The sequence below is a fragment of the Alosa pseudoharengus genome, unplaced genomic scaffold (assembly GCF_046254945.1).
Source record: "Alosa pseudoharengus isolate Yale_2024_CS ecotype anadromous, Long Island Sound unplaced genomic scaffold, YU_APseudo_1.1 YU_APseudo_1.1_scf_7, whole genome shotgun sequence".
In the NCBI taxonomy this organism is placed as follows: Eukaryota; Metazoa; Chordata; class Actinopteri; order Clupeiformes; family Clupeidae; genus Alosa; species Alosa pseudoharengus.
In genome coordinates this window covers 3,090,323-3,162,411 of record NW_027468859.1, presented here as the reverse complement: position 1 = coordinate 3,162,411, position 72,089 = coordinate 3,090,323, and the positions used below count along the sequence as shown (strand labels likewise).

Here is a 72,089-nt window from a genome sequence, read left to right as displayed (position 1 = left end):
TTTTTTGACTAAGAGTAATTCACAAAGCATTTTTAACCCTAAAAGTAGCAGCTAAGTCTGGGACCGCTTAAAAGAAGTCGAGAGGACCCCTAACTCACTAAGACCTATTCACAAACAATCCTAAGCCACTTTTAGTGGAATTTCACATCACAATGTTTTGAAATAAATATGCAGTTACAGGAGCTCTCAACTGAGCAGAGATCTGGGAATAATTGTGCATTGTAACTAAGGGATGCAATAACGCCACCAACAACCAAAACCATAATTGCATGTAAACTAGATGTAACGCCTTATTGTAGCCTAAATCAAATTATATTTTTGTTTCTTCTCTTTGTGAATGTAGGCTACGTGTCTGCATACAGATTAATACTAGGCTATTTGCTTGGTCACTTCAATGAAGTTTGTGCATGAGTAATGACGTCAATCATAGCAACGAAGACTCACTCTTAGTTTAGGAGTTGTCATTTTTTCTTACTAAGAGTAGGTCTGAAATAGCCTGGGAAAACCCCAGACGTACTTCCGGCAAATTCAAGATTCGCTCTGGTCCGTCTGGCCAAAAACCCATTCTAGCCCATTTCCAATTTTCCTAGATCTAGGCACCAATCAGAACCCTTGAGGCGGGCTTTACACGATGAAGGATGAAGGTGAAACCTAGATAAGTGCATCTGTTAGAAAGGGAAAACTGCTGTAAAATAAATTGTGGAAAAGACAGTAGTGAGCTTACGCAAGTGGTACAATTCCACTTTGAGTGACCAAGGACTTGTCGAGGCTAGCATTACCATTGAAAGAACCTTCTTGCCTGGTAAACTGAAGTTGAGCATGTGGTGCTTACAGTTTGGGCTTTTGCCACACACTACATGTAGGTGGCCTTTGTATATGAAATTGCAATCTCAGAGATGGAGAAATTTGATAGAATTGCCAATAAAGCAGTTAGAAAATGGTTTGGGGTGCCATGATGTTGTGGTAACCAATTACCAGCTTGTTGGAGGACTTCAAATTTGCTAAGACCAGTCTGGAAATGACTATCGCAGTCTAAGGATCCAGTCGTTAAAAAACACTGCTCCAATGGTGAAAACAGGGAAGGAGTGGAATTCTTGTTTCACATACATACAGTACAGGGGTAATGCTACAGCACAGGAGAGGGGGAAGATGTGAGCCTGCTTTGTCTGTGAGCAAGAAGAAAAAGCCAGATGATGACTGGAGGTGTCTCCAGTAAAACAAAGGCAATGGATGAACTGGTGTGATGTTGAGAAGAGGAAATCAGCTGGAGAGAGCTGAGGGTCACGGATACTAGCTGAATTAAATTGTTAAATTGTTGTTAAATTGTTGGAGCCATTTATGAGGTTTTTCCCAGTCTACAGAAACTCAGTCAGTTGAAAGGAAGAAGTTAAAGAGCTGAGCTGGTGGTGGAAGCAAGGGAACGAGGCTTGCAAGTACACACAGCAGAGACATGTGTCAGAGTCTTAGTGGCAGAATATTGGGGTAGGAAGCGCAGATAATACGCAGTCATGCCCAGAAAGGAGGCGAGGTGGACAGGACTGGATGGCATGGGCAGCCGTTGGATGGCTTCTGGGGTCAGGCGAAACCCCACAAACTCCACCTCAGATGCAGAGAAGATGCATTTCTCCCCATTCAGTGTGAGGTTATGAGAGGCCAAAGTGTCCAGTACCTGTGTCAGGCGTTGGTCGTGGATAGCAGGTGTTGGTCCATGCACTACTATGTCATCGAGAAAAACGACCACTCCAGGGATAGAAGATAGTAGACATTATCTTTTGAAAACAGCTAGTGGTGGAGCAAAGGCCAAAAGGCATCCTGGTGTAGCGGAAGACACCTGCATGCATGACAAATGCAGTGAGAATACGATGTTCTGGGTGCAGGGGAACCTGCAGGTAGCCCTGGCGGAGATCAAGCTTAGAAAATGTCTTGGAGCCATAAAACTGTGAGGTCAGTTTTTCTGCAGTGGGCAGCGGGTATTTATCTGGTACCACAGCGTTGTTTACCGCCCTCAGGTCCACACACACTCGCAAGCCGCCTGTTTTCTTTTTGCCTGCTTCTAACAACTTTGTCAGCTCCGCTTTGACATGGTCGCGCAATGCCAGGGGAATGCGTCGAAGGGGCTGACTGGGTGCGTGTCCATGTGCAGGAGGGGTTGATGTGCGAAGGCTGAGAGGCAGCCCAGGCCTGAAAAGAGCTGCGGCCATCGCTGTTCCCATGCTGAGCTGACCTGCAGGACTGGCGCCCCGCCGCTGTCCAGGAATGTGAAACCCAGGCTGGTGATGAGGTCCAGGCCCATGAGTTTAGCACCGTGCTGCGCCACCTGGAAGGTGAAGGTCGGGACTCATTTGCTCCCATGACGCACTGCACAGTTCAGGGAGCCAACTAGGGAGATTTTTGCATTACCGTACCCGTGTAGCACTGCAGATGGCGTCTGTAAAGTTATGTGAGGCAGGAAACGCTTGACTGTGGGCCAGTTGAGAAGTGATACGGCCGCCCCAGTATCCAACAGCAGCGGTACACAGACTCCATCCAACTCCACAGTGCACGTCTTGAACGGTACACTTGAACGGAGCTAACTGAATGTATGGGAGTGGGGCTTGTAGTGGTACCTTTCCCGTGTCGTGGACCAGCCCGCGGTCCCGCTGTGGCTGCTGCAGAGCGGCAAACCCTGGCAAAATGGTTGCTCCTCCCACAGCGTTAACACACCTGTCCTCTGGCGGGGCACTCGTGGGCTTTGGTGGAGTGCGAGGAAGAACCACAATCACCACAGCCGCGGCGCCGCTGGCGTAGTGTATCCCTGCGTCTCCCTCAGACGATGCTGGGCTAGGCGGGCGCTCAGCCTCCACCTGTTGAGTTAAGGCGGGCTGCGTGGAAGCGCAGGAAGATAGTTTTGTGGATAACTCAGTGGCTGTTTCAATCTGCAACGCTATCTTCAAAGCCTCACTTAGTGTCAGATCGTCCGGCGACATAACCAACTTCTCCCGTGTCTTAGGGTGGATTGCATGTTCAGCAAGCTGATCTCTTATCATTTCCTCCTCCATTGTCCCGAATTTACAGAGGGAGGCTAAGCCCTGGAGGTCGGCTACATAGTGCTGGATCGACCCGCGGTTTGTTTGCGCTGTTGGAAAACAATCCTGCGAAGTATTACTGTCTGTGGTGCCGCGAAGTGGCGTCCTTGTACTTCTTCGCTTGACCCAATGTCCTGAATATGCGTTGTCCCTCAGCGCCTAGGTAGTGGATGAGGAGCGCTCTCCGTCGCCCATCGTTAGCTTCCTCTAGTCCGAGAGAGTCTCCAGCCAATGAACCCACAAAACCGGAGGCTCGCCCGGTAGTGCAAGGAACTGTGTAGGTGGTGGGATTGAAAGCTCCATCCTCGTCGCCAATGTTATGTGTGTTTTCAGACAGCATCAGAAAGGCACATGTCCGCCATAACCATTCATTTATTTCACTAACGTAAAACACATACAAAACCGGATGTACGTCATTCGACAGTCCGAAAGCCGGCTGTCGTAAAACTGTCAGACAGACATAACACTGTCTTAAAGGCATCCAATGTATGGAGTCGCAGAGTACTTATATTTTACCTTGCTCTTGTAAACACTTCTCACGGCTTGAGCCCTTCCCCCCTGGACATGGTACATGTGCATTTTAAAGCGGAATGATTAGCAACAGGCGAAGACAATCTCCAAAGAGCCATATCTACTGACCAGGTAATGTTTCACAATTCCCACAAGATATCACCGGGCTGCCAACAGCCAAATTGCAAGGCTACTATTTTATTATATTAGGATATATTAAGGTAAAAAACGTGCATGGTGTTGCTTTACGCCAATTGGGTATTGCTGTTATGTTGAAATTTTCAAGACAAGAATTTTTACTGTGGGATAGCATGCAACACTGGGAAGATCTAGTCTGGCACACTTTTGAACCATGCTTCTAGGCGTCAATTACAGACTAGCCTATGGACTATGATATGGCTAAATGGACTATATATTTTTTTTATATTTTTTCTCCTTTTTTGATATTTTTTTTTCTTCTATTTGTTTTATCTGTGACCTTGGGTGTCCTGATTATTATTATTTTTATTATTATAATTACTGCCCAGAAATACTGTATACCTGTAAGTAAACAAGTTGGCTACATACACTTTGGTGATAGAATATTTGTGAATACCTCAGTAATTCTCTGAGGCTGGAATAGGGTATGGTTCAGCCCCAGCTAGAATTGTGTATGACCACCATAGGTGTTTATTTTTTTGGACTGCACAGCCACACAAACACACAGCTGCACACAAATAGCATGTACAGTATAAGAATCATACACAGACTGCAACTTTAACAGATGAGCTGTTGATCAGTCACAACAGCTGGGGTAATAATCGCTTTGAATGAGCCTCTTGCTCCAAGTTCTTGGCACAATTGGCCAGACTTTGTCTCCAGCCAACGGTGCATTGTTGTATCCTGTATCATTTTGTATTATATTCATTTGGCTTGGTGGTCAGTTGAACACTGTGGGACGTCCCCAACCAGTAGCACAAGGAACGTGACATATTTCCCCAGGTGTAACTGAAATAGTCTTTCAGGGTCTGCTTTATCATCAGTGGGACAGTTATTTTCATCTGATGTGGGTAAGCAATGCACATTTGTATGACTTTTAGTCTATTTCTTTGTTTGTTTGGTTGTGTTACTAATTATATCACCACCCTCTTTGCTTATCTCCAGCAGAGGATAAGTGCTCAATGTGTGGAGGCTGGTTCCCCCTAGAGGCAGTATTCACCATCCTGTGCCCCTCAAAGATTACTTGACCCTCATCTTGTATGAATCTACAGTATGTTTGTGAGTATATAGATTGTTTCCTTCTTGGCTTACTGTTTTGTGGCTTTAGTGATACGGATGTTTAGTCATACAGTAGCTACCCCTTTTCAACATGTTACTGTTTGCCTAGTCAAATAGAACATGGGAGATATAAGGGTCCACATCTCTTGCCTTGAGCTAACGAGTGTTTTTCCCCCCATTATCTTTACTAAGTGAGGGTGGATCTTTTAATGAACTCAATTCTTCCTTGGATAAAAATAAACCCTGGTGTAGTTGATACATCTCTTACTTGGGTTAACACAACACCACCACATGTTAATTTAACATTAATGTATACTCCCTTCCTACTTTTTGTCCTTTTTTTGATGTACAAATTTCCCCAAACACTGCAGTTATCAATGCCTTATATCTGCCTAGCAATGCTTTCTGCTGTAAGAATTCCAATCTTGATGCCAAGTTAGTCTCCTTGAATATAGGCCAAATGCCCTCAGCTGTCAGCATAACAACAAATACGCTTGGGCATCCTTATAGGTTTGAGGGAGTCATTACACAGAGTCATTAGACAGCCAGACTTAACACAGAAAACAACTATTACAAAGGGAGAAAGTTTCATCTTATGTAAGTTAACATTTTAGCTGTTCACTTACATATACTTTTTTGAAGTGATTGGAGTTACAGTAAGCTTTGCACAATGTTATTGCTTTACCACTGAATTGTCCTGCATGACTGTAATACTTGAAACAACTTTTAAAGTTGAACAGGGCAAATTCAGAGCTTTGTTGAATAACTGCAGTGAAATGAACACCATTGAAAATGGATATGAATTATGATAACCCTTAAGTCTTATATTTCTCTATGAATACTGAATTATTGCTCACTATCCTTAATGTATTTAACTGTATTTTTCAATTAACTGAATTCTCTTAATCTGATATTCAGTGTCAGTCCATTTATTAAAGGAAGCCACCCTTCTCTGTTAGAACTCATTTTTATTTAACTTTTTTCTATGTCTCAGATCATTCAGACAAAGCCCTCAGACCCACAACATCAAACAGGTGAAATGTCCCCTTCACTGCACCCCAAACAGATAAGGTGTTACATGATTGGGGCAATATTTTACATTTCTTCTCATCTTTTAATGCATAGAAAAACAACAACATTGTTGTTGGTGGTGGTGGTGTTGTTGTGTGTGAGCTATAGTGCATGTTTTAATGAAGACCATATTTAATTTAATATTTGAGCTTATTTGCAACTAGCCCATCATACTGAAAATACATTTGAACTGCAGTAGCACTAAAAACTTTAAATCCTTTATTTAATAATATTTTTTAAAATCTGCACCTAGATTTACTCTTTCGGATTAGTTGGAGCAACTGAAATACAAACATATTGCAACAAATGAACAACAAAATCTATCCAATCCAAACGGAATACTAAGGGGATGATGTGCTTCTTGTGGCTATCACTTTTTTTCTGCTATGGCTATCACTTTTTCTGCCAATATATCACTGTTCTCAAAAGAAATAGTAATTTTATGTGTAACCCTCCTTACCATATTAATTGATATACTGTATCCTTGACATTATATTTTGTTAAGTGCTCAAAATTACATATTTGACACCAATCAGGCTATCTGCTCAATGGTGGTGGTATTACATTCCTACAAGTGGAATATTATTGCTGACACAAGCATTAGGACAGTTGTCTCCTATAAATATCACAGACTTCACCTTAGCTAGGTCAAGTTTTCTTTAACCATGAGAAATGCTGACCTTGGTCCAGAGTAGTGTTTGCAGTTACACTTTAGGGAACCCTTGTTAGACAATAATACATAACTAATATAAGGATAATAAAGAGTTTTCCTTTAAGGATAATGACATATAGTTTAGATCAAAATAGAAACTTTATAGCCTTCCAATACATTGTCTTAAAATGTAACTAGTCTTTCACTATAAGTCACATATTCAGAGTGTGTATTAGGAGTCAACAAACTATATTTTTAATCCATACTATAGGTTTTGTCAGAGTTTATTTTCTTCCGGATTATTAAAACATTTATTTATATTCTTCAGTAATTTTGTGTCAATGAGTCCCGGGACACTGAAAGACCGGGCTGCACTAAATGTGGTAGGCATGTAGCCCAACAAGGATGACACGTTTTCATTTTGACCCGTTGCCCCCTCGCCAGACTGAACCCCCGAAAGGAGGGTAGGCCGGACACAGTTTTCTGTGAATTATCTCGAGAACCGTAGGGCCCAGGATGACCAATTTTTTTTCATGTGTCATACAAGGGGCCATGTCAATCCATCCCATATCTGCTCATTTGAGGTATAGTACCACCAAGTTTTGTGGAATTCCGCTCATGGGGGGCCATACAATAAATTAAAATACTGTATGTGTACATTTAGTGACTGTACACTACGCATGCACAGACACACGCTCATAAACACATGCAAACACACACATAAAGATACATTCACACACATGCACATAAACACACACACACACACAGGTACGCACACACATAAACTGGCAGTCCTGTTCGCCCTGTCGGGACTTATGCTGCTTTCCATTTGTACCCTATTACCCGCACATACACACTCACAAGCAAACACACACACATACACACACACACACATACACACACACATACATATAAACAAACACACACTCATTTACATACACAAAATTAATTCATAATTCGATGTCATTTTGAGCGATATTAGAAGCCCCAAAATGGTTTTCCATTCAACAGACTGATTCTAGCTTATTAAAATTATGTCAAAATGCCCCTGTTCATGTGCATTTTTCTACTGCGTTTTCCATTATCAGAATGGAACACTTCTAGCAAATGTATCAAAGGTAGCGAATGGTAGGTGAACGTCTTGGTATGCGCGACACAAAATTCAGATTTTCACGCTAACTTTATTAACACTCTGAGCAGGCGTCACAGTAATTTACATTGCTCCAACCCTTTCCATCACATTAATGTTGAATTAAAAATCGTTAATCCACCTCTGGCGAGCGAATAAACTTAGCATGACAAAACCGACATTACACCAATATAAGTCCTTTTCCGTCACATGTGTCGCACTAACTTTTTGATGTGCATTGTTTTTTAAGCCAATTATCTGTTTGATGGAAAAAAAAATACTATTGTTGCGGAATGAAATCTTCTGTTAGAATGTTCAAAAGTCCCCTGCTGAAGGGGACTTACTGAGAATAAATAAAAATGTGTTACCATGATTATGTGCCCTTTCATTCAATATTGGACAGACAATTGAATATAACAGTCCTTTTTTCCATCATGTTCATCATGGCTGCTACTAGTGGCTCCATGGCAGTGTGCACTAGAGATTACCAGGCCATGGAAGACTACAGCATCTACAATAACATGTCTGATGATGACCTGGTCCAGCTGGCCATTGAACGCAGCCTGAGTGATATCTGCAGTGCTTCCTCAGCCTTTTCACAACTTGCAACACAGAGGTCATCCTATTCACATCCTGCAGCAAGTCAATCGTTGTCCTCTGAGGAAGTCGTGCCAGCGTTTCAACAGTTGCAAGACAGTTACAGGCTTCGGACACAAGCAGCTTTGCCTGCTCAAAACATCCCTCCCTTTGCCAACTCATTGCAGGCTGTCAGTCTCCCCAGGTAACATTCAGATTCACACCAGTTCCATATGCAAAACTAACTTTTCTTCCATGGATTCACCAATAAAGTATTTACAATAGCCATAAGAAATTATAGCATTGTGGCTTCACTGTATGAAGATACTTTGTTAATAAGCAGAGAAATGAAATATATTTCCTCATGATCTTTGTAACATGCTCACTACAGATAATTGAACAGCTGAATTCGTTCATAGCACCTCTGCTATTTCTGTTGCTTTTGTTGTTTTTTAATAGTGAAGGCCGAAATGAGAGAAGTTTCCTTGTCTGTAATGAAGAGGATGAAATGAGAATGTTCTCTTGGACAAAAGGAATTGGTTCAGGACTGGAAGTAACAGTGACACGTATAGAGTAAGGTCACATGCACAATTTCCATTATTTAAATAAAATTGCATATTTATGTTTATGGTTGTTTCTTAGTTGACACATTTGTACAGCAGTAGTTAAAAGTACAGTAAAATAGCCTATGTTTAAAATGATTATGATGATGATGATAATAACAAGTCTTCATAAAGAACATAAACATATGAATTGTTCAAGACCTTCTAAATCTGTCTGACTCTCAAAATCAAGGCAATATTTCAGACCAGAAAGAGAGTGGTATTTAGCGGGTTTTGAAGCAAAACTATTTGATTGACGTATGTGTGGAGAGCATTCACTCACCATTGTTATCTCATTTTTGAATGAGGTGGTTTTAGAGGCTTTTGCATCTGAACTCTTCATATATTCACCACGACTTTGTTAGGAGAACTGATGAATTAGATGCAAAGTAAACAGATGAGCCTTTAAATGTTTCTTGAAAATTCCAAAACTATGGCCAGAACATTCATAAACCAATGAGGAAGCACGAATGAAGAGTCTTGACTGCGACTATAGTGTTGATGGAAGGCCAATAATGCAACATCAGAGGATTGCAGTGGTTGTGAGGGTTATTAGGCTGGACCATATATTAATATAAGAATGTCCAGATCCACTTAGTGTTCTATAGACCAAAGTGAGGGATTTGAGTTGAATTCTGGCTGCTATAGGAAGTCAATGAAGAGTAATAGTAGTTACATATGTTCTCTTTGGCTGATTAAAGACCAAACACATCATTACATTTTCAGTCATCTGGCATGATCTCACTACACATGCAGGTAGGTCAGCTAACATTGCACAAAAATAACCTACCATGGCCTGCAGAAGTAGTTCTGTAGAATATTGTGTGAGATAAGGTCGGATCATCTGACTATGGTATACAGCGACATAACTGTGATTGAAGCTACAGTACATGCTCCGAGAAACTAAGTCTTGATTTACACAATGAGGAAATGGTATATCCAAATTATACACATCTTATTTCTAAGATTTTATTTAATTTTTTTAAGTTAAATTTACTGGTTTTTACGTTTGGTCTTCCAGGGACATACCTACCGTAAACACAGCCATCAAGAGGAATGATGCCCCAGTACTTCTTGAAATATTACGGAAACAGCCTTCTCACATTACGAGTGCACCAAGCAAGGATGGCTGGCTACATATACATGAGGCTGCACAATGTGGTTCTATGGAATGTTTAAGAGTGCTAATAAACGGTACAAATGTGAGACTTGAGACCACATGCACACAATTTTCAGTTTCTGGAATACTGTTTGTGTGAATGAGAGCATAACATACAATGTCTAAATATGTTATCTTGTAATGTCTGTAATGCAATATTTTGTCCTAATTCTATTTTTATTATATCCATACCAACTAAAGCCTTTCCTGAACTAATCAACAAGTATACCAACAACCGCCACACCCCTCTGCATCTGGCTGTGATAAATAAACATCTGTTATGTGTCCAGTGTCTTCTTGAGGCAGGAGCAGATCCCAATATAGCCAACGATTTAGGAGAAACACCTTTGTACAGAGGTATCCCTAATACAGATTTAATAATAAATCTAATTTAATTTAATAAATCTGTATTTATCTATCTCAACAAATCTATCCTTTCCAGCTTGTGAAAAACCAACTGAAGAAATAGTGGAGCTTCTCCTGATGTTTGGAGCCAAGGTCTCACAAGCCAGCATTGAGGGAGTGACACCATTACATGAAGCAGTGCGAAACAAAAATCTTGACATATGCAACCTTCTAGTGAGAGCTAGAGCAAACATAAGAGCCAGGAGCACTTATGGCGTTGAACCACTATTTATGGCTGCCCAAGTAGGAAGCACAGAAGTAATAACGCTCCTCGCTACATATGGTTAGTTTCATCAGTATTTCTGATTGCACTGGTCAAACAGGAACACATGCTGTTAATGCTGAATTGGTTGAGCTATTACTTACATAGTCAAATACTGTACTGACAACTTCTCTCATTAACATTTCTAAGGAGCCTATATTAACTGTGAAGCTAAAGATGGAGCAACACCTTTGTATGAAGCATCAAAGAATGGCCATGAGGAGGTGGTGAAGCTGCTTCTGTCTAAAGGAGTAGACGTGAACACAAGAACTAAAGCAGGACTGACCGCTCTTCACATTGCTTCAAAGAATGGACATGCTAGGTTGGTAGTTTTGAAGTCAATATGACTTTCTCAAATTTAATCCTCAGACAATCAAAACTTTCTGGAATCCAGCACCAATGCAGTTCATATTTCAGTGCAATCAAATCTTAACGGTTAATGATTTGATGCAATACAGTATAGTTTTGCATGTGTTTAACTTTCATATTTGTCTTTGGGCAGAGTTGTGTCTTTACTGATTCCACACACGGACAGAAGGATGTTGAAACAGAGTGCCATCAGCCCGCTCCACCTTGCAGCAGAACATGACCGAGAGGATATCTTGGAAATTCTCATCGATGCGGGCTTTGATGTCAACACTGTGCTGAAGACTGACCACTCCCAGATTTATGACGATCGGTGCTGCTCAGCCCTCCACTTCACTATACGCAACAGCAACATAGACACAGCCTCCATGCTGCTGGAGGCAGGCGCTGACCCCAATCTGGATGTTTTCAACCCTCTTCTGGTAGCCGTGAGACAGGGAAATACAGAGATGGTGTCTTTGCTGGTGGAGTACGGTGCCAATGTGAATGCCTGCGTGCCAACACACCCCACTACCTTTCCTGGGGCTCTGCTCTTTTGTATGAAGCACACGCTGATGTTCAAGTTCCTACTGGAGAATGGATGTGATGCCAACGCCTGTTTCTCATGTATTTATGGAAACAACACACATCCTCCAATCAAAAGAAGGCAGGCTACGGATGAACTGGACTTGGATCCTCATAGCGAAGCAACACAGGTTATGATAAAATGTATTGCACTGGCTACAGCTCATTATAACACTCACAGTTTATTGTATTTGCGAATAAGTAGATATTTGTTCTTCCTAACTTATCTTTTATCCTTTCTGTACAGTTCTGTGAGATTATAGCGGATCCCCTTTACACCTATTGGGCAGGACCTATACTTGACCGTCTCCTTGATTACACTGGACCTGTGAAACTGTGTTCTAGAATCACAGAACTTCTTGAGCACAACCAGGACTGGGTATACATCATAGAAAAATCAAGTGAGAACAATTTCGCTGTTTACTTTCCAAATAGCTTTTATTTGACTGTTTATCCATTGTAGATTAATTTATGCTTAACTTTGAACCACATAAATATACTTGCTTTTTATGTAATCAGGTATTTACTTAATGGTTTGATGTATTCAAAGTCTACAATAACGTGATACAGTGCCAGGTGTTACTCCATATTTGATATGTACAGCCTAAGCTCAATCTTCTCAAATACTTAAATATCCAATGAGCTCACAAATGTCCTTGAAACATTCAGAGCCATCCTTCTGCCTCATGCATCTGTGCCGACTGAGGATCCGCCAGCTGGTGGGATGGCAGAGACTGAGGAGAATGACCAGCCTTCCTCTGCCTGGACGACTCATCAAGTACCTGTTCTACGACAACGGAGAGTCTGAAGACTTCCTTTCTCGTGGTTTTGACTAAACATATCCTTGTTTAGACTATTGATAAAAAAATACTGTCAGGCAATTACCAGTCTTACGGAAGGTTTCCACACAACAAAACACCTCGCGAATTTTGTTCTACTAAATTTTGCACATTCTTTAAGTATCAGTTACATATTTTTACAGTACATTTACAGTACTGAGGTTCATTTTTACTAAATTTCAGTTATTTTTTACACTGAAGTGAGGAATTATGAAATATAAAAATGTTTACTTTTGTCATGTCCTTTATATTGTGTTCATGAGGTAAAGAGGTTGTTGTGGGGAAAAACATAAGTAACATTGCTGTCACAGGTTTTTGCAGTAGTGTTTTAGATTCATCTCACCAGTGACTATGTTGTAGTATTTGTGCTGTTAAGGGCTGAGGGCTTGTGTGTTGTGTCTGAAGACATTTTTTTTTTTCAGCAAGGTTGAATGGTTTTGAGGGAAAAGTTTGGTTTTGACCTGAAAATTTCAAGTTTTGGGAGTTGAGTGTGTCATAATAATAATAATAATCATAATAATAATAATAATAATAATAATAGGTTTTATTTTTATATAGCGCCTTTCTCAAACTCAAGGTCGCTTTACAGAGTCAAAGCAAAACAAGAGTGGAGGGTAATAAAATGTGGTAAGTCTTTGCAGTTGTGGAGGAGGAAGTGTTAATGAAACTGAAAGGTCTTGATGAGCTTTAAAGAAAGGGAAGGAGGGGCAATTACAGAGGGGCAATTACAGAGGGGTTGAGGGAGAGAATTCCAGAGCTTAGGGGCCATGGGGCTAAAGGACCTACAGTACCACCCAGGGTCTGGTGTGGGGGACAGTAAGGAGATTCTGGTTAGAGGATCTGAGTGAGCGGGATTGAGTGTAAGGAATCAGAAGGTCACAGAGGGATGGGGGAAGGTCATGGAGGGCTTTGAAGGTGAGAAATAGTCCTGGATGTGTTTTGGGAAATGGAAACAACAGAAACGTTTAAGTTGCTATAATATGTCATACCTACATGTCTTAGGCATACTAGACACCTGTTAAGATGATAAACATTTGATGAATCTTGTTCTTATTATTTTCTGTTTCGTACTCATACAAAGTTTACTGAAGGAAACAATGTGAAGTGCATTTTTCAGAAAGCATTGAAAATCAATAATATTTTTGGTGCAAGTGTATATAAAAGTTTTTAGATATATTTATAAATTCATTTGAAACAATTAAATTGAAAATCTGTTGTTTAATCATTTGTTTCAGTTTGAAACAAATTTGAAATATATTGGTGTAATTCTTGGATTTCAACTTTTGTTCTTTTAACTGTGACATCAGAGGATTTAAAGGTCCTTCAAAAACACAACAAATACAGATTTGGTTGATATGAAAACGTGGACTTTCCCATTGACCTTCTGAATGCCATTTAAATCCAGAAAGAACACAAACCAAGTCTTTGATTTTGAAAACGTAAGCATGGTGAACTGAATAGGGAAGGCCTACAGTAAAATGTTATCAATCACATAGCGTAACAAACAATTGACTTCACGAAATTTCACTTTTGCTTTGAGGTTTGTTTATAAAGAGTCAAGACATGCTTGAGGTGTGTAGATCCATAATTTACAAACTCACTGTTGAGAAAGAAAGTTTCAATGGCAGCTGCTTCTCATAATATCAATTTATCTATGCTAACGAAGTAGACTGACACCCACAGTTTTGAATACAGAGAGACTGGGATAACAATACCAGTCTCTACAAACAAATCAAGAGACAGGCGAATATAAACGCTGCTTATAGTCCAGACGTCTGTGCAAATGTATGGATGACCTCGCTCAAATTAGAAAGAAATGGACTGATTCGAACAAAGTAGGCTCTGGGATTATGACTTCATATCACGTCAAGTTAAAACTGAAGATGCACAGTTGGTAAGCTCCAATATCCAAAGTGGGTGATTTTAACAGGGTTTTCACCATTTAACAATGTAGCCTCATGGATAAGGTCATGTCGGGAAATGTGCCACCCTGTGACACTGTAAAGGGGGGAAACATGAAGCTGTACCAGCACCAATTTTGATACTGTAATGTTAATTTGTAACGTTCTGTGTAGCCTACATGTATTTAGAACTAGGCTTACTGCCGACATGGAGCAATATGCTGTTTCACCTTGTAGTGGCGCTCAACCTTAATACAGCCCTCGAGAGCGCATAGCTGGAAAGGTGCTTAAGCCATGGCAAAATGTGTGCAAGAGTTGTATAAGAAACACCCAGATTTTAGGGTTGCGCAACGCGTAACTCCCTCTATCACACGTAAATGACAGATTTAAGCCAAGGGGAGAATTTGCGCAGAGTAAAATGTGTGTGGTTATGTGCTTTTTTTGACTTACGCACCCTTATGCACATGGAAGAATTCCGCCCAACATGCATATATGTTTACAAGTTGTAACATGGTAAAATAGTTATTCATACATCAACGACATTGAATTTTTCCCTTTACAGCAGAGAGCAGTTAGTTGCATTCTTTCTTATTGATCCTCAAATAAAAAAAACAAGATGCTCTTAAGCATCTATTAAATGTAATTAGCATTGCGCTAGCTGCTCTGCGCTTTAAAACTGTCCTCCTTAAAACTCCTTAAAATTTTGGAGTTTAACATGCAGCTGAACATGAACATGATTGCTGTGTAACGACTCACACAGGATCAGCTGATTGCTAGACAAACTCTGGTTAAACTGCCTGGAAACCGGAAGTACTCTGATTTCGAGCTTTAGCCCAGCAGATGCATTCTTAACTTGGTGGGTGCATTTCAGAATCTTTGTATTTTTATGACTGTTGCGGCTAAATAAATGTATTTTGTGCTATAATTATCTAAAAAAAAAAAATAATTACCATATTTTCCGGACTATAAGTCGCACCGGAGTATAAGTCGCACCAGTCAAAAAATGTGTCATGAAGAGGAAAAAAACATATGTGCTGCATCTGAGTCGCAGGACCAGCCAAACTATGAAAAAAAGTGCGACTTATAGTCCAGAAAATACAGTAATATGCAATTAATTAGGATAATTTCACGCCTATAAAATGATCTCTCTCAGAGAAGAAGAGAGTAGTGAGGATGAACATGTTGTGTTTTGCCCAAAGTGCCTGTGTATGTGTGTGTTAGAGAGAGAGAGAGAAAGAGAGATAGACTTGTTGTGGGGGTTGCCTTGTAACAATAAACTTCGACCCAAAGGTTCAACCTAGCATTATACTTTTAGCTCTCCGTCTGGTTCAACCACGGATTCAATAAAGCACCGAAGCTGTGCTGACTTGGCAAAGTCTTTCATGCTGAGATTGCAAAACTTCATAATTTAGCTTTAGGCCTATTTGCCTCCCAGCATGCATTGAAAGTCAGTTTATTATTGTTTTTTTGATTTTAAACAATATGGCTGAAACAGTTTAGCCTTCTGTTGCTGGTGTTTTGAACAATAATATGACTATTGAATTTCAATATTTCAATATGAATATTGAAAACCGCTAAGTTAGGCTAGTTTATTGTGGAGAAAGACACCGTAAACATGAAAGTACTAGGTCAACTCGGTATAAATATCCAGCTGGTTATTTCTCTAATTATTGCGGTGGAGGACGTAGCTATCATGATTGGATGATTGCCCAATAAGATGATGGTATGAGGTAAGCTTAAACGATCACACACAAATAGTGGCATAAATAATGCCATTGAATTAATATGCGTATAGTCTCTCTCCCGCCATACACTGATATATCTCCCAAATCAAACCATTCTCAATCCCTGTCTAGTAGCCTAAGCTGCAGTTTTCTCTGCTCGAATTTTAAACATGGTTCAAAGAACATTCCGTGGACATTCCCGGAACCAAAGATTCATGGTTCAAAGAACGTTCCACGGACATTCCTGGAACCAAAGATTTAACCATAAAGGAACATTCCGGTGCTGTCAAGAAAACTTTCCTGAATGACCGTGAGGGAACGTTAGCAGCAAACGAGCAGGGAACGTTAGCAGCAAACGAGCAGTGAACGTTCCCAAATCCTTCAGTGGATGTACGTGGAACGCTCCCCGAACCGAAAATTGTTTGCTGGTTTCATTGCTTCGAGGCATAATTCTAATTGCGGATGGCTTGCCATATCTGCTGTTTAGCCATTAAACATTAAAACGGTTTGCCATGGATGCACAAAATAATATTAATATAATTATATATATTAATAATAATAATAGTATAATATTGCCATGTGAAAAATGTTGTTTCTGCATGATTGCACACCATATTTATGATCTAAAATTTCAATCAGATCAGTTACAAACAATAAAATACAGACCTAAATGAATGTGTGCACAACTGTTTTTCCATGGTAAGGATGACCTTTGCATGGAATTGCCCTTGGGTCATTCCGTGTCAAATCACCCAGTGGCTGGCAGGTCACCCTCTCCCAAAAAATCTGAAAAAACTCACAGGTGTTTGTAGACCAAACCTATGCATAAATCTTAAATAGTATATCTATATCACTAATGGTTCCAAAACTACAGCCCTTTGAAGTTTCAAGTCATTTTAAGCATCGTGGTGAACAATCCTTTTTGTTCAACTTCCAACATTATTGGCTCTTTTGGTATTTCACACACATTAGTGAAACTATGTGAATAGAAGTACATTTCCCTGTTGAATTTAACAATCCAATCAAATCAGGTGTATCTTGTGTAATTCCCCCTCTGCAAAGCTCTGAAAATGGCTATAAATTCATAATGTGAAAAAACATCACCACCTTTGAGGGCTTCTCATTCAAAAAGTATGTGACACAAATTCATCAGATTTTTTTCCCACTCATGTATGGATTATAAGGTCATGTCCATGCATTAACTTTGGTTGTTAACATTATCACATTGTCAGAGCATTTTTATTAAATTGGGCTTGATTTTCAAAAAGCCCGTTTTCATCTTCTCATTTCACCACGTGGACAGTTAACAGGATTTTTTTTAATTTTACCATATATCATTCTGTATGTGAGGATCATCTGCCCAAAATGTGGGCTTGTTGCTCAGTTTCTTCATTGAGATAAGATTTTTTACAAATATTGTCTATAAATCCACTGAATTTGTACTTTATCTGCAGTACCACTTTGCACCACATGTGGTGCTCTTTTAATACAATGGAAGTCAATGGAAGAGTAAGAGAGTCACTTGTTTGCTGCACATATCCAATCTAAACACACAGTTTATGGTTCATATGGTTCAAGTAAAAAGGGGTTTTTAAAATTCAGTGCATTGTCAGATGCATTAAAAATCTATACTAACGATTTATCATCTTTTTACAAATGCCTCTTGGATCCACGAGTCCTCAAACCTTGTTATGAATACTTGTGATGAAAACACACATGGTCATCTTCATCAAGTGAAATACCTTGATGAACTGAATTTTAGAAACCCATTGTTTCTTGAATATGTTCCTTTATGACATTCATTTTCCAACTTCTTTCCCAGATCACATGGAGACAAAGCACTGATCTCCATCTTGATACTCTTTGTCTATGTATCACAGAGGACTGCATCCCATGCATATGACGATGGATATAGACTTTGCCTAACCAGTTGGCTAGTAATTATTAAAGTACTCACATAGGCACTGATAGGTTAAAGCTGGTGTAGAAAACTCATTACAAAGATGGTAATTAAATCCTCTTGCTCTTATGATGACCAGTCAGTCTTATGTGTGTATAATTTACTTGATCAGTTTATTTTCTTTAAATAAGATTTATGTATGAGTAGTATGTTGTTCATGTTGCAATAATTATTTGGACCAATTCAACTATGAACCATAAACTGTGTGTTTAGATTGGATATGTGCAGCAAACAAGTGACTCTCTTACTCTTCCATTGACTTCCATTGTATTAAAAGAGCACCACATGTGGTGCAAAGTGGTACTGCAGATCCAGTACAAATTCAGTGGATTTATAGACAATATTTAAAAAAAATCTTATCTCAATGAAGAAACTCAGCAACAAGCCCACATTTTGGGCAGATGATCCTCACATACAGAATGATATATGGTAAATTTTAAAAAAATCCTGTTAACTGTCCACGTGGTGAAATGAGAAGATGAAAACAGGCTTTTTGAAAATCAGGCCCAATTTTAAAAAAATGCTCTGAAAATATGAAAATGATAACAACCAAAGTTAATGCATGGACAGGACCTTATAATACATATATGTGTAGGAAAAAAATCTGTGAATGAATTTGTGTCACATACTTTCTGAATGAGAAGCCCTCAAAAGTGATGATGTCTTTTCACATTATGAATTTATAGCCATTTTCAGAGCTTTGCAGAGGGGAAAGTACACAAGATACGTCTGATCCGATTGGATTTTTTAATTCAACAGGAAAATGTACTTCTATTCACATAGTTTCACTAATGTGTGTGAAATACCAAAAGAGCCAATAATGCTGGAAGTTGAACAAAAAGGATTGTTCACCACAATGCTTAAAATGACTTGAAGTTTCAAAGGGCTGTAGTTTTGCAACGATTAGTTATCCAGATATACTATTTAAGATCTATGCATGGATTTGGTCTACAAACACCTGTGATTTTTTTCAGATTTTTTCGGAGAGGGTCACCTGCCAAATTGTGCTGAAATTGGGTGATTTCACACGGAATGACCCCCTTATAATAATGGGGGCAGCCGTGGCCTAGGGCTTTGGACTTGCAACCGGAGGGTTTGCCGGTTTGAACCCCGACCAGTAGGAACGGCTAAAGTGCCCTTGAGCAAGGCACCTAACCCCTCCCGACACTAGTTGCAATATTCTCCTGAATTGGCATTGGTCTCAATGGCAGTAAAAACTACTCTCTGTGATGATACTTCAGACTTCTGTACTACTGTCAAACTGTTCAAACTACTGTACCATCATTACCATTTAGTTTCCAAGGTGTGTGCAGCTAGATAGAAAGATAGATAGGCTACTTTATTCATCCCGAGAGAATCTAGCTGGCTGGTGCTGAGAGATGAGTTTGTGTAATTTCCTAAAGTAGAAGATTTTTTTCAGGTCTTGGCAGATATCCTTTGGTTGAAAATAAATATATTTGTTACCTTTTGCTGGATTATTGGTATGTCCCTGGGTCCTAGTTCTTTCATCTTAATTGTTGTTACATCTCTCTCTGGTAGCTTCAACTTATCCGGCAAACTATTTAAAAATCACAAACTCTCGCTGGTAACCTAGACAGGTTAATTTCTCTCTCTTCTCAAACTGACTATTCAAACATCATGTTTATTTAAGATGTGGGCTAGGCCAGGGGTTCCCAAACTTTTCCACGACAAGGCCCCCCAAATACCACTAGGTTCTGGCCAAGGACCCCCTTGATGTGTTATTAAACTCATCGACAATACGGCAAATGTAAAAATACATTAAGCTAATCCTAATAATTATTTTAGCCACAAGCACTTCGCGATGGAGCATACAGTGTGTAAAAATTGCATTTGGGACTTTCTGCTATATGAGAGCTATCACTCTACTATTATTCCCAGTCATTATCATGGAGAATATAATGTTCAGATATGCAACAAATTATTATAATGGCATTGTATAACAACCCAATAGGTATATTTTACATTTTTCAAATGTATTTATTTGTTGCTTTTATTCCAACTTGCTGAGGCCCCCCTGGGACCCCCTCGCGGCCCCCACTTTGAAAACCACTGGGCTAGGCAAAAATGCCTGAATGTGGTTGATGTCTGTATAGAGGCATGCATGGTCCCTGATCTTGGCTTCAAGCTCATCCTGCTTGTCGCGCGCATCTGAAAAATAATCTCCTGTGCACTACCTGCCTGCGCGAGGCTGAAATTTCTCGTGCGACAGAGGAAATGACGCAATTTTGACGTCACATTGTCGCGCTACCGGTCGGGAGTGGCGAGAATGTAGTACGCTTTAGTGTGTGCTTCACCTCACTGTGTGCAGAGTGTGTTTCACTAATTCACAGATTGGGATAAATGCAGAGACCAAATTTCCCTCACAGGATCAAAAGAGTATATACTTATAAAAAAAAAATACTAGCCAACAGAGTGTGTGTGTGTGTCGGCTATAGTCTCATCCTGCAAACTATGGTTTAGTCTGTCCTAAACCACTTCAGTTTCGAGATTGGACTAAATACGCCCTCTAGTGTCTGATGTGAATTTCCTTGAAGACACAGCTCCCAACAGTGGCCCAGAAGGGTCAAACAAAAAATTACAGTTTTTCTCAATTGCTAAAACACAATTTCTGAAACCTTGCTCCGTTTTCTTAAAACATTAAACAAAAACCTCAGCTTCAAGCACTATTTACAAAACCTCTGACTCCTCTTGCAAAATCAAACTTACGCCTCAAAACAGTTTTACTTGTGCTCAAAATCAAACACTGCTCTCAAATCATAAACAAAGAGATCAAAATTATATACACTACCAAGCAGTCAGTAAACAATACATCAGAAAATAGAAAACACATTGTTCAAAACATATAGTTCTCAGGGAGAAGTACATACCCCCTCTTATTAGCTTCAGTAATGAGGATAGGGCTGCACCAAATTTCATATTTTTTCGTCAAGTACTACTTTGCTTTGCTCTTTGCATTTTCTTGTTTTTCCTCCTCCTTGTACCCCTATTTTTACAAACTTCTCCTTAGATTCTTGTTCTTTTGTTGATATGACCTTGCAACCAGTCAAAATCTATTGAGTAGTCAGTACTGTAAACAAATGCACAATGTTCAGGGCCATACGATTTGTTTACAGTATTGTACAGTATACAGCCTACAATGCACTGTACTACAGTGTCCAATAAAAATCCTCTTTCTTGTCATCCTCCCCTTCCTCCTCGTCCCCCACCTCGCATATGCACTCGTCCTTGTCCTCTCACATAGTTTATTTTATCCATTCTCATTCCCACCTTCAACAACCTGTTTGCTCTCTGAACTGGCTTATATTGGTTTTGTCACATCATTTGAAACAAGTGAAATCAATTTGTGTGGTTGTGTTTAATCAATGATGTGTGTATGTCTATTTCTATTTCATATTTGCCACTTGTGTTTACCAGTATGAATGCATGCGCATTAGATTGCAGAATGTGTTTTGAGAATGAGAATGTGAAGTGAGAATGTGTTGCTTAAAATTGAGATCTGCAAATTGTGTTTTACCATGTGAAATGGTTTAAGGTATTGACAACAGACTGAACAATTAGCTTAATTAGTTCAAGCAACTGAGAACTTTCTTCAGCCAATGGGTTTCAGAAAACAAATGACAAAACTGAACACAAATGTACAAGATGAGAAATACTTTTACCATTGGCAGAACAGTCTAGTCATTAGAGGGGGTCCACGCGCACCCCCCGTAATTGTTGTTGACACCCATTTTTTTAGACTCCTTAATATGTCTAGTTAACAATAAAAGATGTTAGCATTGCTGCAATTGTCCCATGACTGTTTTCCAGAGCTGTTTTTAGAACCTGTGCAATAGCGAGTTTTACAATTAAAGCTACATTGTGTACTTTTTTGAGTTAATTCTTAGCAAAAACCCATTTGTTCTTTCAAAAATATGTGCTCATTCATGTGTAATTATTTCCACTTACTAATCAAAGTATTCTCGTAAGTGTAGAATCTGCTATTCCAAATACATACGCGCGAGTAGCGCAAATGGCTGAATCCATGTTGCGCCTCCATCTTTGAAATACATTCGCCAACGAGGGACATTCCTGGAAATTCAGCTCCGCCTTTCGCGCTTGTAGGCAACACTCATTGCATGATCAGTCTACTCGCGACTGCCGGTGTTATACGGTAACTGGCTTTCATGTTAACTGGCTGACTGTTTACTTTGCCTCTGGAGTTAACGTAACCGCCCCCTTCTCTTGCAGGTGTGTTCAGCTGATGATTTAGCCTCCGATACCTGGCCGCAGATTCGTCTGTTTAACTGAAGTTCAAATAGACATGTTTGTGATGCTGCACTTTGTTGTATAATAAAGCTTTGCAACACGATGTGTTGGCGTTGGAAGTGTCAGGTTGTCTGTAGTAGGCTAGGCTACATGCGCTGGACCATGAATATGCCACCAAATAATCTTCAGCCTACATTGAGGAAGCATTGCTTGTCTAAAAATGTATACATTTAAAAAACGGTGAATGGCGAGGATTGAACCCGTAGGCTAGACTAAAAAGAGCCTTATCAACGCATCAACCTGTTGCGCCACATACATCTTATGATTGAGAGAGAAATAAACTATTAAAATATATATAAATCCAATAGCCTACACCTCAAACTTATGTTAACATGTCAAAACACGAACGTAAATACCCTAGGCCTACGTGTATCTTGTGATATTTGATATTAGGCTACATCTCTTTTGTGATGTAAGATTTTGTGTAAAATGAAGACACATTAGACTTCTCCTGCACATTGTGCTTTTCAATCATAGGTTTCAATGCGTGTTTCACGTTCGTTGTGATATGCATCAGGTTAATATGCAGATTAGTTCTAGTTTTGTCATTCGAGTTCGAATCTTTTTTATTTATTTGCTGGTGTTCATAATAAGACACTTCACGTAGGCCTAGAGGCGGCCACAGCCTGGCAGCAATCAGTGAAACGTTTGTAAACTGATAGACTACTTTGGGCAACATTGCAATATAACACAGTAGCCAGTCACCATAATCCGCTGTGTTAACCTGCTAAACACAATAACATACTAGTTGACCTCATTTACTAGTAGGCCTAGTACATATCACCAATTTCACTGGGAAGTGTCATCTGGTTAGTGGCGCAAGCAGGATGGTGTCAGGTTATCACGCTAGCAGTTTAATTTAGTGGTGGTTCGACACCCACGTGGAGTTTATTTAGTTTTATTTATTTGGTGGCATATTCATGGTCCAGCGCATTGGCTACTACAGACAATGACACTTCCAACGCCGAAACATCGTGTTGTAAAGCTTTATTAAACAACAAAGTGGAGCATCACAAACATGTCTATTTGAACGTCAGTTAAACAGACGAATCTGCGGCCAGGTATCGTAGTACAGTGGCTAAGCACCGGAATCGTTCAGTTTTCGCAGAAAGCATGAAACTTGGCACAGTTATACTACTACCCCTAGTGATCAAAAATTGAAATGGACCCCAACACATAGCGCCCCCTAGTGGCTGCCACCTTGAATTCAAATATGGCTACCATTCTTAATAGAATTGTTGATACAACTTCAAAATTAAACAAGATAAAAAAGTATTTTAAGTTCTAACACTCAATTTTTAGGGTCAAGGAAGCTATTGACATGATTTCCAAACAAACTTGATGTTGGCCATTTTGAAATCCAATATGGCGGATACCAAATGTGAAAATATAGACCATCTCTAGTGTTATTCATGATAGAAATATCATTCAAAAACAATTTCAAAGTTTGAACAGTCATTTTATCACATGACAAACTCAATAATATACAAGGCATCAAGTATAATTTGGTAAGATTCCAATATGGCCACTATGTGTAAGAAAATAAGCCAATTATTCTATATCTTGGTTAATTGAAGTAACTACCTACATCATCAATAAATTCTTATTCTACCTTCTTCTCTTTATGAGCAAACCTTAACTCTTACTATACACTGCTCAAAAAACATCATACTGGATATCTACATTACATTACATTTGGCTGACTCATTTTTAGCCAAAGCGAGTTACAACCTGGTAAACAGTTTAACGCTTTTAAAACAATTCTCTCAACAATTCTAGAACAATTTAAAACAATTCAAAAAGGTAGAGTACAATAGGGAAAAGTGCATCAGTGAGTGTTGTTTTTATACAGTCAAGTCAGGTGGTAAGTGCTAGAATTAGCTAGTTGTAAGTAGTGCTACGAGAGGAGATATTCTCTGAAGAGCTGGGTCTTCAGGAGTTTTTTGAAGGTGGAGAGGGATGTCCCTGCTCTAGTAGGAACTGGTAGCGCGTTCTAGCAACGAGGAATAACAGATGAACAAAGTTTGGATTGACCTGAGCGTACCGGTGGCAGAGCTAGATGATGTTTGTCTGAAGAGCGCAATGGACGGGGGGTAGCATATATGCCTGTATGAGGGCATTCGAGTAGGTGAGAGCAGTAGGTTTAGCTGGGAGGACCAGCAGTTTGGTTTATGAGTGGTTTAGCAGGAGGTGGTGTGCCTTCATCCATGTAGATATGTCTGAGAGGCAATCCGAGGTCCGTGCCGAGACCAAGGGGTCATCAGGTGGAAAGAACAGATAAAGCTGTGTGTCATCTGCATAGCAGTGGTATGAGAAGCTGTGCGAATGAATAATCTGTCCCAAAGAAGTGGTGTGGATAGCAAAAAGAAGTACCCTGGAAATCCAGAGTTCTCGCGAGAGCACAATGGAATTGTCTCTGCGAGACACTCTGGCAAAGAGCAATGATGCACGTTACTTTTACCCCAACATTCCAAGCCATGATACGTTAAACGAGCATCCTGTGAGGTAGGATTCAAACTGATATGGACTGGGTAATATGTTAGGAAGAAAAGGATGCCACTTCGTTATTTGGGAATGAAAATGATCAATCCACAGAGGACTGAATTAAAAGACCCCCCGAAAATCTAAGTGGAAAAAATGACGTGGCAAGCTAGTCCATTTTGCTTAAATTTCAGCGCAGCAACTCATGATGGTACTCAGTAGTTCGTATGGCCTCGACATCCTTGATGGCATCGGGGCATGCTCTTAATGAAACAGCAGATGGTGTCCTGGGGTATCTGATCCCAGATGTGGACATGGCCATCACTGAGCTCCTTGACAGTCAGTGTTGCAACCTGGCGTTGTTGGATGGACCAAAATATAATGTCCCAGAGGTGTTCAATCGGATTTAAGTCAGGGGAGTGTGGGGGGACAGTCAATGGTGTCAATGCCTTCATCCTCCAGGAACTGCATGCACATTCTCGCTACATGTGTCCAGCCATTGTTGTGCAACAGGAGGAACCCAGGGCCCACTGCACCAATACAGGGTCAGACAATGGGTCTGAAGTTTTCATCCTGATGCCTAAGAGCAGTGAGGGTGCAGTTGTCTTGCCCGTAGAGGTGTGTGCGTCCTTCCAAGGATATCCCTCCTCAGACCATCACTGGCCCACCACCAAACCAGTCATGCTGAATGATGTTGCAGGCAACATTACATTCTCCATGAGATCTTTAGACCTCACATGTGCTCAGGGTGAACCTGGTATCTTTTGTGAAAAGCACAGGGCGTCAATGGCGAAACTGCCAATTTTGTATTCTATGGCAAATGCCAATTGAGCTGCACGGTTCTGGGCAGTGAGCATAGGTCCTTCCAGAGGCCATCGGGCCCTCAGGCCACCTTCATGAAGTCTGACAGGTCAGAGACATTCACACCAGTGGCCAGGAGGAGGTCCTTTTGTAGGGCTCTGGCAGGGCCTTCTACTGTTTGTTGTTGCACAAAGGAGCAGATACTGCTTGGTTAAGGACCCTCTACCATCCTGCCCAGCTCTCCTAGAGCAACTGTCTCCTGGAATCTCCTACATGCTCTTCAGACTGCGCTGGGAGACACAGCAATCCTTCTGGCAATGGAACGTATTGGTGTGCCATTCTGGAGGAGTTGGACTACCTTTGCAACGATTGTAGGCTCCAGGTACTGGCTTATGCTACCAGTACTGACACTGACCCTAGCCAAATGTGAAACTAGTGAAAAATCAGTCAAGGAGGATAAAGATGGAAAGTGTATAATTTGCCACCACCTCTAAAACCATTCCTGTTTTTACAGACCTATATCCCTTTTTCTTTTCTTGTCAAAGTTTTTAGAGAAAGTGGTCTTCAAGCAAGTCTTGGACTTGCTATATCAGAACAACCTGCTAGACCCTATGCAGTCTGTTTTCAAGAGTCATTCTATGGAAACTGCTTTTCTGTGACCGAAGCATTGAGAGTAGCTAACCCAGATAGCAAAGGGGCGTTGAGGGGCGTTGAATCCACGTTTGTTTGAAGCGGCGGAGGTTGATTCAACGTGGATTCAACGCCCCTGTGCTATCAGGGAAGTCCTCATCTAAGTTGCTAAGTCATTAGTATTTATTCTACTAGGCTTATCTGCAGCCTTCGATACTGTTAACCATGACATTCTCCTTTCTACACTATCTGAACTGGGATGTCTAGGAAATCCCTTGGCTGGTTTAAGTCCTACCTTAAAGGGCACATGATCTCACCACAGGTGTGCCTCAGGGATCAGTATTAGGGCCCCTACTTTTCTCTATTTACACACTTCCTTGGGTGAGACCATTCGCTCCTATGAATTTGATTATCACTGCTATGAGGACGATACTCAACTTTACCTGTCTTCCACCATAAAGCACACCCAAGGACTGGTCGCTGAACGCACTAGCAAGTGTCCTATAAGTGCTGGTTCACTGACTAGCATGAGCCCTAATGTGTCAGGAGGGAGCTAAACTCATAAGGTATTACGTATTTAAATTAGCTTCATTGACAGGCATTATCATTTTATGGGATGCAAAATGTTAAACTACAATAAAACAAAATAGACCTTTTCAAACAATCACTATAAGCCTTAAAAGAAACTTTAGCATATGCTAATTAGCCCCACCCACCTCAATTGAATTAGGCTAACAGTAGGATGTGTTAGACTGGGTTATGTGTACTAATTTATCTAACTCTAGGATAGAAGACAAAATAGCTAATTTCCCAAAAGGCAGCATATGTTTCTTTAAGAGACTTGACAGACGTTAGCATCCATGGGTTTTAGCCTCCTTGCTAGCATGCCAGCCTCTAGGGGGCAAATTAGAAGGGTTGAGCCCAGGCAAGTGCAGGGTTTAGTCACACAGTCGAAACTTTACACATAGCCTAAACGCACCCCAGTTTTTGATTCAGTGTCAGAATGTATGGCTACTTCTTTAAAATCCAACATGTCTGCCATTTTAATTATGCATGATTGTCTCATTATATATTTCATAATGCTGAAAGATGGCTATAGACGTCATATTATGTGTTAAAAGCAGCATAGCATTATAAATGTAGAAAAAAAGGGCATATTTTGGTGGCCATATTTGAAGTCAAGATAGGGGCCACTAGGGGGCGCTATGTGTTGGGGTCCATTTCAATTTTTGATCACTAGGGGTAGTAGTATACCTGTACCAAGTTTCGTGCTTTCTGCAAAAACTGAACGATTCAGGTAAAAATCTGGCCTTAGCCGCTGTACTATGGAGGCTAAATCTCAGCTGAACACATCTGCAAAAGAAGGGGGCGGTTACGTTAACTCCAGAGGCAAAGTGAACAGTCCAGCCAGTTAACATGAAAGCCAGTTACCGTATAACACCGGCAGATTTGAAAGTCTGTTGAAAATGTTGGATTACACCTATTCTAGAGGACATGAAAAGGAGTCGACAAGGAAGCGAAAAAGAGAATTAAAACGCCAACACGACCGGAAAAACAACAGACCAAAGTCAATATTGGAGTGGCTTTTCTAAGATGGAAAGAGCTCGTGAGGAGCAAGGATTTTAAAAGGGACGCCGAAATTGCCTGCTTTCTCCTCGACAGGTAATTCGGCCTATTCGTGTAAACATACAGTCTATGGTGTAAATTCTAGGTTTTATAGTTGCTTGGCTTAGTATAGCATGGTTGTCCATAACGCTAGAATGACGTCTGGGATACTTTTCCTCGCGTCGATGAAAAAGGATTGTAACATAAATCTGCTATGACGGATCACAGGCAAAGGGCACTAAATAGTAGTTATTTTTCATTGCTTTTGCTTTGTAGCCTAAATATATCCTAATCTGATAATGCTAGTGTAGCCAATTCCAAGGGTGACGTTCACATCCTGAGGCCTGTCCTGTAGTCTTATTAATTGTAGACGTAGCCTACTAAATTGTCTGAACGTTTTTCACTGCATGAAAACAATTGTTGATTCTATGTGATTGTTGTTTGATAATAACTGAAAGTATATTTTTAATATCTTGGTGTTTACCATTTTATGTACTGTTATATGTTGTGAAACGCTCTGCTTATTCATTTCAGATGAGCATCTTGGCGCAATTGCAGAAGCCCCTGAAATTGAGAACCTTGAACAGAGGTAACCCATCAATGCTCATAATGTCTATACCCGATGACATTCTCTATTGTATATTTTCATGATATAAGCATTTATATATATTTTTTACAAAGCCTACATGACATGAGCATCGTGGAGGAGGATGTGGACGAAATTCAATGGTCTTGTTATGTGATGCACGTGCATGCCTTCATTGTAACCTTGCCTGTAACTCAGTCTAGGCAAAATAGCACTATACAGATTAGTAACAATATGTTGAACTATATAAAATGGTGTGTATGTCTAACGAAACTGCATGTCTTCCACAGGATCAGCTTTCCAGGAGACTGCAAATTTAGAATGATGGCCCATGTTGCTTCAAAGGCACCATACAAAAAGGAAGGGTTCATGTGTAAATACCATAATTTGTTAATTTCTGTAAATAAATATATTGCAAATAACATTGTTGACCATGTTACTGTCATTTGGTGTTTCAAAAAACTCCTTTTTTAATTATAAGTTTGTGGATGTAATGTATGAGGTACAGCATGAACAATCTCTTATCAATTCTAAAAGTTTTTATTTTCATGAAAGCAAAATATAGCGATGTACCGGTGTAAAATAAATTAAATACAGTTTTAAAAGGAACAGGCAGTACAAGAACACTAATACAAAACTATTTACAATAACACAACATTACAACATTATAGGAAGGTGAAATAAATTCCAGAGATGTCCCTGAGGGTCAGGGAATTTATCCCTTATCCTACACACACAGCTTGGGATCACTCTTCTATTACCCTGTCCTAGAGACCCATGCTGCCAGAAAATGAAATGTCTGTAGGTAGCATATCTGAACTCTATTGTCATCACCTGGCTCTCTTACATGGCCTAATGCTGTGATGTCTGTGATGTACTGCCTGTGAATCTGGAGAAAACCTTCATCTAGGCAGTGCTGTGTGTAGTGAGGCAGAAGGCTCACACAGGTGGCAGGGTTTTGTCCACAGCATTTTCTCTTCTGATCGATTGGCATGTCTCTGCAGTGTGTACAACTACACCAAGGCATCCCTGGCACAGGTGGGGGGACGACATGTCTGCACTGATGCATCAAACACCAGACCTGGCTGCCTCACTATAGCAACTGTGTGGTGAGGTTCCTGTGCTCTTGCAGGCTCATTCCATCCACAAGTGAAGAAATAAGACACAAGAAATAAGATCAGATAGGCTTGTTTAGGTAGCAAAGTTAGATTGTTAGCAGAGTAGTAGTAATAGTAGCCTACTCTGTGTCATTTTTCAAGTGTTCACACAAAAATGATGAATACTATGTATGTGTATGGACAATGAAAAGGTGAAAATGTTGTGTAACATTTTCTATAGACCATAACGTAATTATGTGTCGTGATTTCACTGGGAGACAACTCGCATCATGCAGTTGACTGGCAACAGCTAGAAATTGCTACAAACAATTGAGATACAAACAGGCAGGGAAGCTACACCAAGCGCGTAACTGAAGCGTTCCGTTCACAACGCGTAAAATCAATTTTAGATGAATGGTCTATTTTTTTTCTGGTGTAGTGGCAGCAGACGCAACGCAAACGAACGTGCCTGGTGCAGCTTCCGAGCTAATTTCGGTGTCATTGACATTGATACTGTTCAGAGAAATATATTAAAAACACAAACCTCTGTTGCTTCTCTCCTTTGTCTTTGAAGTTCTTCCAGTCTCTCCTCGTCATCTTTTGGAGTCTTACTTTTTCTTTGCCTAGGAGGTCTCATCGATCCTCTGCCACCGGCTCTTGGCTTTTCTTTACCTTTCCCTCTTCCTTTACCTTTCCCTTGCACCTCCGTTGCATTGACTGATCTCTGACTCTGCTCACTGAGAAAAATAGTAGGCTACGCTGTAAACATTGCCTTTACACTATTAATCTCGCACATACAGAATAACGATAGCACTGAATCTACTGTACTATAACATTAGCATGCATTCGTTTGGGAACCTGATAGCTGATGCTAGCAATGAAATAGTAGCCTACCAAAATAATGAAAACGTAAAACTAGGCTATTCACTTTACATAGAGGTCATACCCAACATGTTTACTGGCTATGTAACTAAATGCAATGTGTAATTGTTTTCTAAAGTAACCTTATAACTGGAAGGAACACCGGACGAAGTCGTAGTACTGGAAGCAATGTTAACTTTGGCATGAAACGGCCACCATAGGAGTTAAAATGCGCTCGGAATGGGAGGGGCTAGAAAGTAATATTCAAGGTAGCTTTAAATAGTTGGATAGTTTAAATGGTTCAAATATTTCATAGGGAATTATTGTAGTGAAGACTTTTATTTTGAAACAGTTGTGGGCAGAGGAAACAGTTGACGGGAGTCATAGTTGATGACAACTGACAGTTGGAATAGTTGAACAATTAAAAAGTTGGATAGTTTAAATGGTTAAATAATTTAATAGGGGATTATAGCAGTGAAGACTTTTATTTTGAAACAGTTGTGGGCAGAGGAAACAGTTGACGGGAGTCAAAGTTGATGACAACTGACTGTTGCTAGAGTAGTTATGGTGGTTGCTATGCTGGTTGCTAGGTTAATGATGTTGGTTGCTAGGTTTTAACTGTGAATGTGGTTGCTAGGCTGTTGCTAGGGTACTTGAAGTCGTTGCTAGGTTGTTGCTAGGGTGTCCATGGTGGCTACTATCAGAAATAAAGGAGTTACTACAGTGGTTTGCTAGTGTAATCATGTTGGTTGCTATGGAAACTGACATAGATGTTTAATTTCAATGGTTGCTAAATTGGTGGTTTAATATAGTAGGCTAGAGGCATAGTTGATGATAACTGACAGTTGGAATAGTTGAACAGTTAAATAGTTGGATAGTTTAAATGGTTAAATTATTTAATAGGGAATTATTGTAGTGGAGACTTTTATTTTGAAACAGTTGTGGGCAGAGGAAACAGTTGAACAGGATCTGTAGTCTTAAGAGAGCCAGATTGTATACTTAACTTAGTTAACTTAGCTAATGTTTTCATATTTAGTAGTTATGCTAACTAGCATGTTAGCAATGCTAACATTTTAACTATGTTAACCATGTGACTTAGCTAACCTAGCTAATCATTTTTAGTAGGTGTGCTAACTATGCTAACTAGCATGCTAACATGTTAAGTATGCTAACCATGTGACTTAGCTAACTTAGCTAATCATTTTTAGTAGGTATGCTAACTATTCTAGCTAACATGCTAACTATGTTAACCATGTTACTTAGCTAACCTACCTAATCATTTTTAGCAGTTATGCTAACTATGCTAATTAGCATGATAACATGTTAGCATGCTAACTATGCTAACCATGTTACTTAGCTAATCATTTTTAGTAGTTTTGTTAAAAATGCTAACTAGCATGCTAACTATGCTAACCATGTTACTTAGCTAACTTAGCTAATCATTTTTAACAGTTATGCTAACTAACATGCTAACATGCTAGCATGATAACTATGTTAACCATATTACTTAGCTAATCATTTTTAGCAGTTTTACTAAAAATGCTAACTAGCATGTTAACATGCTAGCATGCTAACTATGTTAACCATGTTACTTAGCTAACTAGCTACAGTGGGTAGGAGTCATAGTTGATGACAACTAACAATTACAATGGCTGAACAGTTAAAAAGTTCAGTAGTTTAAAGGGTTAAATTGTTTAACAGTGAAATATTGTAGTGAGGACTCTTATTTTGAAACAGTTTTGGCAGAGGAAGCAGTTGAATAGGATGTGTAGTCTTAATAGGGCCAGTTTGTATGCTTAAAGCCTGAGAATGGCAGTTGAAACAGGTGGCCTGAACACCTGCCATAGGATTCTATTTTGCTTAACGGCTCTATTGTGATGTCATCAGCCCATGTTAAGTCTATGGGGAAATTTTGAGTAGTTTTTAATTAATAGTTTAAAAAGTATAAAAGTTACAAAGATGAAAAATACATAGCCCACATGTCCTAAGTAAGACCTACGTAACATAGTTTGAATGAAGTTTCTACGTTAAACGGTTGAAGCTGCATTAACTGCGTTAGAACAGTAGATTGCATTTTCATGCACTCTAATAACTACAATTTACAGTGCCCTTTGCCTGTGATCCGTCATAGCAGATTTATGTTACAACATAGAATAGACAATCCTTTTTTATCGACGCGAGGAAAAGTATCCCAGACGTCATTCTAGCATTATGGACAACCATGCTATACTAAGCCAAGCAACTATAAAACTTCGAATTTACACCATAGACTGTATATGTTTACACGAATAGGCCGAATTACCTGTCGAGGAGAAAGCAGGCAACTTCGGCGTCCCTTTTAAAATCCTTGCTCCTCACGAGCTCTTTCCATCTTAGAAAAGCCACTCCAATATTGACTTTGGTCTGTTGTTTTTCCGGTCGCGTTGGCGTTTTAATTCTCGTTTTCGCTTCCTTGGCGACTCCTTGTCATGTCCTCGAGAATAGGTGTAATCCTCCAACTTCAACAGACTTTCAAATCTGCCGGCAGTCGCGAGTAGACTAATCATGCAATGAGTGTTGCCTACAAGCGCGAAAGGCGGAGCTGAATTTCCAGGAATGTCCCTCGTTGGCGAATGTATTTCAAAGATGGAGGCGCAACATGGATTCAGCCATTCGCGCGACTCGCGCGTATGTATTTGGAATAGCAGATTCTACACTTACGAGAATACTTTGATTAGTAGGTGGAAATAATTACACATGAATGAGCACATATTTTTGAAAGAACAAATGGGTTTTTGCTAAGAATTAACTAAAAAAAGTACACAATGTAGCTTTAAGTACAGTTTTTTTATTTTCCTATATTTAAGCGCAGTCTTACTGTTGAAACTGTGTAAAATGTTACAATGGCTGACAGTATTAAATATACTTCTTTAGGAATAAAACCTCTGCCTTGTTTTTGATGAATACTTAGGCCTACTACGCTACTGTATAGTGTTGGTCATTATGGTGGTACTTGAAGAGCCAAGTATTTTCTGAGGTGGTACTTGGTGTAAAAAGTTTGAGAACCACTGGCATATAGTTTTAGATACACACACCAAATTTGGTGGGTGCATGTAACTCCCAAAAACAATCAACTTTTGTATTAACATGCCATTAGCCACGCCCACAGGAAGTGAGGTAATTGGGATTTTGTGCGTTGAGGACATGACCAATTTTAATGTACTCCTCCTAGACGGTTGATCCGATTCATGTGAAAGTCGGTATACATGATGCCAATATGCTTCTGATTCTAAACCTCTTTTTTTGATATGTTGTAATTTGACGAAATGGCGAAACTATGAATTTTAATACCCTTCCACAAACAATAAATGTGTCTTAATTCACCATGCATGGCTTGAAATGTTTTACAGGTTATTGAATACCATGGTAATGACAATATTCACAAGCCCATAATCCATATTTCGCATAGCGCCACCCACTGGCAACAAAAAGAATGACAAGAACACTGATGCCACATGATAGATTTGAATGTACTCCTCCTAGACGGTTTGTCAGATTCATGTGAAATTTGGCAAATGTGATGGCAAGATGATGCTGATGTTAAATTGTGAAGGGATTTTTAATATGTTGCAATATGTTATGATTATAATATCTTGCACATAAACAGGATATGTGTCATAAAGTCAAAGTGCATTGAATGAACAGTCTGAAACTTCTCAGGTTCATAGATATTATGATTATGAGAATAATCAGAAACCCTATTGCCCTGCCTGGCATAGCGCCACCACCTGGCCAAACAGGAAATGTGTCAGAATGGGCAATGCCTTAACTGATTTATTTGAAACCTAGTAGATATACAATATTGGAAATCATTATTGTGATGATGTGCACATATGTCATTCAGATGGCTAGCATAGCGCCACCATCTGGCCAAGCATGAAATGTGCCAGAAATGTTCTATGCTTTGAATGAATGGTCTGAAACTTAACAGGTTAATAGGTATTATGATTATGATTATGATTATGATGATATCCAGACACCCAATGGGCCTGCCTGGCATAGTGCCACCACCTGGCCAAGCAGGACATGTGCCAGAAATTGATATCCAGACTAGGGATGTCCCGATCCAGCTTTTTGCACTTCCGATCCGATACCGATATTGTAGCTTTTAGCATCGGCCGATACCGGCCGATCCAAGCATGCATTAAAGATTAAAGATATTTACTTATTTTGTTGTTATACTCATGTTGAAAAGGGTTTTACTCTTAAGAACAACTAGCCAACTTAATTAGGTTAGTTTGAATAATCTACAATGGTTGGTAATGAGAAGCTGACCTGTTTATTCTTAACAGGGTTAAATAAACACAAAATAATAAATAGTCAATTAACCACACAAACTGAATTGGCATCAGTGCTCTGCTCTTGAACAACAAGAGTTTAAACCAAGGCTTAAAAAGCCATCAGTGCAAACAATATTGTAAACTGTATAAAAAAAGCAAAACACACAGAAAAGCTGAGTAGAAAATAAATAGTCAATTAACCACACAAACTGAATTGGCATCAGTGCTCTGCTCAAGAGTGTAAACCAAGGCTTAAAAAAGCCATCAGTGTAAACAATATTGTAAACAATATAAAATTATATATAAAAGCAACACACACAAAACCTGAGTAGAAAATAGTCAAATTACCACACACACACTGAATTGGCTATAACAACCCAAATAACTGTCACGCCTTCTACAGTATTGCCATCTCCTCCACACTTTACTGCTCCATCTCCATAGTCCCTTCAATTTCTACTGTTTGCCCTGGCTGCAGTCTGAGCATGATGGGGAGATTCTTCTTCACAAAGGTGATTGGCCCCAGCAGTGGCGCGACTGGCTGGGGCACCTGCACCGTACGCCGGCGACCGGGGTTCGATTCCCTCCCCGTGGTCCTTTCCGGATCCCACCCCGACTGATTAAAGGCATAAAAAGCCCAAAAAATATATATAAAAAAAAAAAAAAAAGGTGATCATTTCCACATGCTCAGGTGTCAGCCTGCTCCTGTGCTCATCAATGATAAGTGAGACTGCACTAAAAAGCCTCTCACTGTTGCGTTTTAAAAGCGAAACTGATGCCACAACTGGTCTGGGTTTGCTGAAGTAACCTAGGCTACAGGCTGCATTTATTACAGAAAATCAAGCAACATAGCAATACACTATTTAGAGACAGGAGCTTAAGTTTACCGCGACAACAGCTGTCACTAATTCACATCGTCGTAGGCTGCGCAGATGCACAGACTAAATGGTAAAAAAAGTTATGATAGCCTACTGGAAGCTTCTACCCTTTTGGATGTGTGGAGTTGTAGGCCTAGGTGCACTTAGTTGTTAGCGATTGACCAGGTTAGCCGATTGTAAAAATAGGGAAATTAAAGTGCGTGCTGTGCCTATACATTACACAAACAATCTTAAATCGCGGAGATAACATTCGTTAGACAGGCAAAGCTGTCAGCAGCAACATGCATAAGAGCCTTAATAGTAAGAGGGTCTCGCAGACACTCGCGGTCGCGGTTAACATTAGGCTATATTAATTCAACTGTGACATGAAATGTTTGCTCGATAACTTTAAATTCTTAGTTGGACATGCACAGAAGTGGGATGCTGGACAGGTCGCTAGGTGTGCTGAAAAACGCGGACCGGATTTGGAGGGAAAAGCTGAAAAAAACTGGAATGGATTACCTACATCGGTGCGCTGGAAAACGGACCGGAGTTTTGAAAACAAACTGGATCGGGAGTCCGTGCAGGCCGATCCCATATTGATATGCATTTTTTGCTAATATCGGCGGCCAATCCGATCCAAATATCGGATCGGGACATCCCTAATCCAGACACCTAATGGGCCTGCCTGGCATAGCACCACCACCTGGCCAAGTGAGAAATGTGCCAGAAATGGGCAATGCCTAACTGTTTGATCTCAAACTTTATAAAATATTGGATATCAATATTCTGATGATATTCACTTGTGTAATTCCCATGCCTAGCATTGCGCCACCATCTGGACAAGCAGGAAGTGTGTCAGAAATGTTATATGCTTTGAATGAATGGTCTGAAACTTCTCAGGTTAATAAATATTATGATTATGATGACATTCAGACACCCAATGGGCCTGCCTGGCATAGCGCCCCCACCTGGCCAAGCAAGAAAATGTGCCAAAAAATAACATGCAACAACAAATAGCACACGCATCAAATATGTATATTACACAAACGCACCGCGTCAGTGATTTGTTGGATTCCGAAATGTCACGGGTTGCGGACCGGAGGTGCTCGGGCCCGCCATTGCCGCTATATTTGTTCTTGCTACTGTAACATTGTCCCGGGCCTCACCGTCTGACTAATGGGGCAGTGTCCTATTTGTCCGTATTATTTATTTATGCTGGTCTCTAGACCTTAGTATTGCACTGTTGGATTACTTTCTGCACCTTCACCATGACACTCACTCTCTTGAGCACCTTACCATGCACACATAAATAAAGGACTACTGTTGGACTACTTTTTGCACCTCCACCATGTCACTCACTCTCTTGAGCACCTTACCATACACACAGAACTACAGGACTACTGTTGGACTACTTTTGCACCTTCACCATGACACTCACTCTCTTGAGCACCTCACCATGCACACAGAACTACAAGCGTCTCATGCTTGATCACCCTCAAGCACACTGGATTTTTTACATTTAACTTTTATACGTAGTATATTTAGTTGTCACAACCCCTCCAAGCACACGTCCTCCGGAACAGCGGAGGGCGCAGACGAGTCAACGAGTGACACGCTCAGCCCAGAAGAAGTGACTGCCATCTTTAAAAGGGGCTGAGAATTGTTTGTCACTGTTCATGCATGTGCTCATGTCTGCTGGAACCTCTGTGCCTTTGTCCTCGCTTGGGAATTGTTCTTTGGTCGATCTGGACTAGTGATGGGTAAATGAAGCCTCGAGCGCTACTCGGCACATTTCCCTAATGTGCCGAGTAATGTGTCGAAGCTTCGAAACATGGAAGATAAGGAAAACACAGCGACATCTGGTGGTTTGCATAAAGCCCTGCAGTCACGGACTAGTGAAAAGAATGCCTACAACGTTCAACACAATGCCAAAGCTTCGAAATGTTCTCATTCATTACATTAAAAGTGTTGCAAGAAATTAGCATTTCTGTTTGTCTCAATTCAATACAATAAAATACGATTAGGCAACATAATCCCGTCACTCGTTATCACGTGAAGATTGGTGTTTCCGTGGAGGCGTGAAATCATGTGTTTTCCCAGTCAATGATCCAATCGGTCTCCCATCCACTTAACGACCGCAGTAGACACTACTTAGCTTCTGAACCAGGACGAAGTATTATCAACCTCAACACGCTATGGACGAGAGTGAAAAGGAAACGACCAGGCGCCTAATTAAACCAAACCCTACATGGCCTGACATAGTTTGATGTTTCATGAATCAAACTTTCAATAAAAGGAAAATATTATGTCAGCCATTATTGTTAGGCCTACATAGAAATGATTAGCCTGTATTGCTTTTAAATGACATGATTGAAGTTGAGACAAGATTGCAACGCAGACACGTTTTAATGTCATTGTTCCAAATGGCAAAGCTTTAGGCTAGCCCTAGGCTATTTCTTCTTTATTTCTATGTGCATGATATTATGGATTATGGACATTTTCCGGAAAGAAAAGAACGTAAATTCACAAACAGAGAAAGCATCCTATATAAAACAGGGCTACCCACAAATTTCGCCTGGCTCTTGCAATACAACACAACTCATTCCGACACTAGAGCGGGTGCCCTGGTTCGCGCAAAGCCTTTGAATCAGATTCCAAAGCAGTCACGTGGGTGTGTGTCCCAAACGAAGCTTCAGACGTCACACTCACAAACCGAGGCCTCGTTTGTCATCAGTCACGTGATTTTTATGGAAACGACACAAGCCTCGAACCGGGGCTTCATCTGGCACGCCCCTTTCTGCTCGACACAAGCTCCGAAGCCTCGCTTCATTGGGCACATCACTAATCTGGACTGTTGGGACTTTAGGACTCTTTCTGTGAACTGCCTTCGTTAACATTTCACTTGGTCACGGTACTGTGTCTGCCCAACTCTTTGTACTCTACTTCAACCTTTTGTGGAATTCGCTGTCACGCCGTCTAATTTGTGTACTTGGATCATGGACTGCCTTTATACCTTATTCTTTGGACTGTGTTTATGATGAGAACTGAATCTTGAAGACCTTCTAAGTTTGCCCTTTCCAAGTCTGACTTTTGTTATTGCTTTTGTGCGTTTAGTGTTCTAAACCAATTCCTTTGTTGATACACTGAAGATTCTGCTGAAGTAAAAACTTTGAACCACATCTGCAACTGTGCTCTTATTTCCAGTCTGACATCATGCATAAACCTGATCAAAGTGGCACAGCAGATGTCTATGAACTTCGCAACCATGTCCAGAGACTCAGTGCACCGTGCACGCACAACAAGATGGCCTGTTGCAAATGGAAGATGCCCTTAACCAGCTTGGCACCCGGGTGAGGGGTCTGGGTAATGCTTCACCCTCTCTCCCTAACACAAGCCTCTCTCCTCCTCCTCCTTTCTCTGGGGAGCCTTCAGCCTGCCGAGGGTTTCTCACTCAATGCTCTTTAATTTTTGAGTTACAACCTGCACACTTCCCCACTGAACGAGCCAAAGTCACCTATATCATCACTCGACTGAAGGAAAAGGCCCTGGACTGGGCTACAGCTTTGTGGTCTCATCGCCACCCAGACTGCCAGACCAGCGAGAGGTTCATGGATGCCCTCCAACGAGTGTTTGATGAAAGACTCACTCAGCAGCAGGCATCTTCTCGGCTTTTCACACTTACCCAAGGCCAAAGGTCAGTGGTTGACTACGCCATCGAATTCCGCACCCTGGCAGCCGAGACCGGATGGGAAGGTGAAGCGTTGGTGAGTGCATTCTACCAAGGTCTTAGAGAGACCATGAAGGATGAAATGGTGAACAGAGATTGGGGTGAGGACTTAGATGACATCATTACACTGGCAACAGCCCTGGACAAGCGCATGCAAGAAAGACGGCGGGAGCGGTGAGATCTTCGACTTCTCCAGCCCAACCCAGCCACCTAACCCAGCCACCCAACCCAGCCACCCAACCCAGCCACCTCTCCTTCACGGCGGCCGTCACAGCTCCCACTGCCTGCCCAAACTTCCACCAGCGACCATGGAGAGGAGCCAATGCAACTGGGAAGATCTCGTCTGAGCCTAGAAGAGAGACGGCGTCGATTCCAGCAAGGCCTTTGTCTGTACTGTGGGCTCCAGGGTCACCAGCGGCTTCAGTGTCCAGAGCTGCAGGGAAAAGCCGATGCCCACCAGGGAAAGGGGGCTTCCTGGTGAGCGGAGCGGTCACTTCTGCCCCCCTCTCTCACTGCACCTTACCTGTGTGTCTCTCCTGGGGCACTGGTGGGGAATCTCAAGTGAAATTACAAGCCTTAGTGGACTCTGGGGCAGCAGTCAACTTGTTGGACCAAACCCTGGCTCGTCAGCTGCAGATGCCTATCCTCCCATGTGAATTTCCAAGAGCGGTACAAGCCCTTGATGGACGACCACTAGTTTCTGGTCGACTGGAATTCTGTACCCAACCGCTTCAGATGATCACCCTTGAGAAACACCAAGAAAGCTGTATTTTTTCTAATCGACTCCCCCCAAGACCCTCTTGTTTTAGGATACTCCTGGCTTGTTAACCATCAGCCCTCATTCAACTGGGCCAACAGCACACTCACTCAGTGGGGCCCAGCGTGCAAGGACCATCTCTCCTGATCCTCAACCTACCCGCTCTGTAATTGTGGCAGACACATCTCTGGTACCGACTGACCTGACCAAGGTTCCTGCTGTGTACCATGACCTCAGCGCAGTATTCAGTAAAGACAAGGCCGCCTCTCTGCCACCCCACCGCAGTTATGATTTGGCCATTGACCTCCTTCCTGGTGCCATGCCACCCCGGGGCAGGTTATACCCCCTGTCCATCCCAGAAACCCAAGCAATGGAGTCCTACATTCAAGAATGTCTCAAGAATGGCTTGATTCGCCCCTCTACCTCCCCGGCTGCAGCAGGATTCTTTTTTGTGGGCAAAAAGGATGGAGGCCTTAGACCATGTATTGATTACAGGGAGTTGAACAAAATAACTGTCAAGAACCGATACCCCCTGCCTCTGATGAGTACGGCCTTTGATCAACTCGGTGGAGCCACGGTCTTCACAAAGCTGGACCTCCGGAACGCGTACCATCTCATCCGGGTTCGACGTGGAGATGAATGGAAAACGGGCTTCATAACACCAAGCGGCCATTATGAATACTTGGTAATGCCATTTGGCCTAACTAATTGTCCCGCAGGTTTTCAATCATTTGTGAATGATGTGTTAAGAGAATTTCTTGGCCGATTCGTTTATGTTTTGTTGGATGACATTTTGATCTTTTCCCCTGATCTAGACACCCATGTCCAGCATGTTCGGCAGGTCTTGCAGAAACTACTCCACAACAGGCTGTTTGTCAAATTGGAGAAAAGTGAGTTTCACACTACTAGCACAACCTTTCTAGGCTTTGTAATCTCCCCTCAGGGTCTGCTTATGGACCAGTCCAAACTGAAGGCAGTGCTAGACTGGCCAGCCCCTAATACGGTGAAGAAGCTTCAACAGTTTTTAGGGTTTGCTAATTTCTACAGGCGTTTCATCAGAAACTACAGTACGATAGCAGCCCCTCTCACTGGGCTTCTCAGAGGACACCCCACCAGACTACGGTGGACACCTGAGGCACAACAAGCCTTCAGTGATCTGAAGCAAAGATTTACCTCCGCGCCAGTGCTAACCCACCCAGACCCGCAGCAACCATTTATTGTGGAGGTAGATGCCTCGGAAATTAGAGTGGGAGCGGTCCTATCCCAGAGAAGGCCCCAAGACCAGAAGATGCACCCTTGTGCCTTCTTCTCAAGACGACTCACCCCAGCTGAGAGTCGGTATGATGTGGGTGACCGAGAATTGCTGGCAGTCAAACTAGCTCTCGAAGAATGGCGTCATTGGTTAGAGGGGGCAGTACACCCATTCATGGTCTGGACGGATCATAAAAATCTTGAATACATCCGTGGAGCTCGCAGACTCAACCCTTGTCAAGCAAGGTGGGCACTTTTCTTTACAAGATTCCATTTCACTCTTGGATCAAAAAATGTAAAGTCCGATGCCCTCTCTCGCCAGTTTTCACCTGACAATGCTCCAGTAGCCCAGGACTCTATTCTCCCTGAAGCATGTGTGATAGCCCCTGTTCGCTGGGTCCTGATGGAAAAGGTGAGAGATGGCCACCACCTGGAACAACCACCACCCAACACGCCAGTCTCAAAGACATTTGTCCCATCTGCTCAAAGACCCCTGGTGCTGGAGTGGGGGCATAATTCACGTGTAGCAGGCCACCCAGGACGCCAACGAACCACGGAGCTTATTGGCCGTACATTCTGGTGGCCCGTCATGAAAGATGATATAAATCTATATGTGTCTGCCTGCCCTGTCTGTGCCGCCCACAAGGTTGACAATCAACGCCCTCAAGGTCTCCTACACCCCCTATCTATTGCCCGGCGCCCCTAGTCCCATGTTTCCCTTGATTTCGTAACAGGGCTGCCTGTCTCAAATGGTTTCAATACTGTGTTGGTGGTCGTTGATCGCTTTTCTAAGATGTCTCGCTTTGTGCCCCTACAGAAACTCCCTACCGCCCGGCAGACAGCTGACACTGTAATGAAGGAGATTGTCCGCTACTATGGGGTGCCGGAGGAGATCCTCTCAGACAGAGGCCCACAATTCATTGCGCGATTCTGGAAATCTTTCTGGCAGCTTATGGGGGTGACTATTCGCCTCACATCGGGTTACCACCCTCAGAGTAATGGTCAAACCGAGCGAGTCAACCAGGAATTAGAGAAATACCTCCGCTGCTACTGCTCCACTAATGCCACCACATGGGCCAGCCATTTGATGTGGGCCGAGATATCCCATAACCAACTAACCTCCTCATCCACTGGATTGTCTCCATTTGAAATTGTTTCAGGTTACCCTCCTGCTTTCCTTCCAGCGTCGCCAACAGAGGGTCCAGTGCCTTCTGCTAATACCTCCGTCCAGCGCCTCCGCCGTCTTTGGAAGAGGGCTCGCCAGAACCTCCAGAGGGCATCCAAGCAACACAAACGCCAGGCTGACCGGAGAAGACGGGTGGCAGTGGTCTATCGCCCAGGTGACAGAGTCTGGGTTTCCACAAGGGGCCTGCCAGTGCAAACAGAGTCCAGAAAACTCTCTCCAAGGTATGTTGGGCCATTCAGAGTTTCACGGAGGGTGAACCCTGTATCATACCTGTTGAACATTCCCCGGTCAATGAGGGTCAGCCCGGTTTTTCATGTTTCCCTGCTTCGCAAGGCTCTTTTCTCTCCCTTGTCTCCAGTACCCCAGACACCGCCTGCCCCGAGGATCATTGATGGTGCTCCCTCGTACACAGTCCGGCGCCTCCTGGACGTCCGGCGAAGGGGGCGATCTTTGGAGTTTCTGGTGGACTGGCAGGGCAATGGCCTGACGAGCGTTCCTGGGTGGCCAAGAAGGACATCCTTGACAAATCCCTCATCACTAAGTTCTATGACGCGCGTGATGATCTTCCCGGCCCGTCGGGTGCCGGCCCTCGTGGCGGGGCTCCTGTCACAACCCCTCCACGCACACGTCCTCCGGAACAGCGGAGGGCGCAGACGAGTCAACGAGTGACACGCTCAGCCCAGAAGAAGTGACTGCCATCTTTAAAAGGGGCTGAGAATTGTTTGTCACTGTTCATGCATGTGCTCATGTCTGCTGGAACCTCTGTGCCTTTGTCCTCGCTTGGGAATTGTTCTTTGGTCGATCTGGACTGTCGGGACTTTAGGACTCTTTCTGTGAACTGCCTTCGTTAACATCTCACTTGGTCACGGTACTGTGTCTGCCCAACTCTTTGTACTCTACTTCTACCTTTTGTGGAATTCGCTGTCACGCCGTCTAATTTGTGTACTTGGATCATGGACTGCCTTTATACCTTATTCTTTGGACTGTGTTTATGATGAGAACTGAATCTTGAAGACCTTCTAAGTTTGCCCTTTCCAAGTCTGACTTTTGTTATTGCTTTTGTGCGTTTAGTGTTCTAAACCAATTCCTTTGTTAATACATTGAAGATTCTGCTGAAGTAAAAACTTTGAACCACATCTGCAACTGTGCTCTTATTTCCAGTCTGACATTAGTATTTACTTTTGTTAGTTTTTCCTTATCTCCTACTGTCTCTATTGTACAGTGGAGTTTGGTTATATGCTTATACTTATACTTATATTTACCATTTCTGCTGTAAGTGCATGTTGTGTGTGATGTCTGTATGCTACTGAGACCCCCTGAATTTCCCCTTGGGGATCAATAAAGTATCTATCTATCTATCTATCTATCTATCTGAAACAAAAATGTGAATATACAAACGTATAGTTAGATTAGACACGCCATGTACAACTGTAACAGATGCAAAACCCAACAGGGGTACCACAGAAGAGCCTTAGCCACAATCACAGCAAACTTTGTGACAAATACAAATGCATGCCCATGCAATAGTATAGACTTGACACTGGTAAGACATACAATGGACAAGACAATAAACACATTACAAATGAGTAAACAAACAAAAACACCAATTACACATAGACAAGCTGACCGTGTCCAACAGCAGACAAAGACAGAAATAAACAAATACGAATAAACAAAAGTACACAGGCCCGCATGCACACACAAGCAGTTGATTAGCTTTAGATGACTATGCCTGCATGCATGGTAGCGTAGACTAGGCCAACCGCTAATGGCATCACGTCACAGACGGGCGACATGCGAAATAAAACAAAACAAAATCAGAGAGACAAAACAGCAGCACAAGTATTAGCTGGTGAAATAGATATCAGCTCCAACTGAACCCTTAATTTATGGTGTAATGTACAAAACACATGTTTTATATTGCCGAGTTTCAGGATAAGCTTGTTGCTGTATATTCACTCCTCTATGTTTTGCCTTTTACTAAATACAGCAGTTATGAATCCTATATCTGTCAAGTTAAATGTTTTACGATGAAAATTCAAATATTGATGTCAAGACAGCTTTCTTTTCAGCTGGCAGCCAAACAAATGGACTAGGTCATTAACAATAAATCTCATATCAAATGGTCCTTAAAGGATTTAATAACACACTCAAGACTCATTAAACACCCAGGCATAAGACAGAAAACAACTGTGGGGGAGGGAGAATGTTCCATCAAATGTCAGCCTTATTTTTAGCTGGCAGCAAAATAAATAAACTAGGTCATCAACTAAAAATCCCATATCAAATGGCCTTATGGATTGAACACACTCAAGACTCCCAGAGACACTCAGACTTAAGACAGACAGCAACTGTGGAGGAGGGAAAAGGTTCCCAAATGTAAGTTAATATTTCAGCTTTTTGGATATTTGTACACTTTTTGGAAGTAACTGGAGTTGAGATTGTACAATGTAATACTGTCCTGTATCACCTGTAGCTGTATACTTCAAATAACTGTATCAAGGTTGACTATGGCAGACCATTTGCTGTGCAGTAACAGTACAATCACAAAACATAGATATTGATAATGCCCTTTGTTGATAACTTTTATTTCTCTATGAACAACAGATAATTGCAAATAATAAGTTGACATACAAATATACAAAAAAGTTTAATTAGCTTGATTTGGAACTAAGTACAACAAACATAGTACAACAAACATAGAAAACAGTGCAACCCATAGCTATACTTAAGTTCTGACTAAATGGAAACAATGGGGTGATGTGCTTCTTATTACTGCATTGCATTATTCTGTACTGCATTACATTTGGACAGAAATCAAAATGTCTGCTTAACATGGTGGTCAATTTATACAAGTGAATCGCCAGTTCATTCACAAATATCAGCATTTATGCCAGTAAGGTCAAATGTTTTCTGTCTGTTTAGACCATGGGAAATGTTGAGCTTCTAGACCTGGCTACAGAATATGATTGCATGCCCTTTCATTCACTGTTGGACAGAGAGCCCACCTAATCTCTTTAGTTTTGCCAGATTCATCATGACCACCATGGCAGCAGCAACTACGGCTGATCAAGCTTTCGAGGACTACAGCATCTACAGTGGCTTGTCTGATGCTGAATTGATTCAGCTGGCCATTGAACGCAGTCTGAGTGATATCTTCAGCCCTTCCTCAGAGCCCTCAGAGAGGTCATCTTATTCACTAGCTGCAGCAAGCCAACCTATGCCCTTTGAGCATGAAGCCATGCCAACATTACTAGAGCTGCAGCAGGAAAATCACAGAGCTCTGAGACAAACAGCTTTACACACTCGGAACATCCCTCCCGCTGCCAACCCACATCAAACCGCCAATCACCCCAGGTGATACTCAATCAAAGATATACAGCACAACTGTTTCATATGCATAACTCGAAATGCTGTAGATTTTAAAGGCATCCTATGCAAGTTGTTTTACCTTAATATACAGCTTCAAAGTCATTTTAAACAAAATAGTGGAGAATACATACAAAAAACACGAAGAATCACACACCTAGCATAGCTGGCAACGCCCCACATGCGGAGAACCAGTTTGCAATTTGGCTGTTGGCTTTGGCGCCAAAACAAATGCACATGTACCGGTGTCTGAGAGTCTAAAACTTTGACAAGTATTTACAATGGCAAAGTAAAATAAATACTCTGTAACTCTAGGGGGAGCCCTACAACCCAAAACCGCATTGGATACCTTTAAAGAGAAACTATGCCGTTTTGGCAATTTCTTCGCTGCGTCGCTTTTTGCTCGCAGGTTTCCCTGCAGAGCTCCTCCTACAGCTTCAGAGTATATATTTTGCGACACTCCTCAATCAGGTCAGTCTGCTGTTTCCTCTTTCCCTGTTTCTCCAACAAGCTTACTCACTTTCTGCTTCTTTTTGCTGGCTCTGCCATGACGAATGTCTGAGAATCTCCATTGCTACCTTGTTGTAGCCGGTGCCTGGTGTGTAAGTATGTAGTGCAGTAAAGCAATTTGTTACATTCGCCCCAGAAAAACTCATATAACCATTGCAATGACTCCGAAGCTGTGAAGTTAAGTTAAATTAAGCTAAACAAACTGCATAGTTCCCCTTTAACAGCTTAGAGATTGCACAATTCCTATTGTCTATGCTGACTTTATATTGTACACATGGGTAAAATGCAGAGCACACATTCCTTGCAAGTATACTTGGCCAATAAACCTGATTTACAATTTACAATATCTTTGGCACATCTGTTATTTCTGTTTAGCCAAAACCAGCCGGAGAGTTCACATAACTGTGCTGGAGACGGAGTGAGGGTGTGTTCTTGGACGAAAAGCAACAATGGAGGTTTGCAAGTTAGACTCAAACCAATGGAGTAAGGACACCTGCATCATTTCCATTATTCAAATGAAATGTAGTGTTCAATGAGGAGAGTGTTGTAATAGCACTACATCACATCCTGTTAGGTCCGGTCAAACTACAGTATTAATTTCTGATTGGACAAGAGGCATTGAGAGGGACTTTTCTCCTCTAGTAAATCACTTCAACGTGAGTTACCTCATAACCTCATTTGACAATTATTGAGTGAGAAAATGGAGTGTAAAATGGATGTGGATATGACAAGAAAGACTTAACAAACTATTGTGTTCAGGCTTGTAAAACCTCACTGAACTTGGCTCTATATGCTGCATTGTTTTGGCAACAGTGGATACCAAGAACAAAATTGGAACTATGTTTTAGGGCAGAGGATAAACAAAGAAAAACAATACATAGAAAACACAACTTAATGTCTTCAATCTTGATTAGTTGGTAGTACAACTGTTGAATAAAAGCAATATGACACTCGCAATCAGGGGCTTGGTAAAGGATATACTATGTTTACATATACTATGACTGTTATCATTATGACCCTTCTATCTCTCCTTACATATTTTCCAAAAACAATTTAAACATTACTAGAATTTATGTACTAGAATTTATGCTTGGTCTTACAGGGACATGTCTGCTATACAATCAGCCATCTGGAGGAATGATGCCCCAAAACTCCTTGAAGTATTGCAGGAACAGCCTTCAGACACTCTGAGTACACCAAACAAAAATGGCTGGATACATTTGCATGATGCTGCATACTATGGTTATGAGGAATGTTTGAGAGTGCTAGTGAAAGGTACAAGTGAGAGACCATTTTTGATGCGATATACAATGATCAGTTTCTGGGATGCTTGTTCTGTATGAGTGAAATAATATGTTAGTACATGTGCAACAGTGACATAAATGTTGTTTCTCAAAGTCAAGGATCCTCAAGGCTCCTTCATTGGTAGAGCGGAGTCCTGCTGAATGAATTTTTTTTAAAGACAAGGCAAGGCTTCTTGCTAGCATTCGGGCAGACTATTGAGTGTGCAGGAAACTGTACAGTACATGTGCATTATTGAAATTCATACCTCATGCCCCACTTCTTCAATGAATGTGCATCATTAAAAGTAATTATGCACTTTGATCCGTTTGCTACAGTAGAACTGCACATGGCAGTAACCATTAAGCAAAGCTTTATAGAAAAAGTGTTATCGCTGTCTGACAATCCACTCTAAGAGAATTCCCTGCTAAATACCTCTGCCTTCTTCACACAATTACGGTGTGAAAGTTCCTAGTCAAAATGACCTGAGCCCTTAATTCTCTTACATTTATTCTTTTCATTTAGCAGACGCTTTACAAGGGCCACTGTGGAAGCCGGGAAATTAAGCCACAACTTTTTAGGCTTCTACATGCTAGCCCAACTCCTTAACCATTAAACTACCACCACCTTACGACTTGCATGACACAGTAACAATAAATCTACAAAGAAACAGTTAAATACATCGTGAATGGCCTTGTTTAGCACTGTTTTCAAGTCCTGCATAAATGTGGGCACAGGATTATGGGTGTTTTCAAGCAAGCTGAGAATACACAGAGGCATCCTTAAAAAAATCTGTGAAATTAAGGACTTTGTCCTTGATAGAATTTGAAGGATGCTTAATATTGGAACAGTGTGTCGGCAAGACTCGATGACTTAACTTTCTTGAAAAAGAAGCTTTGAAGGATATTTCCTTGTGTTTGAGAGACAGCCATGTTTACTGTTCTATCTGATTTGCCATAAATAATTATGTTTCTATTATATCCATACCAACTAAAGCCTTTCCTAAACTAATCAACAAATGTACCAACAAGCGCCAGACGCCTCTAGTGTTGGCGGCTACTGGCCAAAACCTGTTGTGTGTCCAGTGTCTTCTTGAGGCAGGAGCAGATCCCAATACAGCCGACAACGTAGGAGAGTCACCTCTCTACACAGGTATCCCTTTTAAAGAAATATTGAGAAGCTAATCAGTCCTATACCAAGAAAGACTTGATAAATCTGTACTTATCTATCTCTGAACAAATCCACTCTTTCCAGCTTGTGAAAATGCAACTGAGGAAATAGTGGAGCTTCTACTGAGGTTTGGAGCCAAAGCCTCACAGGCCAATGCGATAGGAATGACACCATTACATGAAGCGGTGCGACACAAAAGTCTTGGCATGTGCAAGCTTCTAGTGAAGGCTGGAGCAAACATAAGAGCCAGAAACACTTACGGCATTGAACCACTATTCATGGCTGCCCTGGGAGGAGGCACAGAAGTATTGAACCTCCTAATTGAACATGGTTAGTTTCATCAGTATTTAGATCACACTGGTCAAATAAGAACACAGGCTGTTCATGATAAAATTGGTCGGGCTTTTTCTCAAATAGACAAGTGAAATACAGTATTGCCTTTCAAATGTATTATAACAACTTCTCTCATTTACATTTCTAAGGAGCCTATACTGACTGTCAAACTAAGGATGGAGCAACACCTTTATTTGAAGCATCCAAGAATGGCCATGAAGAGGTGGTGAGGCTGCTTCTGTCTAAAAGAGCAAATGTGAACAAAACAACCAAAGCAGGACTAACTCCTCTACACATCGCTTCAAAGAATGGACATGCTAGGTTGGTAATTTTGAATTTGGAACTTGAATAGCTTCAATCAAACCATTTTCCCAAAAACTAGTACCAGTGCAACCAAGTATTTAAGGTAAATGATCTGATCTAATACTGCATAACTTTGCATGTTTCTTAACTTTCATTCTGTCTTTGGGCAGAATCGTGTCCTTATTGATTCCACATACGGACAAAGTGACCATGCTAGAGAGTGGCATTAGCCCACTCCACCTTGCAGCAGAGCATAACAGAGAGGATATCTTGGAGATTCTCATCAATGCGGGCTTTGACGTCAACACTGTGCTTAAGTATAACCACTCCAAGATTTATGACAACTGGTGCTGCTCAGCCCTCCACTTCACTATACGCAACAGCAACATAGACACAGCCTCCATGCTGCTGAAGGCAGGCGCTGACCCCAATCTGGATTTTTTCAACCCTCTTCTTTTAGCCGTGAGAAAGGGAAATACAGAGATGGTGTCTTTGCTGGTGGAGTACGGTGCCAATGTGAATGCCTGCGTGCCAACACTCCCCACTACCTTTCCTGGAGCTCTGCTCTTTTGTATGAAGCACACACTGATGTTCAAGTTCCTGCTGGACAATGGATGTGATGCCAACGCCTGTTTCTCATGTATTTATGGAGGCAGCCCACATCCTCCAATTAAGAGCCGGCTTACTACTAGGGATGAACTGGACCTTGATGAAATTCCTCAGAGCGAAACTGCACAGGTTATACAGAGTATTTTCTTTTTTGGCAAAGGCTATTTTCACCCTGGTACAAATATCAATATGGTATTTGTACCAGTGTATAGCCTAATTAGAAGTGGATGCTATTTATACCCTGGTGTAGGTAGCGATGTGTGCTATTTACTTTGTTGTGCAGTCTCATGTTTTGCTCATCCCAAAGGTTTTCACAGGGGTTTAAGATGAGGGAACTGAGACAGCCATGACAGAAGCTTGATTTTATGTTCAGTAAACTAACACTGTCTTGCTATAGAGTGTGCCAGTGACGCCACTTCCACTTGCCTCCATGGGACCTATCTTTCCAAAAAATTTGAACGCCAGTCTATGGCGAAAAAGAAATTATTTTCTGGTCCCGGTTGACTTGTGCCTTGAATTACCCATATGATGTTTGTCAATTTTAAAGACAAATTTTCATGTAAAGACATTTGCAGTTTGTTTCGTAACTATTGAATTACAACATTGTGAAAGATCGTAATTCCAACGACTACAAACCCATCAGTCGCGCTAGTGACGTTAGCTCATTCACAGCCACACTAGATTGTACAAGCATACCAGCAACAGGTCTTAATTGGGCTTTCCTTGCCGATGAAAATACCATGAGTCAGAGGATTAAACACATCAGGTAAGTTGTATTCGTCCATAGACTGTACCTTAGATACTGTTAAGTGACATAGCAGGCAGCAAGATGCAACGTTAACTAGCATAACAGCTATCAGCTAGCTTCTAATCTTATCGTTTCATTACGTTGGTGACGTACATCGTTCGAGACGAGAGATGCAGTCCACTGAGCGGATTCGTACAAAACCAACATAACTTTTGAAGTCTATCGAACAACAGTACTTTCTTTGACGTGAAAAATTATCTTTTAAATTCACACACATCATATGTGAAATTCGTGGCACAATTCAAATGGGACCAAAAAATAAATGTTATCTCTCCATTAACTCCCGTTCATATTTTTTTGAAAGACAGGTCCCTTGTAGCGGAAGTAAAACGGAAGTCACTGGCACACTCTATAAGATCAAAGATTGACTAATTTTTGGTTGGCGTAGTCAAATTTGGAAAGACTTTTTAACACTTTGAATGCTGCACTGTTTTCCGAAGCTTTGGCCCAGAGTGCCAGCAATCTAGATTATTGTTGACGATTTTTGTAGATCCACAGCATATTCCATGTTATAGCTATGGACACATACTAGTAGGGGGGCCTATGTGTCTAATTTGGGGGCTTGTGGGATTCACATGTTAATTTTTGGAGAGTATTATATATTTGTTCTAGGGGTTCTTAAGAGTAGAAAAAAACATGTCTCCATTTTTTTGAAGGTTTTGAAGGACCCAAATCAAAGGTCAAATTCAGAAAAGGTCAAATTTGGTGTTTTGTCCATAAACCTCACATTGCTGGTATTATAGCATAGGGTTTGGTGCCAAAAAGCAAAGATATTCTACAAGGTAGTGTGCAAAAGTGGACCACATAAACAATACAACATTATAAAACATTTTTAGGCTGATAATTGATCTCTTTAAGAAGAAATTCTCGAAATTGTCCTCTTAAAAAAAAAATACCGATGCATTTATTTGACATATCGCGCGTTGCGCCCCAAACACACCCATATGACTGATTAAAACATCCTAGGAACACCTTGTTGCGCCATGCGCTCCACGTTTGATAACGAAACCCCTCCCAATGTGAAATGGACATCCTACTAAATATGAATAGACGAGTGACGATGCACTTTAGAATGTCATTATAGGGCCCTCAGAGCACAAAGTGCAGAGATCTCTGTTAAATCAAGTTTAATGGACGTTTACATAGCTAGTATCAGCTGAAGTCTGTAAGGCCTTCAGTAGCCTATGTAAGTGTGAAGAAAAGAAAGGGTAAAAGGATCAGATAGACAAACAGACAGGTGTGTGTGTGTGTGTGTGTGTGTGTGTGTCTGTGTGTGTGTGTGTGTGTGTGTGTGTGTGTAAGAGAGAGAAAGAGAGACACTAGCAGTGACAGTTGGCTGTTTAGCTGGCAGTTATAGAATTTAGAATATCAAATAACCTGAAGCATATAGTGCTCTGTTCTTCATGGTTGGTGATATTAGTGACCTTCTAGCTTTCTACATTTGAGCATGCACATTTTCATAGTTCATGGTGGCACAGTCTAGTTAGGTTATATTCTGAGGTGTGTCTTTCTGTTAGTCAGGTGATGGCACACATATTCTAAAAGAAACAGATTTTGGGCTATGTATCCTGTGGCAGATATGTGTGGACTGGTGAATGACCCATCACTAGAGACATATGCCAAATTTCTTGTTTTTGTCCATGAGAGAGTATGGAGATTGGTGATCACAGATCAGCCAACGATTATAATGTTACAGTGCAGTTATTTTACAACAGGTTAATTCATCAGGTTTTATGGAGAGGTATAGTTGTGTATCATCTGCTAAACAACAGGGGCCCCAGTACTGAGCCATGAGGCACTCCATATTTTACCATAATCTGGGTAGATGGTTTATTATGGACCTGTACAAATTGTTGACGGTTAGGAAGGTATGATCTAAACCAAGCGAGTGCTGAGTCTGATGCCTATCAAATTTTCAAGCCTAAGTAGTATGTCATGGTCTATGGTGTCAAAGGCAGCGCTGAGGTCCAGAAGGACCAGTATTGATACAAGGCTAGGTTTTTTGAGGGAGGGCTTAATAACAGATGTCTTAAACGACTGCGGTACATGCCCTGATAGCATTGAATTATTTATAATCAAGAGCAAAACATTATCCAGGAAGGGGAGAGCGGTCTTAAGGTGTGTAGGGATAGGGTCTAGTAGACTAGTTGTAGATTTTGATGAGGAAATTGTGGAGGTGAGCAGGCTTGGAATTTCACCATTCTGGGGGCAAGGCCACTTGGCCTTCAGTTGGGCATATTTGGTGGGGGGCACAAAGGCCACAAGGTAGGGCACCAAGACCAAAGTTAACTATACAGTAGTAGGCTATAAAAATGATCAAAGTTGTATTTAGCCTATTCACTGCAGTAGACCTGCATCACTGTATGAAACATTACAAAAACATGAAACATGACATATTACATGTAACTGTAAATCATCTGATCATCTAATAAAAACAGATATCTAGGCTATATATAAAATGTATTTTATATTTGGCCTGCTATGAAATCATGTATTGAACAATTTAAATGTAGCACAGCTCAGCTTTAAGAAACTCAAATAGCCTAGATGCATGCTTAGCATTTTGTGATCATTAAGGCTACTTTCACAAACTCTTAGTCAGCTGTCCTCTGATTTACCAATATCTAGGCGATATTTGTAACATTTATTTTGTATTTGGCCCGTTATGAAATCATGTGGAACAATTTAAACACATTGTAAAACTTAAAGCCCAAATTTGGAGACATCCAAAAACTGGATTACTCTGGAACGGCTAACTGTACAGGGGACTGCTTTACACCTTTGTTTTCGGTAAGGTCTGCTGTTTATTCTGATATATGGTTTGTCATGTGTTAAAAGAAGGGTTCGTAAAGTATTCCACCGAGATGAATGGGTAGGGAGATCATGGACGCAAAACCTTCAGTAGAATGTATGATTAAATTGAATTATATTATTTACTTTTCTCGCGAACCGTTTAACACAGCAATTATCGGCTAACATCGTTTAAAAGCTGAGAAAAAGCTCTTTCATGTGATACTTGTGATGTCTGTATGATGAATAGGCTACTTCGCGAGTAGTTCAACTGAGAAGAATGGGTGAATTTGGACGCACTTTCTTGCGCTGTCACTTTCTCCACTGCGTAAAAGACTAAATTAATTTGCGCTGTGAATGCTAAGATTATTTTGACAGGCCACAGGCTAAATAAAAATCGCTATTAGTAGGACAAAGCAGAATATTGAAAGAAGGGGGCACCAAGGCCACCGTGGCCTGTAAACCTATGATTTTCAAAGGGGCTTCACGGCCAACGCAAGGGGCTACGACGGCCATGGCCGTCGTGGCCGCCGTGAAATTCCTACCCTGGAGGTGAGATCTAATATGTTGTGTATGTAAATTAATTAAATGTTGTTCGAGGTCTCATTTGTGATTCTGTTATGTTTTTGCTATCTTTCAGCAATGGAATGTGTATTTGGTGAAACTGATTGGTTATTGATCTTATCTCTAATTGTTTGACATACAATCATAATACTGACATACAATCATACTGTTGAAAATAACTGTTTTGTGAACTTTATTCAACATAGCCAGTGATTTAGGCGAAATTTATGGTGTTAATTACAGTGAAATATACAATAAAAAAAAAATAGGGTTGAAACAGGTAAAAAAAAATGGAGACATAATTTTTCTCCATGTTCAATGACCTCTAAAGACAGTCCAACCACTCTCCAAAAATTAACATTTCAAACCCACATAAACCATATAGGCCCCCTGACTATACTATGGCTTGTTTAAAAGGTGAGACTTCAGGTTAGGTCTCAGTGGGTACAACCCGTTTATTTCTACATGCCTCTGAACCGCCGACCGAAGCAGGATCAGTTTACATCCTGCATCCACAGCACAGAGGCAGGCTAATGAAACCCTAGCGATTGTTGCAAACGTGTGTATACTGTAATGGCAGAGCCGGCGAAGAAGCAGCGAAAACCCTTGACGGAAGATGCAAAGAAAAGGAAAAGAGCTTCAGACCGAGCGAGGGGGAGTTTCGTAGAGAAAAAGCATCAGGCTTGCCTGGTGTCCCTTTAAAGGGGAACTATGCAGGTTTTTTTGCAGTTTTTTTTTTTTAGTGCGTATACATATGCCTGCATGTCTACTGTGTGTTTATGTGTGTGTGTGCCTGCTTGCCTGCATGTGTGTTTTTATGTGTGTGTGCATACATGTACGCGTATGTATAGGTAGGTAGGTAGGTAGGTATATGCTCTTTTGATCCCGTGAGGGAAATTTGGTCTCTGCATTTATCCCAATGCATTTATCTCTGCATTGAGCTCTTATGCTCAAGGGCACTTCAGCCGTGGAGCGTTCTTAGGCTGGTGCTCGCGAGTGGGTTTGTTTGTAGACCAACGTTTAATCCCACATGAGTTTGTCATATCATCTGTCCTGATATAAATTCTGCAATGTAAACACAAACAAACCCATGGGACAATGGAGAAAAAATGTATCGATTCATTTTTGCTTTTTCATTGACATGGCCCCTTAAAACCAACATACAAAAACAATGTGGTCCTCCTAGCCCCTACCAATCTAAAGATATTCACAGAAAACTGTGTCTGCCCTACCCTCCTTTCAGTGGGGTGGGTAGTGGGGGCGATTGATCAAAATGAAAAACAATGGTTCCGTGTCATCCTTGCGGGGCTTCAAGCCCACCAAGTTTCTGGCCTCTAGCCTCACATCAGCAGCGCTGCATCGTCCATATACATTAAACAGCAGATGATGGGCGGGTGCGGTTTTGAAAATTGGTCAAAAAACTTTGGTGCTGATGGATGGTTTTGCTATGCAGTTATGGTTGAAATAATAGCCCATCAGCGCATCTCTAGTGTGTGTGCCTCTCTCTCGCTCAGAGGGGAGGGGGAGGGGAGGCTGAGGGGTCGATCAAGCATGGATTCTAAACTCTGTGGTGGATAGGATCTACAATGGTAAGAACATATATTACTACTGACATTGGGTGGCGTGTTCCTTTAAAGGCTTGTGCACAGGAACGCCTATGGACTTGATTGCTGAAGTTTGAACTTCAGCACATGCCTAAATGCATTGAATTGCAGCCATGCGATTGGTTAATTAGATATTTGTGTTAATGAGCAGTTCAACAGGTGTACCTGTTGAGTGGCCAGTGAGCATATCTTTAGTCGTTTATTGTATTTGGGTGAAAAAGTGGATTTTTGTTCTTCCTAACTGATCTTTTATCCTTTCTGTACAGTTCTGTGAGATTATAGCAGATCCCTTTTACACCTATTGGGCAGGACCTATACTTGACCGTCTCCTTGATTACACTGGTCCTGTGAAACTGTGTTCTAGAATCACAGAACTTCTTGAGAGCAACAAGGAGTGGGTATACATCAAAGAAAAATCAAGTGAGTACAATGAGTTACCTTCCAGATACTTTGCTGTATATATATATATATATATATATATATATGAGATTAATTGCACCATATTAAAAGCCAATTTATAGTCCAGGCGACAAGTGTCGCTCAATAAAATATGGTGTAAAAGTAACTGCTAAAAGTGACTGTTAGGATGTCACGGAGCTTGTTGCGTACTGTACATCAAGAAAATTGAAATGCTGTAGACGTACTCTGATTTGATATCAACTCAGTTCTACTGGAGTTTGACTTCTATTGTGTGTTGCAATGATCATGTATGTGTCAATTTACTTTCATTTTGTAGTGGTATTCTTGTAGGACCTTCTTAAGAGCAAATTTAAGAAAATTCTTAGGAAGATATTGGTGAATGAGGCCAGGTGATCTTAAAATGTCCTTAAAGCAACACCAAAGAACTTCCCCTCTGTCGCACGCACGCTATTTGTTTATCCAGCACCGGCTTTGCAAATAACAATGTCCACAGACAAGGTAGAATATTTTGCATGACTTAAAAAAGTATGATGTTTTGCGACATCAGATGGAAGTCAAATTTGTAGTTTCTTATGTCTCATTCCATCGAACTACAGATCCGCTACCCGATCTGGCAAACTTACATAGTGCGGTTATAGCCGATAGAGGGCCGCGAAAGCCGCGTAAGCGAATGCAGAATTGCCGTTCACCCTGTTACGAGTTGATGAACCACTGAAACGATTTTGGAAACATTATTTTAAGGTACAAAAAACTCTTTGGTGTTACTTTAAAACCCTCAGAGCCATCCTTCTGCCTCATGCATCTGTGCCGACTGAGGATCCGCCAGCTGGTGGGATGGCAGAGACTGAGGAGAATGACCAGCCTTCCTCTGCCTGGACGACTCATCAAGTACCTGTTCTACGACAACGGAGAATCTGAGAATCTCTATTCTTATTTTTTTGATTGAGTGTGTGTGTGTGTGTGTCTCTTAACTCAAGCACTGACTATCAGTCAATAATCTAACCAACAAAAGCTTGACTATCCACAACTTTCCCGAACTCTGACCTTTCCCATGTTTGATTGTTGCCTCAGAGTGGAAGCCAGTATCTGTCTTCCGCTCAACTGTGTTTACGTTTATAACATTTTCACTGAATTTCAGTTAGTTTTTTTCATACTGAAGTGTGAAATGATGTTCTTTATATTGTGTCATAAGTTTCATTTATATTGTGAAAATCACAAGTAACATGATGACAGGTTTTTGCAAGGTGTACAGACTACATGGCATTTTTTGTAATCAGTAACATAATCAACATGATTACCCAAAAATGTAATGTAATCTGAGTAAGTAATACTAAGTAAGAATACTTTTTACACAACTTGCACACAACATACATCCGATATTGTTTGCACCTCCAAGTGGTCTGTGATGTAAGCTTGTGTGAAAGAATGGCCAAGTACTGATAGCATTTTTCCTGACTGGAACAGGTGTATCAGTCAACGTCGACGGCTCCTCCATCTTGGGTTATGATGTGAACCCTTTTCTGGACAAAAAACTACACATGCAATTGGATGATAGTGACATCTAGTGGACAAACGAATGGGCTGCTTGTCAAATTAAAACATTAGTTATGCTATCATAAACAAGTTGTTTGCATGATAAAATGTATTCAAGTATTCCCAAAAATTGTAACTTATCTGATTACACATTTTTTGCTGTAATCTGGGCTGATTATAGTTACTTTTTTGTAATCAGATTACGAAATCCAGGTTACATGTAATCCATTACTACCCAACCCTGCCAGTGTGTAAAACTATGCTGTAGTATTTGTGCTGTTGAGGGCTTGTGTGTTGTGTCGGAAGAAAATGTATTATATTTTTTTCAGCTAGGTTGAATGGTTTTGAGGGGAAAGTTTGGTTTTGACCTGGACATTTGATGTTTTGGGAGTGTGTAATAATAATAGTAAATATAGCTGCAAGCAGCAATGTGGGGGCCAAGCAGTGCCCTATAGCTGGAATGGTGTTGCCATTGCATGATCAACCACTCACAGCAAGTTTGATTGCAATTGGATAAAGAATGGCTGAGAAATAAGTTCATTTACTTTGTTATAGTGCCCCTAGAGGCGCAAATTAAACCAATGTCCTTGTGTGTTCTCACAATCAGCTACCATGTCCCTGGACTTCATACACCAAAGAGTTGATGAGATGTGAGCTCAATTTGTCTATTACAGCACCCCTAGAGGCCAAATGAGACCACTTTCCTTGCATGTCCTCACAATCAGCTACTTTGTCTCTGTATTAAGTTTGGACTTCAGAAATCAAAGCGTTGCTGAGATACAAGCTCACTTCCTGTATTGCAGCGCCCCCTGTAGAGGCCAAATAATGCCAATTTCCTTGTGCGTCCCCACAATCAGGTACCAAGTCTCTATACCAAGTTTGGACTTCATACATCAAAGCGTTGCTGAGATACGAGTTCACTTCCTGTATTGCAGCGCCCCCCTATAGAGGCCAAATGATGCCAATTTCCTAGTGCATCCTCACAATCAGATACCAAGTCCCTGTACCAAGTTTGGACTTCATACATTAAAGCGTAGCCGAGATGTTAGCCCACTTCCTGTTAGGCGGCATCAAGGCCATGTGTGATTGGCTGTCACGGGCAAATAAACCTGAAATTAAAAAATCTGACAAGTATCGTTTGTGCGGCTCGGTCAGAAGATCATCTCCGCCAAGTTCCTTGAAAATCGGATGAAATTTGGAACCGCTGACATTTTTTGTATTAAATCCAATATGGCGGAGATCCAATATGGCGGAAAGTGACGGGATAGGGGTCGATGAACTCGGGATGGTCCAAGGATTCAGACGCTGCCTCAATTGTGAAAATCAGACAAAGGAGTCAAGGATCACGCGCATGAACGCATGTCCAGCATTGAACTGGTGGTGGCGCTAGAGTGTTCAATGTATATGCATAAAAATTGCTGTGAGTGATTGGGACTGTGTCCTGACTAATGGTATCGAGTTTTGTTATGTTAACTCAAAGCGTCACGGAGATGTTAGTCCACTTCCTGTTTGGCGGCTTCATCGCCATATTTGATTGGCTGTCACGGGCAAACAAAAATGAAATTGAAAAATCTGGCAAGTATTGTTTGTGCGGCTCGGGCAGAAGATCATCTCCGCCAAGTTCCGTGAAAATCGGATGAAATTTGTGACCGCTTTGCAATTTTTTTTTTATCTAGGCCTACGTGAAATTCTGCATCCATTGTATGGTTTATTTATTTATTTATTTCCCCCCTTGGAAGGGCAACGTGAGTCTAGAAGGGCACCCCCTGTGCACGTCAATAGCAGGAAAAGAAATTAAATGAAAACTTAAAAATGTGTCACCTGTCTGGAAGTAGACTTTGCTTGCTATCCAACTGGCTGAGTCAATATACTAGAGTTTAGATTCTCTGCCCGAGCCCGCGGGCAGGGTTGGGCCGATATTTCCAACCACTATCCTCGGGCCGGGCCGGGTCCTTGATCAAGCTTTTTTTTTTTTTTTTAAATCATTAGCCTACTTGGGTGGGGAGCTAAAGCTATGCCATAGTCAGAAATATTATATATTTAACAAAGTAGGCCTAAGTAACAAGTGTGTGTACAAAGTTATACAAGTTAGGCTCAGAGTTACAAAATGTCATTTGTAATGTCATCTGTGCAACACGTGTCATGCACAGCTTCTCCACTCGCACGCATCACACCGGGCCTGCTGTGCTATATTGTGTAGCTTAAGTGCAACATGAAGCTTGAAGATGTAAAGAAAGAAATGAAAACAGGAGAAAAGTCGGAGGTATGCACTTGTCAGGTATGCTTTGTTGCGTGCATTAAGTGCACACAATGTTCATCTATGACACCAAAAAGACTTTAAGATGAACATGAAGCAAGCTTGCCATGGCAGAAATAATGATAGCCAGCCTTCAATGTCCTCTTTTGTCACTTCTCCAAGCATACACCTGACAGCGAGGCAAGCCCTCACAGAGAAATGCGTTGAGTTTTGCTGCAGGGACATAATTTTACGATGTAAGTGGCTTATGTTTCTTCATTCGGATTCATTTGCGATCCATTCCATTCTTAATAAACAAACATAGTTTACATTCTTCATCCTCCGTTGTATTATTCATTAATATAATTCTAAATGGATTTCTGTAGCTCAAACAACTCGGAATTGTAGTCGAGAACGTCAGTTATAATGGCCCACGTATTTAAAAAATGTCGGGTTTAAATCGGGCTCGGGCTCATAATTACAGTTAATGTGTCGGGCCGGGTCGGGGCTCGGGCACAATGTGCACGGGCTCGGGTAGGGTCGGGCTTGATTTTTTGGGCCCGATCTAAGCTCTACTGTAGACCTATCCATCGCCGTTTTAGCCTAGGCTACATGTTATTAGAACGCTAGATACCACATTGTCCGTCGGGTTCTATTAACTCATTGAATGCCAAGCTGTTTTCGGGAGCTTTGTCCTAGAGTGCCAGCAATCTAGACCATTGTTGATGATTTTTGTACAGCCACAGCATATTCTGTGTTATAGCTATGATCACATAGAATAGCTCGATTAAAAGGTGAGACTTTAAGCTCTCGGTGGGTGCAAACCGTGTATTTCTACACGCCTCTGTTCCTGAGAAATCCCAAGCTAAACAGTGGCTAGTTTTCATCAAAATCGCTGTTTTTTTTCTAGAAATGGAGATATAACGTCTTTCATGAAATATGAAGTGTTGCCTGTTACTTACTTGTGTATTCCGGGAAGTGATCAGCGACCTGGCGAGACTGCCACCTAGTGATAGACCCACCAAAATGCCCTGGTTTTGACCTGACATGCATGCGTCACTGATTCGACCCAAAGCGGCAACCGAGTTATGATAAAATGTCCAGATAAAATGTCCAGATTGTGCGTTTTCATGAGTTTCACGATCGTCATATATTTCATTTCCATTCATCACAGAGTTCCCAAAATCACATATAAGGTGTATTAGAGTGTCTAGTTTTGTAATTTAAAAAAAAAGCTAAAAACGTAATATTACGTTTTTGGCACTCAACGCATTTTGGCACTCAATGAGTTAAATGGCGTGAACGCAGCCATCATATTGCTGGGGGCCAACACCTAACTGTCTATGGGCAACACTTGCCGACAATCAGACACCTGTCTGATTTCCAATCAGAGACAAATGTTTCTCCATTAGCCTCCGATGATTGTTGCACCCACTATGATGGCCGCACTATTTACGTACGTTCTGGGAACCCTGTGTAGTATCTAGTTTTCTAATATTCACTGCCACTTCTCGTGTGCATTGTTTAATTAAACAGATTATTATTGCTCTACCTACTGCCACCCGCTGACATGAAAGAGTATTTATTTACTTAACAAGTCAATACTGTTATTCTGTCATTATTTTGGTTCTTTGTTTAATACTGCAGAAACTGCGGGGACAGGATGTTTATTGTAAGCAGACAGAATGTTGTCACCTTACAATAGCAAATGGTGTACCTAACTAATTGTTCCCCCACAAGAGACGTCTTAATTGAATAAGACTATATCACTGTCTGTTTCCCCCTCTCCAATTTGACCCCAGACGTGAATGTATATTCTGGTATTATAATTAGCCAGGAGTTTCCCAGATCTTTGCTTCAGTTCATTACCTTGGCTTCACCTTGCAACACTGTGCTGTGCATACAACAGGGTTACCAGAACTCTGTTGTTACATCCAGAATAAAGAACTATTCTTTCGCAAGCCAGCCTCAAGTTTTACCTGCTCTTAACTACAATGGAATCTACTCGGTCAACTGTGTCTCCATTTGGAATCAAGGAGACAATTTTAATAGCATTCTTCAATACATTGCAGGTTCAGATGCTCAACAATGGCATAGCCTACTATTTGCAGCAACCAAATAATAAATGTTTTTGGACCAATTAAGTGAAATTGGAGTTTCCCACGGCGCACCTGATGATCTCTCACCATTTCCATAACACCAAAAAGCAGGACATTATGCGGCATATCAATAAATTACTATGGTGTACATAGGACTCTGGTATACACTCATTTACAATATAATTAATTTAATTAATTAATATAATTTTGTGTGGTTTAACTATTACGGACGGACCATCTCTAGGTTTTTACCCTGAAATCGCACTGTTCTTATACTCTAGAAGCCACTGTTCTCACCCAATTTGGACCACCATCAAATGCTTGACCTCTTTGGAAAGCTCAGACACCGTAGTTTTTAGTAGAGACCATCAGAATAACTGTGTGATGTACTGTGTGACCCTCTAGGTCACTTGAATGGACTTAGAAACACAACTGAGCCCTAGCACCAGGTCTTGTGAAGCTTTGTGCAAAAATAGATCAATATAGAATGAAAAATGAGTACTTTAGACCATTATTTACCAAGGTATGCTCATGCGTTTTGTAAAATGCCCTATGGAAACTCCCCATAGGACTTTTGGTTAACCCAAAAAAGAATACTCACAATAAAAGCCTTACTGTGTAGCAACCTCTCTAGAAGCATAATTTTGGTCTCAAATGAAAGGTAACACACTGAGGTTTCTTGTAGACTATTTTGATTGTATGTCAGGTGTTCTGATATAGAATAACTATACACAATATGGAATAATTACACAAAAGTCTCTAGTTTTGGATTTACTTTGTTGGTTCAATGGTTGTGTATAAGATAGACTATACATTTGCACAACTAATATTGGATAAGACAACATGAAGATTCAATTTCTATGGATTCTTGTGAATATTTCAGTACCCAATATGTTGCATCTACTCATTGCACTGCAGCCAGAGGTCAGAGTAGCACCAAAAGTGGAAGGGGGGGGGGAGGGCAGCAGGGATTAAATTTAACTAGACTGCATTTCCGGCGGGAACTGCGAAAGTGTGCTTGCCCTGGTCCGGTCACCAACGTGAGCAGACAGTGGCATATGCTATGCTGAACCTGGCTTGATCCAAGCATTCTAACAGTGCCTTTCAGTGTTGGAGCAGTGGCAATACCTCAAAAGCTCTAGGAGAGGGCTATTCAACTATTGGCATGCGGGGTGAATGCGGTTAGTTGGATTTTACCTGTGGCCTGCCTTCGAATTTAGCTTCTATGACTAAGATCAAATCAATAAAAAATAAAACAACAGCAGTGATTGGCTGCAAAAATAAATAATGTCACGCGTCTTGCGCATCTCAAACTGGGCTATCAGGTAACCTACAGTAGAATTGAAATTATGAAATACGACCAAGGCATTAAAATTCTGCTTGTTTGTCAGGATACTTTTTCACTGATTTATTTAAAAAATATGAGATATGAGTGTGAATGTTATACTGTATATTTCATCCCCTAATTCTGTTTTACTGGTTTATTTGACAAATAATCTATATGGATTTGCTCTATAAAGACCTTATGTCTGTTTGGGATTGTTTTGAGAGCCTATTGATGTATCTCAGAATAAAGGAATGTCCACAACATTAGTGATGGTTTTTTTTGTGTGTGTAAATGTATTTTACTTAATTCATTAAATGTAGCTGGATACTCATGAACGCATGTCTCTAACAATAGGATTTTTGTTAGCAACATCGTATTTTGAGTGGCTCATAACGACCCAGTGGTACATTAATCCCATTCAGATTGCCACTTATCTGTGATGTAAGAGTTAGGTTTAAAGTCTGGGGCAGGGATTTGACATTCTGTGACTTCTTCATTGAGGGCTTGCTTAGCAGCACTGTCCGCTTTCTCATTTCCCCTCAGACCAACATGGCCTGGGACCCAGCAAAAAACTACACTCAAGTTCTGGGTCTTCTAGTTTATCAAGCTCAGCTTTGGTTGTATACTTTTTGGGTGACATTATAGCCTACTGGAAAGATTTTGAATTGCAATTTAATAAATAATAATAAAATTAATGTATCCCTCTCATCCATAGCTTTCTATTTATTCACAAATGTACAAATGTCTTGAATTTCCCCTGGGGATCAATAAAGTATCTATCTATCTACATAGGCCTACACATAGACTTAGTCTTACTACTCTTTCTACAATGTTGTTTCTGCACTACAATGACACTGTTACCACACTGCACATAGCTGTATGTTATGTACATATCTGTTATATATTTGTCATATTGAATATCCATATTTATTCTGTTTTATTATATTATGTTAATACACTGCATACTGTATCTATATTATTCTTTCTACTATTATAATGTTACTGCTACATCTACATACATTATTCTACTTGGCCACGAACTCAAAACGTGTCTCTCTGAAGCTCTGTTCTAGAATCTTTGCTCTGAAGGCTGTTCCCAGCGTTGCTAGGCAACATCAAATAAACTGAAATGAGAGTCTTCCAGGTATTAAAAGTAGGGCTGTCAATCGATTAAAAAAAATTATCGAATTAATTACATGCTCTGTGATTAATTAATCTAAATTAATCACATATATAATTTTTGCTGTGAAAGTATTTTAAATATTTAAACTTAAAGTAATCATTGAATAATCAGCATTAGTGACATTAAAGTTCAAAAACTCTTTTATTATTATTTTCACTGTTCAAATAATGGCCATAATAATCTATGATATGACCTACAGTGATGGGCGGATTATGAACTTTCGGGCCCCTGGGCCCAGATGTATTAAGGGCCCCCCACTTATTGTCGTATATGTGGGAGGGGGGGTTTGAAAATTTTTAATTTGTTTGATGTGATTTCCTGTATTCTGGTGCATTTTGGAGATGGCCAATACTAAATTCAATCAGATTCATAGCCTACATCCTGATTTGTTGATATTGAGGCAATGATTCCATGCAAAGGCTTGGGCTTCAGGGCCCCCTGACCCCTTGGGCCCCTGGGCCTGGGCCCAGTAGGCCCGTTCAGTAATCCATCCCTGTCTACAGTAATATGCTGAGGAAATAAATTCAAAAGTGCTTTGCGAATAAGTTTTTTTTCCACACACAAGGCATTTCAGGCCACAGATATAACCTAGGGAACACAATAAAAACAAACTAACACTATTTCTTTGCATTGATGTGCGACTTAAAAGTAAATGTTCCAATCAATGATCTAGGCAGCACATTTTCTTCTCTCTCCTTCATTTTACAGTCTAATGGTTACTGACTAGACCGGCTCGGGGACAAAGGTCATACGGAATCGATTAATCTGCATTATTTTTTTTAATCAGTTATTTTTTCTCAAATTAATTAATCGAAATGAATCAGTTATTTTGACAGCCCTAATTAAAAGTGTACGTGTGATTACGAATGGATGTGTGTGGTTTGCAATTAGTTACTTACTTGTGAAGTAAGTAAGTTAGTTACTTACTTGTGAAGCTCACACTTTAGTGAAATGTAATACAACGTTGCCACCTAGCGTTCAGATGTAGCCTATTTAACATTAACGTGACATTTCCTGCTTATTCTTTCGTCAACTCCATGCTTTTAGGAAAACAATCTTTTTATCATAGTTCCCTCTTCAATATGCGATTACCAGCTCATTTTTGTAACAGAGATAGCTGTTTATTGTCCCTAGGTTTACAGAAACACCTATTCATATTAATACGTATGGAGTGCTGCCGACCTCATTACATGGCCCAGAGTGCCTTGCATGTCTTTACAACAAAACAACACAGTAAAACCTAAATGCCCATAAACATATGAATTTGCATACTTGTAACATTTTTAATAATACTCTCCCATCATGATATTTAACAATAATGAAAAATTAAATTTGAATACCGTCAATGTGAAAATAACTGTACTACGTCAGCAATAAATAGCTAATGTTCTCCTTACTATTTCAGTTTGTAAGAGCAGTACAAAGTACAACTGCAAAGGTGAAAGGTGATGGGTTACCAAATACCAAATGGGTGGTTAGCCAAATGTTGGAAACTTTTGGAATGTTTTCTTTTTTTTTTAGCTTATGCACCCTCACATTGGAGTCCTGAGTTATACAAAATTTGGTATCGATATGTGATCAGTGTTCCTGAGATATGGACAACTTCCTGTTTCAGAGCTTCGCCGCCGATTTCATTTGGCTGTGACGGGCAAACACTTCTGAAAATCAAAAATCCTTTCTGTAACTTTTGTGAGGCTTGGTCCAAGGATCATGTACATCAAGTTTCGCGAAGTTCGGACCAAATTTGTGACCTGTGAAACTTTAGTTTCGCTAAAGGGTCAGTGACATAGTTTTCAATTTCCACACTACACCGGTTCCGGCCGGACGTTCCAGAGTTGGACCGGTGGCGATATCTCAAAAGGTCTAGGAGCAGGAGCTGACCAAAAATTGGGCTAACAGGAATAAGAAAACTTAAGTAGAACAATAAGTGTGCTGCTTTCAGCAAGCACACTTAATTAATGGTGTATAATATTACTATGCTACATAGCAATATGGTGCATACAATTGATTTTGAATGTTGGGGGGAGGTAGGGAATATTAATGAAAAGTCAAAAAGTGTTTGTTAACAGTATTTGTATTTATTCAATTTGTGTGTGTGTGTATAAAGTATAAAGTATATATACTCTTTTGATCCCATGAGGGAAATTCAGTGTCTGCATTTATCCCATTCCGTGAATTAGTGAAACACACTCAGCACACAGTGAACACACAGAGAGGTGAAGCACACTAATCCTGACGCAGTGCGCGAGGAGCAGTGAGGGGTTAGGTGCCTTCCTCAAGGTCACTGCCGTTCCTACTGGTCGGGGTTCAAACTGGTAACTCTCCGGTTACAAGTCCGAAGCGCTAACCAGTAGGCTAACTTTCTGCCAATGAAGCGGGAATACATATGTAGCGTCGGTGGATGTTCATGTCTAACGTTGAATGAGTGTCTCCCAGAATGCAGTGCGAGTGAATGCTAGAATGTGTAATGTCGATTATAATAGTTGTAGTTACGTTTACCATGTTGTGTATTTGTTAGCGTGTTAGTCTCTTTAGTTGTACCTCATGTGTTTATCCTTGTGTTGATGTGTGTGGTAAACCCTTATTGTGTGTAGTATGTGCAGCTGAGACTACCCCTGTGTTGCCCTATGTAGTTGTCTGTGTCCATATGAGTCTTCCTGTTCCAATAAATGGCCGTCCTGGCCAAAGGTGAATCTTGTCTGAGGGTGAGATCGCTACATTGGTGTCAGAAGTGGGATGGGCCCCTCCCGGGGCGTGAAGATCTACGCCAGATCAAGACGGAGAAGAAGGCCGAAGACCAGACCAACAAGATGGCGGCGGACCTCAGCAGATGTTCCAATGGTTCTTTTAAGGACTAGCCAGCTCGCCAGTTCGGAGGATGGAGGACCTGACGGCCCGGCGCGGGACCTGTGCAGGCGACCAGCGGGACCAGCCCTGCACAGCCGACGAGAGCTGCCAGCGCTGGAGGAAGCGGCCCCGGCTGAGGAGTTCCCGGCTCGACGCCGATGTCGATGCTGCCGTCATCCGAGGATCTCATCCATAGAGAGCGCGAACTCTCTGACGACCTTGGAACACGACCACAGCGGCCGGGTTTACACCGCCAGCTACGGAAGAGCGTCAGCTGCCGGTCGAGAGTGTGATGGAGTCATAGCTGCTAGTTCGGGAGCTTGCGGTGCTCCAGCTAGTGACCAAGAGGGTAACGTCGACCTGTAGAGCCTTGGGAGCTATCGTTTTGTGGACTGTTTAAGTTTGAAGTGCGCACGTTCGACACAAGTCGGCGCAATGTTTTTCATGTTTTGTGTGAGTTTCTGTGTGTCCCGAGCCTGCTGAGAGGGTCGGGGTCTCCATTTCCCGCCACAGTGGAGCATCGTTGTGCTCGAGAGACAGCCGACAAAAGTTCTACACGAGGGCAGCGCGAGGAGGGACCTCGACGTGGACTGCTGACCGCCTGGAGATCGGCACACTGTGGACAGATGGCAACGGCCACGAGCTGTCACAGTAGCCGGAGGGGGCTACCGAACGTCCAGGGGTTCCAGCGTATCCGGGGGTTCGGCTTGCAGTGGGACTGTTTGCTGCTGTTTGAGGTAGTGCAGCTGCACGGCGGGAAACTGAGGGCCCAAGCGACACCACGACCCACGTCTGGCCGGTTCTGGTGCTTGTTCGGGGGAGAACTGACGTGACAGAGGCAGCCGAGAGCCCTTCCAGTCGGGATGGGTTATCGTGCAGCCGGAGGCTTTCCGGTCACTTGGACTAAGCACTGGGATTGACACCGACGCAGCCGCGAGCGGTGAGCTGAGCTGTCATTGCCGGGGACGACAATGGCTCGGGAGGGGGTTATGTAGCGTCGGTGGATGTTCATGTCTAACGTTGAATGAGTGTCTCCCAGAATGCAGTGCGAGTGAATGCTAGAATGTGTAATGTCGATTATAATAGTTGTAGTTACGTTTACCATGTTGTGTATTTGTTAGCGTGTTAGTCTCTTTAGTTGTACCTCATGTGTTTATCCTTGTGTTGATGTGTGTGGTAAACCCTTATTGTGTGTAGTATGTGCAGCTGAGACTACCCCTGTGTTGCCCTATGTAGTTGTCTGTGTCCATATGAGTCTTCCTGTTCCAATAAATGGCCGTCCTGGCCAAAGGTGAATCTTGTCTGAGGGTGAGATCGCTACACATATGACGTACCAGCACAGAGCCTTGTTTACATTTTTAACCAATGATATCTGCTCAGACATTTATCTGACACCGCTCTTAGTCAATCATTTGTTAGACTAGATATGTTACGGCATTGGACGTTGTGCTGTGTCCCAGCAAATATTCTAGAACTCCGCTCTTCAAGCCTGTCTCAAAAAGCAGGACAAATACGCATCCTGCTTAATGTTGCGCAGGACAGGGCATTGAAAATCAGGACTGCCCTTACTAAAGCAGGACGTCTGGCCACCCTACACGGCACACTGGTGTGCCACGGAACAGCGGTTGAAAATCACTGTCATAGGGTGCATTGAACTCGGCTTGGTCCAAGAATTCCAACGATACCTTCCTTACTTTTGAAAATTGGGTTAATGGGTCAAAAGTTACGTGCGTGAACGCACATTCAACTTTGGCCTGTTGGTGGCACTAAAGCACTCGATGTGCCGATATGAAACTTGGTGAAATTAATCATGGGACTGTCCCCAATCAACCAAATTTACCATGACAGAGGAATAATAATAAGGAAAGAGACAAACACAATGGGTGCCTAAGCAGCTTTGCTGCTTGGCCCCCAATAATAATAATAATGACGATAAGAATAATATGATTTATTTATATAGCGCCAGGAGGGGTAGTAATGCATTACAAGTAACGCACACGATTGAAAAAAAATAAAAAAAATTCGAGGAACGGTAACTTTCCATACTCCTTTTTCAAAACTGTACTTCTACTCTTACTCAAGTACATTTTTGAGCCAGTAACCTACTCTTTTCTCCACTACATTTTCAATTGCCTTTTGTTATGAGTAGAAGTTTATTATTGGAGGAGAAGGAGAAAGTATCTCGAGGGAGAAAAGTGCACCCGTCCCTCGGTGCACTACGGTGTGGGAGAAAAGAAACAGGGCTTTAGAATTCATTACTACACAAAAGTAGATGTTCTATATCTAACAGCTCAGTTAAGGCAGTGACGTCCTGCCAGCTGCTGCATCTTCTGGTGAGACTGCCAGAGTAGCAACGAGAGTATCGTTCAACAATCACAACTGAAAGGGAAGTAGGCCTACAACTTCATTCACAAGGAAAGCAAATGCACTGGAAATCGAGCACACAAGTTACAAAAACCTAGCATTCGTTTAAATGCATCAATGTTGTCAATGCAGGGCATGACAGAGACGGTCGGCTGAGAAATACTCTGTTGCTCTGTCCGAGTAGCCTACTCTGTCGCTCTGTCCGAGTAGACATGCCCAGGCTAATGTAGCCTAAATATAGATCTACTCATAATATAGCCATTGTTTTTAGGTTACATACGTCTGTATGGTGAAGTTACAACCAGACTTTTAGCAATGCAAAGTAAAAGAATCAGCTTGCAATAGATTGAACGTTTTCAATCCATAGCCACTTAATGCTTATTCTGGCTATGGCAAGACAGCCTACAGAAATGTGTAAAAAATTCTTAAAGTATATTAAATAAAATATATTTGAATTGGGCTGTTAAAAAATGGTTGCCTATATGATTAGCCTACAGAGGAGAAGAAAAACAAACAGGCGTAAAGGCCGCTTTACAGACTCAATGCAAAACAAAACAAGAGTGGAGGGGGACAATTTGGTAAGACTATGCAGTGGTGAAGGAGGAGTGCTCATGAAACAGAAAGGTCTTGAGATGAGCTTTGAAGAAAGGAAAAAAGGGGCTATTGCAGAGCTTAGGGGTCATGGGGGCGAAGGACCGACCACTCAGGGTAGAGTCTTGGAGACATTTTTTAGGCTTTGCTGTAAGTTCATATTCTCTGCAATTTGCTTGTTTGTTTATTCTAGCGTAAGAGGTGATGTGCCATATCATCAGTAATGGACGTCTCTTAAAAGTGATGCATGAGTGATCAGGACATCTCATCTCTCTCTCTCCTTCCTTCCTTCCTTCATCTATCCTCCAATTGTTTCTTACTCATTTCCTTCACAAAATTAATTATAAGGAGGGGTTAGGAAAAGAGGAAAGAAGGAAGGAAGGGAGGATAGGCAAAAAGACAAATGATAAGAACCCTGTATGTTACATGATGCTTGATTAACCTATTTACTCCTACTCCTAATCCTATGGCATTCTAGACTAAATAACCTTATTTCCTGAGGTTTTTCTGAAAAAATACTAAGAATTGTCAACGTCTACCAAAACCTTAATATCTAAGCCTCTGTACACCTAGAAAAATGAAATAAAAAGCATGCTGTGCTACGCAGCAACCAGCGGGAGATTCAAGGTTGCGCTATGCAGCAACCAGCGGGAGATAGAATGTTGCGTCGTGCAGCATCCAGCGCGAATGGGTTAACACAGATGCTTGTAAGACTACATTTCCCATGAAGCTTGCAAATTGACACAGGTGTCATGAATTTAGTGCTGTGTATTGTACTGTGTAACCCCATGCACTGGCTCATTCAATATTATTTATTCTGCCTGAAGAAGGTCTTTAACTTTATTACCTAAGACAGAATTGATAAAATGGCTGCAAATTGTGAAAATCAGCTGTACCGAATTGTGATTCAGACCGCCGCCGTGGTGTGTGCATTCCGTCTGTTTTCCGTCACTGCTGCGTCATTATGTGAGTATTGAGAGAAAGTGGAATAGAACATTATGCCCAATATTCCAATATGTGGTTTAATGTTCTGCATTTCTCATTAGTGGGTCACTTTGATACTAAAAGTATGATTCTATGTAATGACTGTATGATATCTCTACTGTCCCTGTGTATATCTCTGTGTGACTGTATTTAGAGATAAGCGGGAATATTATGACTTTGCAGTGTTCTGCATGGCTGCATCAGTAGCTACCTGCTCCGGATTGCCAGGTTGCCACTAATCAGAGTCTGATTCAGTGGTCTACGTGAGATGGGATGACCAACGCAATCTCCCGTCAGCCTGGAAGGATACTTAAACCCTAACTATTTCCTTGTCTAGTTAGAGCAGCTGATGGATCTTTAATGGAGAGTCATGCTGTCTCTCCCTTGATGCACATCATTGTAAATAAACTCTGTTCCTGATTTTTCATACTATTGGTCTGATTGGGTCTCTATTCATCTGTGGTATCAAAATTACCATCAGTTTTCATTCCAGAAACGTCTCTGATGTGGCGCTGCTGTGGCCAGTCTGCCTATTTAAACATCTCTTCGCTGTCTCTTTTAGCTGGAAAGGCTTCCAACACAATTTCTGTCGCGTGAAAAACAGGTAACGGTCCTATTTCTAGTTGCCACGTGTT

At 41.2% G+C, this 72,089-nt stretch overlaps 2 protein-coding genes across 3 annotated transcripts; both read left to right on the top strand.

Moving 5' to 3' along the window:
- The first annotated feature begins 4,697 nt into the window (after positions 1 to 4,697).
- On the top strand, positions 4,698 to 12,923 carry LOC143109478 (ankyrin repeat and SOCS box protein 2-like). Of its 2 annotated transcripts, XM_076272223.1 has the most exons (11): positions 4,698 to 4,832; positions 5,827 to 5,866; positions 8,142 to 8,465; positions 8,720 to 8,833; positions 9,884 to 10,056; positions 10,223 to 10,378; positions 10,464 to 10,709; positions 10,839 to 11,010; positions 11,191 to 11,749; positions 11,866 to 12,019; positions 12,288 to 12,923. In XM_076272223.1, the coding sequence occupies exons 1-11, from the start codon at positions 4,814 to 4,816 to the stop codon at positions 12,452 to 12,454; spliced, it is 2,124 nt and encodes a 707-aa protein (XP_076128338.1). In that variant the 5' UTR covers positions 4,698 to 4,813; the 3' UTR covers positions 12,455 to 12,923. The 2 variants fall into 2 exon arrangements, with proteins under 2 accessions (XP_076128338.1, XP_076128339.1); XM_076272224.1 differs by lacking the exon at positions 12,288 to 12,923 and having other exon boundaries at positions 11,191 to 11,762; positions 11,866 to 11,922.
- A 32,643-nt stretch (positions 12,924 to 45,566) lies between these two features.
- Positions 45,567 to 57,807, top strand: LOC143110283 (ankyrin repeat and SOCS box protein 2-like). The gene is made up of 9 exons (XM_076273171.1): positions 45,567 to 45,886; positions 46,784 to 46,891; positions 47,511 to 47,683; positions 48,686 to 48,841; positions 48,944 to 49,189; positions 49,342 to 49,513; positions 49,666 to 50,233; positions 56,137 to 56,290; positions 57,070 to 57,807. Exons 1-9 carry the CDS (start codon positions 45,567 to 45,569, stop codon positions 57,234 to 57,236), a joined length of 2,064 nt encoding a protein of 687 aa, XP_076129286.1. The 3' UTR covers positions 57,237 to 57,807.
- Positions 57,808 to 72,089: the final 14,282 nt, after the last annotated feature.

Excerpts from the sequence above, each read along its gene's own strand:
- LOC143109478 (XM_076272223.1), top strand. Across the intron at positions 11,011-11,190 it reads TCAAAGAATGGACATGCTAG|AGTTGTGTCTTTACTGATTC; the intron begins GTTGGTAGTTTT and ends GTCTTTGGGCAG. Across the intron at positions 12,020-12,287 it reads ATACATCATAGAAAAATCAA|AGCCATCCTTCTGCCTCATG; the intron begins GTGAGAACAATT and ends TGAAACATTCAG.
- LOC143110283 (XM_076273171.1), top strand. The coding sequence starts at position 45,567 with ATGACCACCATGGCAGCAGCAACTACGGCTGATCAAGCTTTCGAGGAC. Across the intron at positions 47,684-48,685 it reads TTTGAGAGTGCTAGTGAAAG|CCTTTCCTAAACTAATCAAC; the intron begins GTACAAGTGAGA and ends TACCAACTAAAG. Across the intron at positions 49,514-49,665 it reads TCAAAGAATGGACATGCTAG|AATCGTGTCCTTATTGATTC; the intron begins GTTGGTAATTTT and ends GTCTTTGGGCAG.